Below are 72,089 nucleotides of genomic sequence, written 5' to 3' on the forward strand. Positions count from 1 at the left end.
AGAGGTGCCCCGCCAGAGACGGTTTGTTCACTTGAAGGCTTAAGCGTTCCTTCGCACCAGGGCTGCCCCGTCAGAGACGGTCTTGTGATCAGTTGAGATGCAGGGGTAAGGCGAAAACTTGAAATTTATGTACAGCTATCTACATTGCATATACAAGTATAGGCACTCGAGACGGCAAAGAGGTACACAACAACAAAAACGTGGAACTGGCTAATACTAGAGGAGGCCCCTACTCGGCGTAGCCGAAGATGCATAGCATCTCACCTTAGCCCAGAACCGCGCTTCCAGCTCCGGGGAACGGTTTTAAAGCCCTAAAGGCCCGGCCCACATTTGGTAGCTTCCAATCATGTTGCCCTCTTAACATGATTGGCTCTTCGAGGGCATGGCCAGCCCTCCGGCTTATACAAGGTAAACCACACTCTCTACCACAAAATAAAAATAAAAACAAGCACAAATACACATTCGTGCCAGCACGTGCGCGAATCCGTAACACGGCGCGGGGGGACACCCGTAGTTCCCGGCGCGTTCGCGAGCGACCGCGTTCCAAGAAAGGAGACGCTTCGCTTTCAGCGTCGCCAGTCGCGTTCCGATGACGCCGCGTACACTACCCACCCCTTACACACCAGTCACCTCGAGATCCTTATTTGTTGTTGCCATGGTATCGTCTGCGTGGACTTCAGTGAAAAGTGCCGACGCCCCAACAAAGGCAGAACTATTGCAATATTGTAGAAAACTAACCGGCATAAAGGCACAACGATTGGGACATTATGGGATATTAAATGGATGACATGCATTGAGATATTAACTAACCCACATTCTAGAGGCCTTCTTCCGCTGCTACAAACCAGCAGATTACGCTTTTAATGATGGCCATTCTATCGCCTTTGATATCGACCTCTCATTGCCATGAAACCGACAAGATGGAATCGGCAGGCTTCCTCCTTGTGAAAATGCGTTCTTCTCGTTGTCGTCAAAGAACGCCGATCCCGAAACATCGCATCCTAGCCGACGAACACATCCAAACTGTCCACGAAATCCTTTACCGTGTGTGGCAGCGAGAGCGCCAAGCCACGTCGTACCAAGTGTAACATTAAGAGGGTTTCAAATTGGGCGAATTGGTAGTTAACATGGTCACACATAATTGCGCTTTTGAAAAAGCCTTGGGACAACACAGGGACGGCACAAACTCTGGTGGGCAATTGCGCACCAGAGTTTGTGTCGGCCCTGTGTTGCCCCGAGGCTTTTTCAAAAGCGCAATTATGTGTGAACAAGTGTAAGAAATTCTTGGCGACAGTGTCGCGTGGAGGCTTCGTTGTCATGCAACAAGGTACTTACAAAGAAAAAGCACTTCAAGCTGCTGAAAAGAACTTTGTCCGCGTGAGGAAAGGTGGCGTCCGCGTTAAAACTAAATTTATGAACGTTTGTAAGGATTTAAACTTTACGAAATTAGCAAGTGATATCTCTATCTGCCGAGGAAATTGCCTGGAAGTGTTTTTCACTGCCAAACACGCACTAACCCAACATTCCTTTCAGAACGATTGTCAGTGAGAACGGCTCGTGGCAGCAATGTGTCAGCCGGTTTCTGTTGAACAAGCTTAGGTTGGTACCGCTCTTTTGTGTCTTGTCCTCCCCTGTGGTTGTCGTTTTTTGCCCTGTCTTCCCACCAAGTATGAATTACCAACTAGCCCAGCACCATGTTTTATTGAACTCCAATGAGTTCGATGCAGCGTATATCTCAGTGGTCCGCGCCGCCGTTGTCTAAAAGTATCGGTGGAAGCATTCCTATGCAAATTTCCTCACACAAGGCCCTGTCGACGCTCCCCCAAAAGGTGATGATGACGACGCCTTCCTCGGTCCATCAAGGGGAAGTGATTTCGCTCCTGTGCAGCGCTCCGACCCTTAGCTATAATGCATCGTCGAGTACCTGGGGTGCAAAACGACCTCGCTTCCAGGATTGTTGAAGCACCAACTGTTGTCATTCGACTTGCAGAACAAGGTCACAATGAAGAACACAGCAACGAACAAAAATTACAATGTGTCGTGAGTACAACCTTCGGAGAGGAAATTTTGGAGGCTTGATGCGACAAGCCAACAGCAGGAGATTTGCACAAAACCGAAAGCTGCATTCCTGGCCGTCATTAACCACCTACGCTTCATGAAACCCTGCCCTCAGTGTCAGCGATTGAATTCACCACCCATCAGGCCAGCTGGAATATTCAGCTGCATACCACCACCCAGAAAGCCCTTTCTATATATAGGTCGGATTTGTCTCCTCGGCCTGTTTCTGAGGTCAGCATTGGACAACGAGGCGATCACCGTAGAGCCTCTGCGTGACCTGCTAGGCTGAAGCAAATTCCCAGTCTAATGGTACTGATGCTTAAGGTGAATGAATTTTTCGTCGAGCGGATCATTTTCACGGCTTCGCCCCAGACATTTCAAGACAGATTCCTAGGACAACGGAATTGACGGCACACCTTCCCTGACCCTCAGCAACACTCTCCACCAAAGAGTAACTGCGCACAATCCACAGATTAACGGACTTATGGAACATCTGAGGGAAACTTTCTCGGGCATATTTTTGAAGTACGTTGGCTCCGAACACCAAACATAACATAACCTTGCCCCTTGCACGGTCTTCGCTCATTTCCGCGCCTAGAAGACGATCAGGTCAACTCCATTGTAGCTTGTGTAGAGTAGGATGTCCGCTACCAAGCTCGACACAGTGCTGCCGGACGTTACCGACGGCACTGTCTACCTTCAGCGCACAGAAGCCCGGCGTCTTGCACGGCTACAGATGAAGGACCAGAAGTGAAGGAAGCCTTACTCTAGCCCCTATGAAGATGCAAGGCAGAATACATGCCAGGTCACGAAGTACAGGTTTGGACTCCCGTTCGCCGCCGCGGACTGAAAGAAAAGTTTCGTTTCTATTTCGGCCTTTAAAGTAAACTTCGTCGACTATGTGAACGGGAGAATAAAGTCGTTCCTGATTGATCACCCGAGCGCCAATTGTTCGGCTAATCAGCGTCCGAGGGCAAGTAACTGGCATGCTTACCTACATGCCTTTTCCTTTAGCTGTACAGGTAAGCGTGAAAGTGTGCTTAGGAGCCAGTATTCGGAGCGCTTGGTATTACTGAAATCTTTAAGCACAGGTTAAATACAATTATATCCGAAGGGCAAGCGAAATAAACAATTGCAATGGCCTGAGCCAAATTTATGCCCGTCATCCTGTCGGTCATGCTCAATTTTGGTTAGACATCAATTTTGTTCCAAATCTCTCAGTCAATCTCTCATATGTTGGTGTGTTTCTCAACGTTAAACCGAGGTCAATTCAGGCATGTAATTCACGCAGAGACTTTTTATTTGAGTAGGGCAACTGCTTTAAAACTTCTAAGGGAGTGCGCTTCACGTTCTAGCGCGAGATCATTGAGCCTGGGGTTCACTATAGAGCCTGGGAGCCCCGGCTCAATCCGTTAGAGAAAACGCAGATTGGTTGAAAACACATTTGCATTACACATGAGCGGCGGATTTCAGAAGTGAATAAATAGCATATCGATAACATATACTAGACCACTATATGGGTAGCCGGTCATTATGCCACGTAAAAGTTTAACTACAGAATTTCACTGAAATGATAACTTACTTAAGATGAGAATCAAACCGCTGTCCTTTAGATTCCGTGTCAAGCACACTAATCCTAGGCAAGTGACGCACGCTCGTTCGACCTGGCTAATGAGATGCCTTGCAGTTTTTTTCCCTACGGAGTCCCTGTCTGCGCAGTGTCCTACATTGTCCTTGTCTTCACTCCAGGCCTGCGAAGGGAGCCTTTAAAGCTCTCGCGTCATACCCTTAACGCGAAGAAAAATGTTTTACGATGTTTCATTTAGTCCATAAATTTCTGTCCATCATTTTTTTCGTGATACCGCAACGGCCCGATGCTTCCTTAGGATCGGAGCAATGGCGCTAACCTTTTCAATGTCTTTCCAAGCTTAAAGCAGCCACACACAGGTTGGTCAATTGGTTAGGAGAGACGTGACCAGCTTTATCTCGTATGATTGCAGCCGCACGCAACTATTTATACCTTTTCTGAGATTACTCTGGCGATACTCCGCACCATGTATCGGAAGTTTTTCACCAGCTTAAAATTCAGTTCGGCTCAGAGAGGAAGGCGTTTCGTTCGACCACCGCAGAGCTCTCGTTGCTATCGCCGGCACCATGTTTTCAGCTCTTTGCGAATGAAATTAAGCAGAGTATATTGTCGTTTTGGAAGCCCTTAGTTTCCTTATTTGCTCCTTTGTAGTGCCGTTCCCGCTACCTGAAAATTTGAGCATGATACGGTGTGTAAATCACCGGTTGTTTTCTACCCATGCTGGATAGTCATAAGATTGTCAGTTCTGTCACTGACTCGAGGTCAAACTGACGGTGTGGCGGATTGCATACGTGTGGTTCAGCCTTCAGGGTCACCATTGTTACCAGATTATTCACCACTCGTTCATCTCTCCAACTGGGGCTCAGCAATACCGTTAGGCGGTTTGAACCTTCCACACACTGAGGAAGAAAGCCCCAGGTGGACGACAACACTAACAGTAAGAAAAAAATACTCGTGGTCTAGCGACCTGATAAGGTGACAATGAGCGCGGGATCCGCTCCGATCTTCGAATGTCCGAGAGTCGCAGGCCTAGCTTATCGGTCCCTTCCTCGAGGTTTAATTGGTATGCCTTTTTCCTGATTTCCCTCCTGTTGGCAGCAACCTTTATCTCCTCCAGCGGGTTTAAGCGCAGGTGACAGAGGCGTAACACCCCTCACCTTTAGACGGGTTTTATGTGGGTGAGTACACGTGCTGCACTGAAAGAAGAGCTCCCATACACTGAAGCTGCACGATAGCAGGCAACAGCAGGCACATCAGAGGGACACCAGCAAGATGTGCGCTTCAAGTGGCAGGGCACGCTTCGTTGTGATGGCTGCTCCCAACCGCTTGCCTGTGTTGCCTGTCGCGAGCGTGCTGCATCGCATCCTGCCTGCGCCGCCAAGGAATACCATTGGTGTTCGGGACTACATTTGCTTCCCTGCTGGCTTTATTTTATTCTCGGCTTTTGTTTTTCGAACAGGGAAGTTCGGCCAGAGATAGCGGGGGGCGAGACTACAGGACTAAAGACACTTAAGTTTAGATGTTTGTTTTGTTTTGAAATGTTCGTTCGAGTTTAGGATACGTGGTTTACGGCGTGGTATTCTGCTAAGACTGCCAAAAAATTTGTGTTTGAATTTCTGCTCTGAAGCTGTTTAGGTCACTGTTTTTACGACCTAACCGTATCTGTAACGTGCAAGTGACATTGAGGTCATGAGAGGCAGAAAAAACTAATATAAATGCTAATAAGCAATATTTCACTTTGGGACGTAAATGCGGGTGATTCCAGAGCTGGAATAACAACAAAGGACACTTCAAGAGTTATATCGCCATTTTCTTCATGCCTCACGTGACCTAATTGTAAATTACGTGCCACAACCATCGTTTAGTAGATGAAATCGAAACAACATAGTACTAGTAGTAGTAGTAGTATGTTTATTTGGCCATATTATATACAATATGCCCTCGAGGTGAGGCTAAAGGAGGTAGACCAAGCATGCCTCCTGACAAGGCCTACACCCCGATCACACATCATGGAAACGGGGGCCGAATGGACAAAAGATAAAAAACAATGAGCCTACATGATCACAATAGAAAATAGTGAATGATAGACAATAATAAATATCAATTAACAATAAACAAAACATTTCATAATATGCACATTAAAAAAAAGCAGACCACAAACACACACTTAAAAAAAAGCTAAGTATACAGAATTAGCTGAAATTTAACCGGGGGGGAAAAGAATCGTCAGTTTTTTCTTGAATACAGACACACTATAACTTTCTAAAGCAATCTGAATAAGAGACTGGTAGGCATTACACAATGTTATAATTTGATAATCGGTTGTTTGTTTGCCGTGTTTACATGACAGAAGAAATTGAATTACAATTTATCTAGCGTTCTTAAGCGAATACCACACGGTAATTTACGTATTTAAATGTCCAACACAGCTATGAAATGGGAAAAAAGGCAGAGCAAAAACCTTGTCTTTATACTGCTTAAAGGGCAATGTTGCAGACACTTTAGAAACATCACAGACCATACAAAATAACGAAAGTAATGTTGTTGATATTGCCGTAAAACTGTTTTTTCTTTCAGTACATTCAAATGATCACCATACCACATTGCTATTGCTATCTTTATTTGCGCTTGTTGGTGGTCCTCGTTATTTTGAGTCCTGCAGCACAGGGTTGAATTAACCGCGGAAATGACTTCAGGATATTAAATGCCAGTGATTATTCTGGCGTAATTCGGTTGTGCTGAATGTTTCCTGTGGGAAACTTTGTGCTGCTCTATTCGCAGGCTCAGACCCAATGCTCGCTGCTCCACTGCTGTGCACCGTGAGCAGCAGGTTCACTGCCCACAGCGCGGTTCCAGAGGACGGACTGTGCGACTTCCTCTTCTTCGAGTCTCTCTACGACGAAGAAAGAAATGGCGTGACTGAACCCTACAGAGCCGGATTCCAGCACTTCCTGAACCAGGGAACGGAGATGAGGAAAACATCCCTCGGTGTTTCTTTTTCTCCTTTGTAAGTGAAATGGAGTATTTCCATAAGTACTCGAAAAAATGAGTTAAGGCCGATGAACTACCCATTTCAATGGCATTTATGGAGTGCTTTAGCATAGAAATGAATTTCCGCTTGAAGTAATCGCACTTTTTATTTATTTATTTAGTTGCACCTCATCGGCCCCGAAGATCATTGGGTGCGGGAGGCAAATTGAAAAAAAGAAATACGCAGAAGGAAAAAAAACCATAGTATAGGTACAAGGACGCGGTACAAGGCAAATACATGAAAGGAACACAAAATTTACACAAAACGGGGTTAAAATAACATCAGACACGAAAATAAAAGGAGATAAAAAAGGGAAACACGAAGATATCAAAAAAAGAGCAACCAAGGACAACAGAAGAAGTGGTAAATGAGAAAAGAACGTTAAGAACAAATGAAACTGTCGTACATTTCGGACATCAATAGGGCAATAAATGTATACATAGAACTTTTTAAAACTCACTAGGCTCAATGAAAGAGATTATGTTGTCAGGAAGATCATTCCAGATTTTTATTGCTCTAGGTAAGGCATAAGAATTAAATGCCAGCGTCTTTCCATACATCCGGTTTAAGCTGAGTTGATTATGTAAGCGTTATGAAGAGCGGAAAGCTGATTCGAGAGGAACCAATTTCGGTGGTACACACCAACATCTGAACGTGGGAACCGTTGTGGCTCACGTTGATGCCATTGCCCATGTCAGCAGCACACCCAGTATTTCCACAATGTCGTTGTCGCAACAGCAGAACCCAGTCACTGGTTTCACGTACGACGTCAATCCAGCACTCTCCCCGACGCAGCAACAACAAGTTAAAGATCTTCTGCGCTACGGCGACACCTTCTCGGTGTCATCGCGTGTTGGGCGAACTCACCTAGCGAAGCATCGCATTATTACGGACGATACCGTGCACCCTCTCAGACAGTCCCCGTACCGAGTGTCTCCCGCTGAACGCGACGCTATTGGCCGCCAAGTCAAGGAAATGCTCCGCGACGACGTAATTCGTCCTTCCCGGAGTCCCTGGGCAGCGCCAGTCGTCCTTGTGAAGAAGAAAGACGGAACATTGCGGTTCTGTGTAGGCTACCGTCGCTTAAAGAAAATCACCAAAAAGGATGTCTATCGTCTCCCCCGGATCGACGACGCTCTGGATCGCCTCTGTAGCGCGAAATACTGTTCTTCGATGGACCTCAATTCAGGTTACTGGTAAATTGAGGTTGATGAGCGGGACCGTTAAAAACAGCTTTTATTACTCCAGATGGCCTGTATGAATTTACGGCCATGCCCTTTGGACTGTGCTCTGCACCGGCAACTTTCCAACGCCTCATGGATAACATCCTTGCCGATTTAAAATGGCAGACGTGTCTCGTCTATCTTGACGATGTTGTCGTCTTCGCTCCAACTTTCCAGGAGCATCTTCATCGCCTCGAATTGATCCTACAAGCAATAAGGTCTTCTGGACTCACGCTCAAGAATGAGAAATGCCACTTTGCGTATACAGAGTTGAAGTTCTTAGGGCACGTTGTGAATACAGCCGCTGTTCAGCCTGAACCAGAAAAAGCAACAGCTATTGCCCATTTTCCGCCGCCGCAAGACCTGAAAGCTGTCCGCCGTTTTTTTGGATTGTGAGCGTATTACCGTCGCTTCGTTAAAGATTTTGCTCGCATTGCCGAGCCGCTGACGCGCCTAACAAGGTCGGACACACCTTTCAGATGGGAAGCAGCGCAAGAAAATGCATTCCGCAGCCTTCAAAGCCTTCTGCAGGCGCCTCCCGTTCTGGCTCACTTCGACGTAAACGGCGACACGGAGCTCCATACTGATGCCAGCAACATCGACTTAGGTGCTGTCCTGGTCCAGATCCAAGCAGGTCAAGAACGGGTCATCGCTTACGCAAGTCGGTGTTTGTCAACAGCCGAATCGAACTATTCCGCTACCGAGAAATAATGCCTTGCCATTGTATGGGCCACTTCGAAATGGCGACCGTACCTTTACGGCAAAATTTTAAGGTGCTGACCGATCATCATGCTTTATGCTGGCTCGCAAGCCTCAAAGACCCCTGCGCTCGCCTCGTCCGATGGAGTCTGCGGCTCCAGGAATACGACATGACTGTCGTGTACAAATCCGGGCGCAAGCAATCTGACGCCGATTGTCTGTCCTGCCCTTACAAAAATGGATATAAACTTTCTTTAGAATTTGTATTAACATTCTATTCATTCTAGTAACCTTGTAGTAACTTTTACATTCTATCAACAATTGTTCATACAACGTTGGTAGAAGTTACTTCTTTGTATGTACTCCTGTCAATAGAAAGTTACTAGAAAATAATTTTTACGTTCTATGTACCTTTGTCAATACAAAGTTGGTAGACTGTTACTTCTTTGTATTTACTCCTGTCAATAGAAAGTTACTAGAAAATCTGGGTGCAGTTTGACACGTTGAGAGAAGTAAATGAACAAACTGCATGGTGTTCGAGGTGATTAACACTATCTTGTTCGCATAATCGTGACGACCTCTTACCTGATTGCATGGTGGAATCTGTTGCAGCTAGTCAACAATTTCACTATATCGAAAAGCGACCTACATTATTCGCCGCCAATGCGTTTGGAATGTAATCAGGATATGGGAAAACGTTTTAAAACAGAAAATATATTCCATTTTAATACTTTATGTTCTTTACGGACTGCTGTGAGCAGAAATACTCTAGAAAGTGACAAAACACTTTTGGTCATGCGAATAGATGCCTCAAATCATGTACTGTAGGCGAACACTTCAAAGCTATTAAAACAACCTTGAACACGAAACAAACATTACTCACATTCCCTTAGCCGAGCATATTGTATTAACATTCGTTGATAGGAAGTTCATACAATTTCCTTACTGCTTTCTATGTACTGCTGTCAGTAGAAACATACTAGACACCGACAGAACGTTTTCTATTGAGAATAAATGCCTAAATTAATTAAATACTCTAGCCTAACATGTCAATGCAACTAAAGCAACCTTGAACACGAAACAAACATTCGCAGTCACATTTTCTTAGGGCATATTTTATCAACATTTGTTGATAGAAAGTTCATAAAATTTTCTTACTGCTTATATACTGCTGTCAATAGAAGTACACTACGAACCGAGAAAGCATTTTGGTGATGCGAATAAACAAATAAAAGCCTAAAATAATCAAGTACTGTAGCCGACAACTTCAAAGCGGCAACTTAACTAACCTTGAAGACGAAACAAAAATTTGCAATCACATTCCCATAGCCGAGCACGCTGTGGATTTCTAGAAATTTCAGTTCAGTTTTCTCAATGCTAGCTTTACTGCTTTTGCATTTTCGAGTACGGGGAAAAGGGCAAAGTTCATAACAGAACATTTATCCCGAAATTCAGAAACGTGCCTTGAATTGAAGACATTTAGTGACAATTTTTGATTGTTTAAAGTCTACGAAAAAAGTTACCAGCAAACGAAATAATTTTGGTACAAAGTGAATGAATTCATAGAATACTCAAGTATTATTGCCTCGCACTTCAAGGAAATTAAAAGAACTTTAAGAAAAAATAGGAGCTAGTGACATATTGTGTTACATAAGCGCAATGATGACTTCGCTACAGCGAATCAGTTTCGCTGATGGTTCATTCTACACGAAAACAATGCTTTCTGCTGCGTATTCGTCCTTAAATTCTGTACTCAGGCAGTCATTTAACAGATTTAACATTTCAGAACTAACAAAGAATTTCAGAAGAGCTGTACAACAACTCTGCCAATTCGAAACACGTTGGTGTTGCTAGTGTTTTAATTCTTGATAGGTCATATTTTAACGCGCAGTTGAACAGTGATGTACCGTACGACGGTGCTAAAACACACTAGCATTAAGAGCGTTTCGCTCTGAGGTTTCAGAGGGATTATTGTTACGAGCTACAAAAAAATTCAAGTTTAGCATTGCACCGATGTGTTTCCACACTCATTGAATGACACGTTCTCGCTAGCCCAAATGGCGCCCAAATTATATCACCAGCTTACTGAACCTGCACCGCAAGCACACTTTCCCTGCACACTGCCCGCCATGCAAAAGTGCCCGGTACACTATGCCACTCCACGTGGGAGCGCCCAATTTAAACCCTCGCACTACCCTCCTCCTCGAGCGACCAGCAATGGCTGATCGCACGGGACTGAAAAACCCCGCGCGAAAAGGGCCGCACCGCTTCGCGCTCTGAGTAAATTCTGTGTAACGTGTGCAGGCTTACAGCTTCGAGAACTCAAGTTGCTCCGTTCCTCAGCGACTGTATATGCGAAATTTCAGGCAAGGCAATATTAATTTTTATTCATGTTCGGCGGCCGATACTATAAAGAGAAGTATAGAGAAACAAAACAGGTAACAGCGGCCCGCTGTACTCAACTACGGTAACAAGGGCTTTGCATGAGGAAGGTGCACGGCAATTGCAGCACTATAAGCCCTCATTCTTGACTTGTTATATTTTTCGGTAGTACTGAGCCACAGAGGAGCTTCCAGTATGGAAAAAGCTAGGGTGAGAGCAGCCCCCACTTTGAGCACCGCTAAAGCACAGGCGCAGTGCCTCTTCCGCATCTTCACTTGCATCTCCTTCAACGCAAACACGGTACGAAGCTGTGGCGAGGGAAAACGTGGTGATAGCTGTATTTTCTATCTTCCCGTAATGCAATGACTAAGGAATCCTGGAATAAAGTGTTGGGTTTTAACGTAGTCATACGGAGTGGACGCACGAAAGCATGTGTTCATTCTTCGCCTTTTCTTACTGCCATCAGCGGACGTGAGGCCGAGCCGAGGACCGCGTAAGGCAGAGGCAAAAATCAATCAAGGAAGCACACAAAAAGACTACGGTAGCGCGACTCTCGGCGGGGCTCGCTCGAGCAAAGAGCGTGCAAGGTGTCCAATGACGTGATATAAACACACACAAAACAGAGGCGATGCTGCAGCGCAGCCTTGAAAGTTTCGCGCGTCACGCTAGAGCGGCATTCGAACGCTCGTGTTCCCTAGGTACACACACGTACACTAAATCGCATGAGCAAAGCTGTGTAGAGTACGCTAAGCCACACAATATGCGAAAATAAAAACCGAAACCAGTAGCGTTTGGCAACATCATCATCATTCCTTATTCTGCGACGCAGTTACGGGGAGCTGAGTTATAGCCTTAGAACTAGGCAGTCAGTGCAGCCGTGCAGCGGCTGCGGCTTTCCTGGCCCCAGATGCGTCGCCTGTAGCTGGCCGGTTTTCCAAGCTTTCGTTCGCAGCGCCGCCAGAAACAGATGGTTGTTAGTAGTCGCATTTTTTCACCTCAATCATTCCAATTTGCTGACTTTGTAATTGAAACAAAATATTTTGTCGTTTAATGCAACAAGTTTGTGGCAAAAAGGGCTTTATCAATTCTTTTTTTAACGCGTGTAAAGTTAGGCGACATTAGCGCCACCTTTCCGTTCGCTGGCGGCGGATTGCGAGTCTCATGTTGGCTGCGCGCTACACGATCTATTTTAGGACGCTGAAACGACTCTTTGTTGACGGGGTGCGACGGTTGTGGTTGTGGGTGCGTTTCTTCAGTTTGTTTGTGTTAAATGTGCGGCCTCGTTAGTGTTGTGGTAGTGTGACTGAACTCGGAAGGTGACAGATGGCTCCAGTGCTGCGGAAGACGTTCTTACGCGCACGCAGTGCTCAAAAACTGCTCTGACGTACTGCACGCAACCACGCCGAGAGCGGCCGGCGCCCGATGCCCGATAGGAGAAACGGCTTGCCGTGAACGTTGACAAATGTAAGTACAGAACAGGAAAATGACTTCTGCGATGTGTCGGGGGTATGATTGAGGGCTGCGAATGCATTTGGGTTGGACTTCACGTCTTGTTCGCAGTGAGGGGCAAAATGCGGGCACCACGCGATCGTTTGCAGAGATAAGGTGTTCTGACACGCTCGCTTGCCAACTATGCAACTTTTAACCCGCCGCCTCACGCTCTTTGCGTCAGCTCCTCGGCGCAGGAGTTATGTGATAGAATTTGGTTGCACGCCGAGAACTATGGGGTGCTGCTTGATTCGTTATTCCGACTGAACAGGAGCAGCGCGTGAAAAGGAGACCATAAGAACGAAAAGTGCTTGTAGGGGCGTGCGTCTTTTGATTCTGCTGCCTGAGTGTTTACTGGATAAGGAGCATTGCCCGTTCTACGTCGCAGTCACATCAAGTGCTGTGTTTCTTGACAGTTCTGGTCAACGAAACGACGATTAAAAATAGCAGAACCATTCCATTGCAGTGCAGCTGAGGTAATCGCACAATGGAAGGTTTGTTGTCATTTTATTTTTTTACGTTCACTACATTTATGTCATTCCCCCATTTTCAGTCTGAAGCGATAAAAATATAACGTGATTCGCGAATAATAGCTTTAAGAAAAGTATGACAAGCTTTGTAAACCATTTTTTTGCTAACTATTGGAGACATAGGTAATTAATCATTAGCCTCCACTCATGAACACATTGGACTGAACAGCTAGAGGTTGTAATGGGATGTGGCTTCTGTGATGTTTATGAAAGCATGGCTCTAATGCAGCCTTTCTTCAAATGCACCCGCAGTCAAGTCCTGTACAGCTGCTCCACCGGTATCATCACGCTACTTTTGCACCAGCTTTCATCTGTCATCGAGCCAATGCTACCTCAACCAGAGGCAAATGACACCAAGACCTGCTGGTTCAGCCTATCAGCCATTGACACTGGATATCAAGCATGTGCCACTTGTAAAAGGATAGGTAGACAAGTGGGTATATTTTCCTTGTCTTTTTTAGCCTGCCAAAAATCTTCTGGTCCAGGCTCCCTCTCTCTTTCGTTTTTTTTTTCTTTTAAAAGAGGACCAAGAGAAAGGGAAAAGATATTGCGGGCATCATGAAAGCACTCCCCTAGTCAAGTGCATTGTGTTATAGTGTGAAATGCTTTTTATAGTTTTTTCCTTCATGCCTCTCGTGCTTGGAAATCTTGACCACAGTATAGACCAAATTAAAACAATTATCTGCTTCATGACCTTTATACAGCAGTCTAAAAGCAGCAAATAAATTTTATAGGTTTACTTCAGCAGTACCTACCTCTTACAAGGTATGGCATGTTTCAAGTGAACCAGTGATGTGATAGGCATGGCCTGACGGCAATGCATAATTGAATATTGGCGTTCAAGTGGAGCACTCTGCTTTAGAAGCTTATTTGTTGCTAGCATCAATAATTGATACCTTACCAGGTTATCCTTGCATTACATGAAACCCTGTAAAGCTTATATTTTAGCTGTACAGAAGAAGGGTGCTTATTCGATGTCATGAGCATTGCTGAGGTTTTCTTTCACGCTCCCTTTGTCACAACTGACTGCACTGTACAGTTGAAATGCATTTGGAATTGAGTATTGGTGCATTGTTATTTTTATTCATGCCGACGTTCAGTTACTGATTGCATTACACTAGCTGAGCCTAAGTCAACAAATATTGCTGTGACCTTAACAAGACCCCTGGCTTTACTTGAACCAATGCATTTGATGTTGCCTTTCTCCCGTGCCATCAAGGTTTGTAATAAGCTGTGTAAATAACTTAATTTACTTTCTCGAGGTATTTATTGCTGCAAATTAGTGACAGGTAATTTCCTAAAGAACAACCTAAGTGCACATTTTTATCTTCTTTGGAACACTTGTTTGCTTGTTTCCCTTGTATTCTTAACTTAAACAGATATGAGCAGGCCTCAGCACTGGAGGGATGTGCTGCGGGACAAATAAAAAATTACCGACGATTACGTTACTTCCTAATGCGAAATTTGAGCGCAGCAAATAAGCTGTTTCACCTTTTCGATAGATTGAGGCAAAGAAATCGAGCAACACATGTATGCGCTATCACAGAATTTTTTTTTTATTTTTCACACGTATTCCTTTAACAAAGACTCCACTAACAGTTCTTGACAGTCATGAAGGAAGCTTTGTGGTCGGAGAAATAGACTGATATATGTTCGACTTGGTACACCAATGCTTGATTCTCAAAGACGAGATCTATACAAGTGCCTCGCGAGGTTGTCACAGCCGTGGGACGCGTTACGAGCGAGAGGAACGGGATGTCCTCCCGCATAAGTGTTAGGAAATTGCTGTTTGTCTTTATGTCAACATTAAAGTCCCCCACTACTAACATCGGTGTGGATCGATGGACAGTTAATGCGAGTTGCAGGAAGTGCACGACGTCTTTCGTGAGTGCGGTAGGGGCGAAGTAGGCAGCTACTACCAGCAAGCCGTTGGGCAACTTTGCGGCGCACAGTTCGCCAACTTCATGTGACGTGCCAAACATTTCGACTGGTATTGCAGAGAGACCTGTGCGCAAGTAGATAGCGACTCCCGCCGCTCTGTTGTGGTCTCTGCGAGCACCACAGCAGTATAGGAAATCTATGATTTCGAGAGGCTCTTTGGGATCCATGCAGGTTTCAGCAAAGCAAAGTACAGAGGAATGGCGCAGAATGTGATCGTGGTGTACGTCCTTGGCATGTGCGGCAAGGGAGCGTACGTTAAGAATGTGGTTGTGAATGATGAATCAAGTGCTGCCAGCGAATGACGCGTCCATTGGCTGTCTGCGTGTGTTACTGATGTGTGGTTAACATGTTAAGCTTCGCCTGTAAGAGTGGAACGCGACAGCGTCTTGCAACGCTGTCAGGGAGTCCACAGAACGCCATCGCCAATTCGGCTGTACGCCTTGCTGGACGGTAAATTTATTTTTTGAGGAAAGGAAATGTATCTCTCTCGCATATCTGGGTGGACACCTGCACCTCGCCGTAAGGGAAAGGGGGAAGATGGGAGTGAACGAAGACGCCGTATTAGCTAGACGCGCCTTTGTTCATTCCAAACCATTCAGCTGGCATTACGGAGTGGCTAGCGTGCTCGTATCGCACTCCGGAGACCCTGGTTCGATTCCCCAACTCGACCAATTTCGTTCTCGGTTTTATTGATTTATGCGGTCTAACTAGAAAGGTTAATTAGGCTATTTCATATTTATATTATTGTATTTCTATCCATCGTGTTCTGTCATTAACCTGTCAATTGTTGGAACTGTCTAGGATGTTCGACACAACGTATATGAAACGAGCAACGTCTTACTGAGTGGGGAAGTGCGTGGTGGTGGAGGGAACGCGGCTTCGTACTTATCTGTTTTTTTCAGCAGCGTCTCCTTCCGCGGACGCTGTTGTCGTTGCGGCGCGCGTCTTTCTTTTCTTTTCTTCTGACCTCTTCATTCTCCTCTATATTAATTAGGCTAATTGATTAATTAAGCAATTAACGAAACTCAGTCCAACTTAGTTGCAGCATCACTATACGATCGCTTTGATTGGTTGCATGGTTACTAGCCTAAGTACAATTGGCCCCATTTGAAATTCGCGCGCTGTGACGTCACGAGCATTTTGACCAATTGAAAAGCGTGACATTGGGGGCGGAGCTGGTTACGAGGCCGACGCCGACGACGACGCGAATCCCAGGAACGGACGCCAAAGAGCTGCGCTCTAAAAACTACCAGTCCAGCTGCTCCCTTAGGGGCACGTTTCTGAGGCTTTTATCGCTTGTAGTTCTATGCAGCTTTACTTACAAGTATTGTATCTGACGTAGTGTGTGCCTTAATATTTTGATTCATTTGCTTTAGAGTGTGCCACTCTTGCCCTGACGAACTTGCTCACCTTTGTACTCTTTGTTCATACATTTTCGCCTAACACCTGGTATAGCTGCAAATGATACATTATCTACAGCAACATGTGCATTATATTGCAATGTCTTTGTGCCATCACTTTTGAAAACAAAAGCTGCGTGAATTTTTGTGCAGACAAATCAGAAACACAAAGTAATTTTTATATTTGATGGCCTGCATGTTTTCTTCATATGACTGGAATGGCTAAATATCTCTTCGTGGTAGCCTAATTTGGTGTAACACGTTAATGTCAGTTCCTGTGAATATCATTCAGTCTTCGAATGTGGGGGCAGAATTGAGCACAACAGCATGTTGTAGCTTTTTCTTGTTCAAGGACGCATTACATTTAGTTCTAGTCTTGTGACTGCTGCTTATGCTATTACTCAGCAGCCTTATCAAACTCACTCAGAGTGCTGCATTTTAGTGCACATTTAACTGATTGTTGCTTCTCCGTGTTTGATTCTATTAGAAGTTACTATAACTGTATACTTTGAATGTTTTCTTGTGCAGTTCTCTTGCTGCTGCATTCTGCCATGGAGGAGGCTACCTGTTCGTGCACACGTCTCATCACTAGGACGCTACCTCTTCCGCTGGTGATGCAGACAAGTAACGACAGGGTTAATTGGAGAGGCATGGGAGAGGCCTTTGCCCTGCAGTGGGCATAGTCAGGCTGATGATGATGATGCACAACAAGCAGGCTGCCTGATATTGAGGACAAGTGTCAGGATAGTGCACCAACAAAGTCGCTTAAGCATTTCTGTGCTGATGCATTTTTATTAAAATCAGCTCATAGCTTAATATCTACATCCATGGGGACATTTAGCATATGTTTGGCATCTGTTTGACTTTTAATTCGCTAGTGTTTGCAGCCTTTAATGTTGGTCTTAAGACAGTGTAAGCATTGTTTCACTGTGTGGGATTTTTTAGCTGTTTTGGAGAGATGTGTGTGTATGCATGCAGTTTTTTCCACGGGTTTGTTATGTGGCTCATGGAACTTTCATGTTACAGAAGAAATTATTTCGTTTCTGTGTTGTACAGGAAAGTGAGCAGTATTTATATGCACCAGGTGTTTCAGGGAAGAATAAGTAGTTTTCAAAAATATGGCTTTTGCTGCATATTACCAGTGTTAGCAGACACCAGAAAGCCGGTGAGGTGTATTTAGTAAGCTGGTTAACTAATTTCTGATAATTAACTTTTTAACTAACACAGGTTTGCAACTGGTTGCAGTTAGAGACTTTTAGCCAGTTGTTCGTAGTAGCCATATCAGTTTCTGGAATGTACAAAACATGATTACTTTCGCCGCTGTGGCTCGACAAAATTTGGCTGCATCGTGCGAAAATACATGCGCTTTTGAAAGCACAGAGGGAAAGAAACCCCTCCAGTGCATGTAACTACTACAAATCTCTAATGGCAACTAGACGCCTAACTCTGATAGTGAAGGAATCATATTCTTAGCAGTAAGAAACACACATAACACCAAGACACACACACACAGGACACCCGCTAGACTTCAACTATCTTTACTGGACACTTGTACGACATAAATATGTATCACTGAGCACACGCAGGTGCCTCGTCATCCACAACAGGTCTAACTACGCCCTCCCCTCTCCTCCAAGGCATACGGTTGCGCTGATAAACAATCTCTTTTTCTGCCAACGCCAGGGAGGGAGTGCTTACACATGTCACCCGCCTCTTGAATACGAAAGACTTCGATAATTTCTCTTTCTTTTTTCTCGGCTCCCAGGCCTTTTTTATTCAAGAGGCGGGTGACATGTGTGTAAGCACTCCCTCCCTGGCATTGGCAGAAAAAGGGATTGTTTATCGGCGCAACCGTATGCCTTGGAGGAGAGGGGAGGGCGTAGTTAGACCTGATGCCGATGACGAGGCACCTGCGTGTGCTCAGTGATACATATTTATGTCGTACAAGTGTCCAGTAAACATAGTTGAAGTCTAGCGGGTGTCCTGTGTGTGCGTGTCTCGGTGTTGTGTGTGTTCTTACCGCTAAGAGTATGATTCCTTCAAGCCGTTATCAACTAGCCCAACTTAATGTTTTGACAAAGTTTCTGATAGTGAAAAGGTTCATTAATAAAAATTAGCTAACCAGCTTACTACGTAAGACTCTTCACAAGTTTTCTGGTGCCTGCCAACACTGGTAATACTATGCTGAAAAAGCCGTACATTCATCTCAAAATATCTGTTTTTTGAAAATTACTTAGTCTTCCCTGAAACACCTCGTATATATGTAACAAAAACCTAACGGGATTTAATTGACGACGTTTTGGTTGGAGGACCAGCCGATTTCAAGTGTACTACATCATTTGAAGCACAGAGCTTTTGTTTCGAATGCTATACTATACTCGAAAAAGGCTGGTCCTCCAGCCGAAACATCGTGAATTAAAACCTGTTATGTTTTTCAATTGCTGTGTGAGTCATTGTTACTCAGAGGGAGCTGAGGGGAAGTGTGCCGAAGGCAATATTCTGTTCCTCTATTGTTCTCCATAAAATATTTTGATGCATCATGCATGTGTTGTAGCGCGTATGTACACTTGTGCACAATAAATGTAATAATTTGCATTTTGCTTCTATTATTCTTTAAGCACTCCAGGATAGTGTTCACAAAATGATTTTGAAGTGAGAAAACTATGTTGGTAAAAGTGTTGTACTGTGTAGTTAACATACACTTTTCCAAAAGTTGATGTAGGAATTATACTTTCTTCGTACTTGAGTCTTTTGAATAACGGTGGCCAATTGTCGGAAGACCGTTGATAGGGTGTTGGTAGACATTGTCGGTATGTGGTTGATAAGAAGTGTAAAGACTTTCTATGTACTTGAGTCTTTTGGATAACGGTGGCCAATTGTCGGAAGACCGTCAATAGGGTGTTGGTAGACATTGTCGGTATGTGGTTGATCAGAAGTGTAAAGACTTTCTATGTACTTGAGTCTTTTGGATAACGGTGGCCAATTGTCGGAAGACCGTTAATAGGGTGTTGGTAGACATTGTCGGTAAGTGGTCAGTAGGAAGTGTATACAAACTCGATAAGGGGATGATAGGAAGTATAAAGACTTTCTATGTACTTGAGTCTTTTGGATATCGGTGGCCAATTGTCGGAAGACGGTTGATAGGTTGTTACTACAATGTACAAAGACGTTTAAAAGACTTTCTATTTAATGTTGATAGGTTCTATTAACAATTGTCGAAAGACTTTCTAAAGAATGTTACTAAAAATTTTTGTAAGGGTGGGCCCAATAGATCCTTCTACCGACGCCTGTAATGATGACGACATCTTACTGAGTGCTCTCAGCGCCTCCTGCCTCGCTGACCAACAATGCGCCGACCTCGAACTTCGAGATGTAACGGAATTTCTCAACGGCAGCAACACGACCGCCCCGTGCGCTTTCAGGCGCGTGTTGCCATCTTTATACATCCGCAATGGTCTTCTGGTCAAGAAAAATTTCGCTCCAAACAATACGCAATACCTAATCGTCGTGCCTAGCCTGCGCAATGAAATCCTCCAAGCCTCCCATGACGAACCCACTTCTGGACATTTGCGCATAGCCCGTACGCTAGCCCGAATCCAAGAGAATTACTACTGGCCTCGTCTCCGTGCTCATGTCACTCACTACGTCAGAACGTGCCGAGCCTGTCAGCGTCGCAAGGTACCGTTAACCAAACAAGCTGGGTTCTTGATGCCCATTAGACCACCCACAAGGCCCTTCGAGCAAATAGGAATGGACATGCTGTATCCGTTCCCACGCTCGAACTCTGGCAACAAATGGAGCATTGTCGCCACGGACTACCTTACCCGCTATGCAGAAACGTCAGCTCTCACGGCGGCACTGCTTTAGAAGTCGCCAAGTTCTTCGTGCATCAGATCGTATTCCGTCATGGGGCACCTGAAGTGCTGATCACCTACAGAGGCCCCGCGTTCATGGCTGAGCTGCTGCAGGAGATCTTGGTTTACAGTCATACCGACCACCGCCGAACAACGTCGTACCACCCTCAAACGAACGGGTTGGCTGAAAGACTGAACCGAACCCTTACAGACATGACTTCCATGTACGTCGATATTGAACACAAAACGAAGTGCTTCCTTATGTCACCTTCGCCTACAATACGGCCGTGCAAGAAACATCGCAGATGTCCCCATTCCACTTCGTTTACGGCCGTGCAGTGACGACGATGCTCGACGTAATGTTACCACATCTGGACGACTCTAGCCTTCACACTGATACCTACACGTTCCTGGAAAGCTCTTAAGCTGCTCGCCAACCGGCCAAAGTTCGAATTCAGGACCAACAACTTCGAGATGCAGATCGCTACAATCGGCGCCGTCATGACGTCCATTATGCGCCTGGCGACCGTGTGTGGGTGTGGTTCCCCATCCGGCGACGAGGACTGAGCGAAAAACTCCTCCATCGCTACTTCGGACCATACCGCATGGTCAGGTCATTGGGCGACCTCAACTCCGAGGTCATTCCCGATGGATTTCAGAAATCCCGACGGTCTCCGTGCCCTGAAGTGGTTCACGTGGTCCGCCTGAAGCCTTATCACGAGCGGTAGCCTCGCCCACTAATCCCGTTCACTCCTTCCGACCTCTCCACTCACTCCCAGCATCGAGACGATGCTTCTTTTTGCCGGGGAGTAATGACACCGCCATTCGTCAACATCGCTGTCATGAAAACACGACCGCGCGGAATGCGCGCGAGCTCGCCTTGAGAAAATGAAGAAGCCGAAGTGTGGAGCAAGCGAACGCTCAGCTTTAGGGCTGGTACCGACGTCCACTGCAGTCGCCTACTTCGACGTACCCAACCGTACTGAACCACGCGTGACATTATGTTCTTCTCTGTTGTGCTTGTTATTCGCTCAGTCACTCTTCACAGGTCAACTGCATATAGGCTGGAAAAATGGGAGGGTCGTTCCAGTCTACAAATCAGGTAACAGAACTCGCCGCTTAATTACCGCCGCATCTCTCTAACTAGTATTACCTGCAAACTCCTGGAACACGTCATCTATACCCACATCATGACATTCCATGATTCGAATATTTTTTCCCATTTTGCCAGCGCGGGTTTCGCCGGGGTTACTCCTGCGAGGCCCAACTTGCCATATTTATTCATGATCTGCATGCTAACCTTGATTCTAATCTACAGACTGACATCATTTTCCTAATTTTGCCATAGCCTTTGATAAAGTACCCCATAAACGCCTGCTGATAAAACTTTCTCGATTAAATTTGCACCCCTATATTTTGAAGTGGATTGAAGAATTTTTGTCTAATCGTTCGCAGTTTGTCTCCGTTAACAATAAGAGCTCTAACTCACTCTTAGTAACGTCGGGTGTCCCACAGGGATCTGTGCTTGGCCCACTACTGTTTCTCATATACATTAATGATCTGCCTTCAAACATAACATCCAACACACGCATGTTCGCTGATGACTGTGTGCTTTATTGGGATGTTCTCACCACCGCTGACCAGTCTTCTCTTCAAAATGATCTTAATCCATTTCAGGAGTGGTGCAATAAATGGCTAATGGAATTTAACCCGCGTAAGTGTAATCATTTGTCCATTAGCCGTCGGCGTAATCCTCTAACGTACTCTTACATAATATCTGAATTTCCCGTCCAATTAGTTCAGTCATACAATATCTAGGCATAACTACTTCTAGCGATCTTTTTTGGAGCCTGCATGTTACTAATATAATATCGTCAGGTAACAAGACGTTAGGTTTCCTAAAGCGCCATCTTCATCATGTTCCCCATCATGTCAAGTTATTTGCTTCCAAATTATTCGTCAGGTTCAAAGTAGAATTTGCCGTCGCCCATCTGGAATCCTCATTAAGCATATCTCATCAATGCCCTCGAAACTCTTCAGAATCGCGCTGCTCGTTTCATTCATTCATCCTACTCTTATGACATCAGTGTTTCGTCCTTAAAAACAGCATCCGGATTATCACCCTTATCGCTCCCACGTCATATTGCCAGCATGTCTTTATTTCACAAATTCTTTCACAGCCCTATGCACAACGCACCTTATATTCTTTCCCCAGCACGCATATCTCACAGCAACAGCCATCACCTACAAGTTGCCCGTCCACGCTCGCGCACTGTCACTTCCTCTAATTCCTTCTTTCCTCGTGCAGCCGCAGGCTGGAACGGCCTTGCAAACAACGTTGTCATCATCACTTCCCCAAGTCTTTTCACTGATAATGTAGAACCTTTCCTGTTATTGTGAATATGTGCTTTTATACTTGCCACCCCTTATGTAACACCCCTTTCAAGGGGCCTTTAAGGTAATAAAATGAAATGAAATGACACGGGTTGTTAGAGAACCAGTTATAAATGTCCTGTAAGTCTTCCCTTATATTGCATTGCAGAAACTGAATTGCCTTTGAGTATCAGGGCGGTGTCGTCAGCATACACTGGAATCTGGGAAAACGAAACTGCACATAGAAGATGATTTATTTAAATAGGAAGCAGTGTAGGACCCAAGACAGATCCATGGGGTACTCTGATTTTTATACGTTTATAAGTAGAGTGAAATGTATTAATTACCACCTTGGGTGTCGGCACGATAAGTAACTCGTAAAGAATTGCAGTGCGGCATAGAAAATGCCATGGCGGCTAATTTGTTCAGTAATATTGAATGCGATACAGTGTCGAAAACCATTGTCAGATTTAAGAAAATGCCAAGTGCGATTTTGTTATTATGAAATGATGAATTTATCAACCGCGAGAGCGTGAGAATGGCAGTGGATGTGTTGCTGAGGAGCGATTATATTATTCCCGCTGATAAATCCTTTTAGTTGTGTGGCAATTCGTTTCTCAAAAACAGTATTAATAATACTCAGAACCGATATCAGGTAATAATTGGGTCATTTTTATCTCCAGATTTGTAAATAGGAATAACTTTATCTAGATTTAGGATTTCTGGATAGGAGTTTGTCTCTATTGCATGGTTTAATATTTAGCATAGTGGGATACACACAGAATGTCAATTTTATATTTTAATATTGCAGTAGAAATAGCATCATAACCAACTGATTTAATAAATGGTAGTGTGCTTACTACACATATAATTTCCTCCAGTGTGATTACATTTAGGTTAAAGTTGATGCGGAGAGCCATGCGTAAGTTAGGAGATGTGGGACCAGATGAGATGTGATTTGCAAGGAATTCACTGATATTGGCAAAGTAGTCAATAAACTCATTAACGACAAGTTCGGAAAGGTGATCGGGTGTGATGTGTTCTTTGTGCCCGAGTCCTATAACATCCTTAACAATATCCCAAACCTGTTTGGAATCAATGCCTGGTTTAGTGTCTGGATTGTTATAATACTTTTTCTGGCTGTCCTCATCATCGCCGCAGACTTGTTTCTATAAAGCTTGAATTGACCATGATAATAGTTGTTTCCTTTATTTTGCTTGCATTTGTGGTAAGAGTAATCTTTTGTTTAAGTACACTACGTATACTATGCGTAATCCATGGGCACACAGCTTCTTCACAATTTCGACGTGAGCATTCACGTGTAGATTCCATAACAGCATTTGATACTGAAGGGATGAAATTCCAACATTCTATAGCAACCTCACTCTCATAAAATTTTACAAAATCAGTGGTTCTCAAAGGGTTCTGAGCATTGGCATAACTCACCCTAATTTTTATGCCTCTGGTTTTGCGGAACGAATGTATGTAACTGCGAGGTAAAAATGTGAAAGTCGGACAGTGATCGGCAATAGTTATGTCACAAACTCCAGCGCGCACATTCATTTCATTATTACAATACATGCGATCAATAAGTGTTGAAGATTTAGGCGCCATTCAAGTAGGTGAAGAAGTTACATTTTAGAGGTGAAATGAATGTATAAACAAGTAGTCGCACTCAGAACATCCATCATTGAGAAGTTTGATAATGAAATCACCGTAAAATAACAAGTGGAGTATTTAAACTCAATAGCGGGTTGATGATATTTCCCATATCAGAGACAGTCATTTACGCTCGAGTTAGGAGGTCGGTATACGACACCAATTAGAAGACCAAAGCTAAGGTGGGCGAAGAGAGATTCAACAGACTGCTTACTACATGAACTACACATAATGCACTGGTAATCAATATCTTTCTTTATGTAAAGGGATGCACCCCCCCCCCACGCGATGTGTGGCACATTGATAAAGCCATTACATTATATCCTAGTATCTCAGCGGTTTCACTTTCTCTTAACCAAGTTTTTGTAATTGTAATAACGTCATAAAAAAAGGAGTGTTGTGATAAATAAACAAGGATGGTCTCAGTTTTTTCGTATGCTCCGGATACTACAATGTAAAACGGGTACCTTTTTCCGTACTCTCCAGGTTCGTTAGATTTGCTTAATACCAACGGCCATTGTGCTAGAAAACTTGGTGTAAGTCTCCTGCACTTAAGTGATGAACAAGTGAGGTTTCAACCTTTCGCATCAGGATTTTTTCGTCTGACACCCATGTGAACTTAAATTTTTCTCTTTCTTTGCTTTCAATGCCATTCCGAGGAGTACTTCGCTTGCTGGACACGATGCTCATTCACAAAAATTGGCGTGTCGCCCTGAAATCCCAAGTCCCTCATAGCCTGAGTTGCTTTGGGATGTTAAACCCCAATAAACCAATAAACCAATAAAAATAAAGTATGGTTCCATTTGTTCCCAAACCTGGGACCTATGAAAACCGCTCTATAGTAGCTAAACCCTAAGCTTGACGAACTCGAGTTTTTTTCGGCTAAGGTGCTTCCAGAGAGGGAGGTCAGGAAGAGATTTCGCGTGAGCACGATGGTTATTTAATCTAATTCGGAATGAATTTTCGGTTTGACGAATGTATTGCGTTTCACACCTGCCACTTTCGACCATGTATACAACGCTGCTGCTGCCACAATTCAAATTTCCACGCATGGGCTGTTTGAAGTTGGAATGTGTGCTTTGAGCTAGAGTTGCTGTCTGCATGTGCTTGCAAACTTGACACCGATTCTTTCAACAAGGTAGGCAGCCTGCGTACTTTCGTCTACTGATAGCAGAGTGGACTACCCAGTTCTGTAAAAATTTCGTTCGCCAGTACGTAACCCGCAGAACTTTTGTGGCGTGGGTGACAGCTACTGAAATGAAGGTACTGCTGCCAGTCAGTTGGTTTTCTTTACACACTGGTGATTACGGTATCCTGCACTATTCAAAAAAAGTGGTCGAGAATGTTAATCTGCTTTGCGGAGTACGAGTGTCTGAAGCTAGTGTTTGGCGGGCAGTTCATGAAGGGGGTAATAATATGGGTGAGTTTGCCCTCGATTTCTATCCATATCATGAAAACATAATCTAGAAAGCGTTTCAAGAAAGCCTGTTTTGTGCGATATGAATTAAGAAAATTGGATTCAATGCTATGCGTGACTAAGTTGGCATAATTTTGTGCCCTTTTGTTGCCCATATCTGTATTACCCGTTTTAAGGTAATAAGAAATGTTGAATACGAATGAGTTGAATTTGAGGAAGAGGTCCGCAGCCACTTCTCGAAGTGTCGAGGTCGGGGCTTAGTCTTTGTCCGCCGCCCGTCAACGGCTCGCCGACCGGTTTCTTCAGGTCTGCAAGGGAGGTGGTCTGTACCGGACACAACAGCCAGCAAATACACTTCCATCTCCCAAGAGATCTGCCAAGCTTCTATCTTACCAACAATTTCGCTGACAGGCGATAGGTTCAATCGCGAGTGCACCGTCGCATTACAGACCATTTTATTCGCGAGTAGAAAAAAAAAAGATTATTACAAAACCGCAAAAAAAAAAAACAGCAGCCCGTCCAAATCCCTTCTTTTCCCTTCCCTTTTTAGAAGCATCGGCTTAAGCCATCTGCGTTGGCATTTGCCTTTCCTTTCTTGTAGTGAACCTCGAAGCTGAATTGCTGCACAGCAAGGCTCCAGCGCAGGAGGCGACCATTTTTGCCCGACATGCGTTCTAGCCAGGTTAGAGGACAGTGGTCCGTTTGTACGATGAACGTACCAGACACGTGGCAGCCAAGTTTTTGTATCGCCCACACCAGGCATGCGGATTCCTTTTCAATAGCGCTGTATGCTTCTTCCCTGGCAGTGAGCTTCCTGCTTACATAAAGAGATTGGGCGTTCGTTCCCTTGATCATAAGTCTGGCAAAGCACAGCACCCATTCCCCTGTTGCTCGCGTCACACTGGATTATGAACTGTTTTGTAACGAGGGTTCTCAGTTGTCGGGATGCGGGTCCGCTGTCGCCGACCGGCCGAAGCAATAATGAGAGGGAAATTGATCTGAAGCAGCATGAAAAAGGTAAATGTATTCACATATTTACAAACATCTGCGAGAAGCCCGCTACATGTCACGATGTATCACAATAGGAAAGACAAGAACAAAGGTGACGGGAGCCTTTAAATAGAGTCGGCAGAGACTCCCGCCCGTTTTCGTCCAATCAGGAGCGTCCTGGTGGCTGATTGGCCTGGTGGGCTTGAACGCCATCTCTGGTAGCGTCCCGGTAGCTGTCCGCCGCGAACGGACTAGGCGCTCCACGACGACGACGCGCTGGCTCGGAGAGACGCAGGCCTCGACGCTATCCTTGGGAGCGTCCCGGTGTTGGAAATGCGTTCACAACAGTGCGGGTATTTCGCCTTCATCGGTGAGTTGTTTTAACGTGTTTGGTATGATTTGTTGGTGTTCGATGGGGGGATCAGATGTGATTAGCCTATAAAAATTTAATTCGTTGATCTGCCGATATCCCTCCTGAAAGTAATTTTCTCGGTCTAAGATTACTGTGCCACCTCCCCTGTCGGCGGGTTTGATGACAATGCCTTTTCGTTTGCTGACCCTACGACATTGCGTTATTTTCTTCAAAGATTGGGCGGTCCAGGTTTCTGGCTCTCGAAGGCGTCAAGGATATCTCGTTGTATTGCTTCTATATACACTCTTAGAACTAAAGGAGTGCAGAGGAGTGCCCAGAACACACTTTGAAGGAGTATTCGCTTGTCCCATATTCCACTCCTTTTTCCAGAATAAAATTACTCCCTCTGGACAAAGAGTGATCCAACACCTACTCAAGGAGTACTGTACTACTCCTGCAATAGAGTACAGGCACTCCTCCGAGGGAGTAAAGCTACCACATTGAAACAGCATCCTACTACTCTTTCAGGTAGAGTTCCAGGACTCCGTTTGTTAGAGTGACTATACTCCTTCAAGGAGTATCAGCCCAGATCTTATATTACTCCTTCCAAAGGAGTTTCACGTGTTTTCAATGTATCGTACTAATTTTCTTATTTCACATATTCTTCAGAGCAAGTTGGTCATATGTTTTGCAGGATCCACCTGCGCTACATCTACAAAAGAGTAATGAGCAAAAGGGATTATAATCTTTGAGTAGAATAATTTTTGCTCATACAACTACTTTATGGCTACACTACAGTTTGCAAATTAGTATGGTGCTCTGTCTGCGTTGGGAATAACAATGGTTCAAGAAATAATGACACAAATGTACAACACTGATAACTTTTATTTCTCAAGTCATTGCTGTGGCTGCCCAAAACACGCTCGGGAGGCGCTCGCTAGGATCAAGCCCCATTAGTGTCTCAAGCAGCAGACAAGCCCGCTTTGTTTTTGGGGTGTACTTGACATTAAATGCCAAGAACACTGCCAAAAGCAAAGTAAACCCATCTACCAAATCCACCGCAGTGAGCTGTAAGCGCTCAAAAGAAACTAAGATGCTGGATGATGCCGTAGCTTGCTCGGCTGAGTGAAGGAGCTTTGGCTATGAGTGCATTTCACCGGGTGCCTGCAAATATGAATGAAAATAATGCAAGTAAGAGTCAATTCCAATGCCCTTTTCATACTATCCTGCATATAAACCCATGAAAAAAAAGAAAGAATACAACTAGAATGTACTGATCGTGTGTGTCATGTCGCCACTAGTGTGTACCTATATTGTGACCAAGTGCAGACACCTTTCATTGCAAACCTTCATTCAGAGCTACAATTTTATGAAGCCCAATACAATTATCACTATGCTAGTCCTTTCAAAAGCTGTGTGCATGTAAAACAAGCACATATTTACCAAATGAAAATTTTAACATGAGCAAGCTCTTCTGCAAGTATCATGATCAGCCTGACTACGCCCACTGCAAGGCAAAGGCCTCTCCCATGTTCTCCAATTAACCCTGTCCTTCGCCAGCTATGTCCACCGTGTTCCTGCAAACCTTCGCCCATGGAACATTTTGCTGCTTCCTGCTACGCCTGCCTTCTCTTGGAATCCACTCCGTTACCCTTAAGGACCAGCGATTATCTTGCCTTCGTCTTACATGCCCTGCCCAAGCACCCTTCTTTCTCCTGATTTCGACTAGGATGTCTTCAACCCGCGTTTGTTCCCTCACCCACTCCGCCCGCTTCCGATCTCTTAACGTTACGCCTATCATTTCTATTTCCATAGCTCGTTGCGTTGTCCTTAACTTAAGCTGAACCCTCTTCGTTAGCCTCCACGTTTCTGCCCCATAGGTGAATACCGGTAGGATACAGCTGTTGTATACTTTTCTCTTGAGGGGTATTGAAAAACTGCCATTCATGATCTGAGAGAACCTGCCATATGCACTCCACCCCATTCATATTCCTCTAGTTATTACTCTTCATGATCCGGATCAGCGGTCACTACCTGCTCTAAGTAAATGTATTCCCTTATCACTTCCAGTCATTTCTAAAACCACACCTATTGTGCTTGACGGTTCTTGTCACATAATACATTGTGCAGTTTAAAATATAGGGTAACCTTGAATCGGGAAAACACTTAAACCAATGACAGTTTTCTTGCTGAAGAGAAATGGCTGTTGCAATTCCTGTTTCTCAGATACCATTAACTGAATTTCATGCTCTAAAATAGTGAAGGAAAAATTCAAAATTTTTCATCTCAAAGACTCAGACAACAAATTTCAGTTTGGTTTGGGTTGGTTTATGGGGTTTAACGTCCCAAAGCGACCCAGGGTATGAGAGACGCCGTAGTGAAGGGCTCCGGAAATTTCGACCACCTGGGGTTCTTTAACGTGCACTGACATCGCACAGTACACGGGCCTCTAGAATTTCTCCTCCAAAGAAATTCCAGCCGCCGCGGCCGGGATCGAACCCGCGTCTTTTGGGTCAGCAGCCGAGCAAATTTCAGTTGCACATTTTTTTTTGTTTTTAATGATGCATAAGGCATTACTATGCACGGATAACCACACAGTATTCGCCTATGACTGCTAAATAATTTGTAATTAAATATCTTCTCTCTCCTGCTTCACTTTTAAAAACTGAGCAATGGCAATGGCATCAAAGGTCAGTATAAGCCAGGGGAGGCATGAGGAAAACTGCAATATAATTGCGGCTTCGTCATTCATTGTGATTCCGACTCTTAAAGGTGCACTGAAGAGGAATCTGAACTTGTCTTTTTGCCGCGGGAACTCGATCTACACGTTCCTAGCATTCTTAGAAACTGCGACTTATTGCCCTGTGTGGCCAATTTCCCTAATTAAATCGAATTAACGTCCGGCTCCCGCCCTTTTTTTTTTTAATTCTGCCTCGTACGGTGGGCGGAGTCGACCAACGCGTGGAGTGCCTTTCACCCAGTCCCGTGGCGGCTTGCCGCTCTGCCATCGGCGGAGTAATACGTAGCAGTCCGTAATAGCAAATAGTCCGCGCATATTTTTATTTCTGCGGGCTTATTTTGCGGCTATATTATCTGCGAATGAAACTATTTATTCATGGAAAACTAAAAAAACAAAATAAAGCGAAAGCAAAGCCTCCACGGAGCTGGCTGAAAGGAACTTCACGCGTTGGTCGACTCCGCCCATCGTACGAGGCAGAATTAAAAAAAAAGGGCGGGAGCCGGACGTTAATTCGATTTAATTAGGGAAATCGGCCATACAGGGCAATAAGTTGCAGTTTCTAAGAATGCTAGGAACGTGTAGATCGAGTTCCCACGGCAAAAAGACAAGTTCAGAATCCTCTTCAGTGCACCTTTAAGGCAGGCTGGCTTTAGCATTGTAACTAATTAAAACGACGAAGTAGCGATATAGTAGCTTTTTTGTGCCTTCCATAACCTATACTGAACATTGATGTCATAGCAATTGCTATGCTATTGAAACAGGGAAGAAAAGAAATCTGGTTGTAATTCTTGATGGAACAGCGCAAAACATCGGGACAAGAGACAAGCGCTGACTTACAACTGGTTTTTATTTCGAAGAAACATTGCTTCTTATACCTTCTTCACCCTCTCAAAAAACACATGCGTCGCAACCATATCGTTCAAGCGTCCACAAAAAAGCATAAGACAAATAATCACAGATATTTATAATCACATTTTTAACATGTCAAATTCTTTCTTAGTCAAAGCAACAGACGGCGTGCTGACACAATCGTCGCGCAGACTCGCTATCGAAGCTGCCTCGATTATTTCCCGGACTAACTGGTCTTTGTGATTAGCCAAAGCTTTGCATTTTTGGAAAACCGGTGCACAACTAGTTGAAGGGCAATCTCTGCAATGGATTCCCAGGTTCCTGCAAGCTTGCTCAAAATTATTTTTGTGTTCTAGCAGCCTTTCATTCATGCACCTGCCAGTCTGCCCAATGTACTGTTTACCGCAAGTCACTGGCAACGAATAAACAAGGCCTTCGGTGCACTCCACAAAGGGGGTTCGATGCTTTATCGTGCATCCCTGCTTCTTTTTGGTCGGATCGGAGTTGACTCGTCTGCACAGACTTTTGAGTTTATTAGGAGCAGTCATCACTAAATTCACGCCAGCTTTTCGACCTATGCCTTTCAGGCGATGGGAAATATTGTGAAGATACGGAATTGCTACTACCGGCCTCCTTTCTTTCTGTTTCTGTGCATCATCTTGCTGCTCGGGCCTAGCCTGCATCAGGTGCTTTTTCATCTGCTTGGCAACAGATACCAACAGGTGCGAGGGGTAACCCGAGTTGCCAAGCCGTTCCGCCTGGCGAAGAAAGCTCACATTCATTTTGTGAACACAGGATTTCCTCAAGGCATTCGTGAAGCACAAGTTCACAATAGCCCTCTTGGTCAGCTTAGAGTGAGCTGATTGGAAGGGCATTGGCGCTTTCTCCGCTCTGGGCTCATAGGCCCAGCAGGCGTGCCCTCTAGTGAACTCAAGTCTCAGGTCTAAAAACCTGAGTGACCCTTGAGCAGGAAGCTCGTGCGTGATAATAAGTGGCTGCAAAGCCTGCGCAAAGCGACCCACCTCCTCCATTACTGCTTCTAGCGTATTCGCCCTTTGGCCATCACAAAGAACTAGGTAGTCATCAACGTACCTAAATACCTTTTTAACACTAGTACCTGCAAGGGTTACGTTCAGGAACCTGTCTTTTCGCGCCAAGTACAAATCACTGAGTAGAGGCGCGATACATGAACCAATGCAAACACCGCGTTTCTGGAGATACACTTTTTCCTCCCAACAGACGTAAGTTGACCTGAGGTACACTGCTAATAGCTCCAGGAACCCTCTAATAAACATTCCGCAGGCGTTTTGAAATGCAACAGCACCATGCGTATCTATGCATTCTTCTACAGACACCATCAGCTCGTCATGCGGTATGGAATAATACAAATCTTTTACATCAACTGAGCATGCGGCAAAGGCACTGCTAGAATTGTCAGTTAAAAATCTAGCTATATCGTCCGAAGATTTCACCTGAAATGGGTCGTCAATTGTTAGTAGTTTTAATTTTGCTTGCAAGAAGACACCAAGAATCTTTTGCCACGTCCCTCCCTCAGAAATTATTACCCTCAAGGGCCAGTCTGGTTTGTGAGTTTTTACAGTGAAAAACGCGTCCAAGTTAGACTTCTTGCAAGTTTTTATGCCTCGAAGGAGGTAGTCAAGTTTAAGTTCTTTGCATAGCTTCATAGCAGTTACCTTTGCTTTCCTAACAGCTGATGTCTTGTGCTCGTCAAAAACAAAGCTGATGGTTTCTAACGCCTTAGTTTTGTACAAGTCCTTGGAAATCACAGCAAAGCCCCCCTCTTTGTCAGAGGTCAGCAACGCAAGGGAATTGTCTTTCAAGTACCTTACAGTACGTCCCACTGGGAGATTCCTCTCGCAGAGCTGGTAGCGGCCAACGACGTCGGCTCCGTCTGAAATACACCTTGCACTTTCCGACTCAGGGCTTGCCTTGGCAACGCGCCGCACCATGGCAAGAAGCTCCGGTGTTGTCTTCTTCGGTTGGATGGCAAACTTAGGCCCAAGGCTAAGCACCTCGCGGACCGGTTGTGGCAGAACATCCACACCAAGCGTGTGGATCTTGTTTTCTTGGCTTTGTTCGGTCATGCCTCTTCTCCTTTCATTGTAGTCAGCGCGCAGCAAGGTGCAAGGAAAGTGCAAGGTGTATTTCAGACGGAGCCGACGTCGTTGGCCGCTACCAGCTCTGCAAGAGGAATCTGCCAGTGGGACGTACTGTAAGGTACTTGAAAGACAATTCCCTTGCGTTGCTGACCTCTGACAAAGAGGGGGGCTTTGCTGTGATTTCCAAGGACTTGTACAAAACTAAGGCGTTAGAAACCATCAGCTCTGTTTTTGACGAGCACAAGACATCAGCTGTTAGGAAAGCAAAGGTAACTGCTATGAAGCTATGCAAAGAACTTAAACTTGACTACCTCCTTCGAGGCATAAAAACTTGCAAGAAGTCTAACTTGGACGCGTTTTTCACTGTAAAAACTCACAAACCAGACTGGCCCTTGAGGGTAATAATTTCTGAGGGAGGGACGTGGCAAAAGATTCTTGGTGTCTTCTTGCAAGCAAAATTAAAACTACTAACAATTGACGACCCATTTCAGGTGAAATCTTCGGACGATATAGCTAGATTTTTAACTGACAATTCTAGCAGTGCATTTGCCGCATGCTCAGTTGATGTAAAAGATTTGTATTATTCCATACCGCATGACGAGCTGATGGTGTCTGTAGAAGAATGCATAGATACGCATGGTGCTGTTGCATTTCAAAACGCCCGCGGAATGTCTATTAGAGGGTTCCTGGAGCTATTAGCAGTGTACCTCAGGTCAACTTACGTCTGTTGGGAGGAAAAAGTGTATCTCCAGAAACGCGGTGTTTGCATTGGTTCATGTATCGCGCCTCTACTCAGTGATTTGTACTTGGCGCGAAAAGACAGGTTCCTGAACGTAACGCTTGCAGGTACTAGTGTTAAAAAGGTATTTAGGTACGTTGATGACTACCTAGTTCTTTGTGATGGCCAAAGGGCGAATACGCTAGAAGCAGTAATGGAGGAGGTGGGTCGCTTTGCGCAGGCTTTGCAGCCACTTATTATCACGCACGAGCTTCCTGCTCAAGGGTCACTCAGGTTTTTAGACCTGAGACTTGAGTTCACTAGAGGGCACGCCTGCTGGGCCTATGAGCCCAGAGCGGAGAAAGCGCCAATGCCCTTCCAATCAGCTCACTCTAAGCTGACCAAGAGGGCTATTGTGAACTTGTGCTTCACGAATGCCTTGAGGAAATCCTGTGTTCACAAAATGAATGTGAGCTTTCTTCGCCAGGCGGAACGGCTTGGCAACTCGGGTTACCCCTCGCACCTGTTGGTATCTGTTGCCAAGCAGATGAAAAAGCACCTGATGCAGGCTAGGCCCGAGCAGCAAGATGATGCACAGAAACAGAAAGAAAGGAGGCCGGTAGTAGCAATTCCGTATCTTCACAATATTTCCCATCGCCTGAAAGGCATAGGTCGAAAAGCTGGCGTGAATGTAGTGATGACTGCTCCTAATAAACTCAAAAGTCTGTGCAGACGAGTCAACTCCGATCCGACCAAAAAGAAGCAGGGATGCACGATAAAGCATCGAACCCCCTTTGTGGAGTGCACCGAAGGCCTTGTTTATTCGTTGGCAGTGACTTGCGGTAAACAGTACATTGGGCAGACTGGCAGGTGCATGAATGAAAGGCTGCTAGAACACAAAAATAATTTCGAGCAAGCTTGCAGGAACCTGGGAATCCATTGCAGAGATTGCCCTTCAACTAGTTGTGCACCGGTTTTCCAAAAATGCAAAGCTTTGGCTAATCACAAAGACCAGTTAGTCCGGGAAATAATCGAGGCAGCTTCGATAGCGAGTCTGCGCGACGATTGTGTCAGCACGCCGTCTGTTGCTTTGACTAAGAAAGAATTTGACATGTTAAAAATGTGATTATAAATATCTGTGATTATTTGTCTTATGCTTTTTTGTGGACGCTTGAACGATATGGTTGCGACGCATGTGTTTTTTGAGAGGGTGAAGAAGGTATAAGAAGCAATGTATTTTCGAAATAAAAACCAGTTGTAAGTCAGCGCTTGTATCTTGTCCCGATGTTTTGCGCTGTTCCATCTAGAATGAATAACCAACATGCCCAAGCTGCTGTCCTGGTTGTAATTATTTAGCGATTGGAGACGAATACTATGCAACAATTCTATGTATACGAATGGCCAGCACGTCACTACAAAGAACACACATAACCAAAAATTTGGTGTTTATACTCATTTCAGGTAATACTACTTCCCACGCAAGAACACGACAGCCATGTGTAAACTTTTTGCTTTCATAGTAATAAAATCTATCCAACGACAAGTTAGGCGCAGCATGCCTGCTCTTTATAAATATGCAATACTGACAATGTTTGACACTAGCATTTGGCATGAACGAGATAACTGTGATTACTTCGCACATTACGTGCCAGTCCTTACTATTATGCACAATTTAGATTTGCAAATGTAATGTGTAATTCTCTCTGACTGCCACGTTAGTGCACTGCAAACCAATGAAGTTGCCTTGCATTTGCAATGTTCTCACTACTTTTATGCAACACTGATCACTTCAGTATATCTGCATCGTTCTGTTAGACGGCCACGGGATAGCTAGAATTAAGGCTATTTTATGTGATGGAAACCATTGACTAGACAACAAAGAAGAAAAGCCTCAACTACTGTCCTGGTGCTGGGACGTCTAATAAGAGCTCAGAAAGACTCGGTTTCAATACGCCAAACCCTCCGCATAATATTACCCTGTGCGAAAATACCCCACCCCACCCTAGCTTAATTTCTGTCCACATGCACCAAGGCTCACTGCACCTGTTATAAATATTGCCCTAAATATTGCAATCAAGCTGCCCGTGTATGCATAGGCTATCTGTGCATCGAGAAAGAAAGAAGTTGTTAGGAATGTTTCACACCAAAACAGAAAAAAAGGCAGCCTGTTTCTCAGAAACAGCTAAGAGCATGAAATGGTGTGTCCAAAAAGATTAGGCTGCTTTGTACTTATTTATGACAACGAGAACTGTCAGAGCTGCGCTTTCAAAAATTCAGGAGCTTTGTGCACAAACGTAGCTTCCGTATGCACGTCTTGCAGCACCAACGCTTCCGAATTGAAACGACCGATGAATATGCACAGGAAAAAGCAAATAGAGAGCGCTTGAATTTAAAAGAAAAGCTACCTTGCACAATCAGAAATTTCACGACAGAACCTTCCAAACAGTGACGTGTACTGGTTGCGGTATACCGAATATATACCTAGCAAATAAGTGTGCGCTTTGTTAACGAGCGGGATTCTGTGGCGGCAATGCTACAGCTCCAATTCCGAAAACCTAATGCTGCAGAAATTGAGTTTTCAAAATACGTGCGAATGCACGAGACACTTTTGCACGCATTTAGAACTTTCAGTTGTGAAACACAGACAACGAATCTTGTGTATGCGTCTTCCTTGGCTGGTAAAAAAATTCTATAAGTCTCCAGTTTGCCTGTGTACTCCACAAATTCTAGGATCCCTGTCCGCTACATGTCAAATTTCACTGAAGCGAAAGTAATACAACCGACAGCTGATGATCTGCTAGGGCAACAGGATTTCAAAAGTTTGAGAAGGGCAGTGGGAGTCCAATCCAGGTGGAGTAATGAAATTTGACTAGTAACAGACAGGGATCCTCCAATCTGTGGAGGACACCGGCAAATTGGAGACTTACGGAGGAATTTTTTTACCCGCCAAGGAACACGCATACACAAGAGAGAACCACAGAGGACTACGGCTTTTACCAGCCCTTGTCCTGTGCGGTTCTGTCTTGTGTATGCGTCTTTTTTGGCTGGTAAAAAAATTCTTCCATAAGTCTCCAATTTGCCTGTGTACTCAACAAACCGCAGGATCCCTGTCCACTACTAGTCAAATATTTCAACTCCACCTGGCTTGGACTCCCACCGCCCTTCTCTGTGGAGAAAGGGTGACAGCAGCTGGCAAAGGACAAGGTTAACTGCAGATCAACTGGGGAAGCATTATCCTGCACTGATTTTGACGGCAGGTTCACAAGACAAACAAAATCAACTCGAGGAGCGGGGTGCACATCATGCGACTGAATGTCAATGGCCAGTGAAAATGGCACCAGCACTGTGGAATGCACATGCAGAAAACGAGACGCATTTTTTTGTCAACTTTGAGTAGCAGTCTACTGCAATTTTAAAGAGCAAAGCTCTCAAGTATGGCAACACTGGCACTTTTTGTTTTACTGGGGTGAGGGTCGTCGTGAGGGTTGAAGTCCATATTTCTTTTCCATCCACTGTGTTAATTGCGAGCTATGTTTACCTAATAGGGGCTGGGCATCTAACATCACCGTTATTTCTTTGCAGCAGTTAAAACAATACAGCATACATTTTATAACATGCTTAACGAATTTTTGGGAGCAGCATGCTTTTACCCTTCTACTATTTGTTGCTACTGAATCAGTTTGGCGTTGACAAAAGATCTGTAATAAGGAGTAATTACTCATTGACATCCACTCGAGTACAGCCAAATGGCTACAAAGGAAAGCTATACAGCTTTCACAGAAACTTCGTAGTTAAAGAAAGATTCGTCCTGGTCCGGTGTTCGAACTCAGAACCACCACTTCACAGGAGCAGTCGCTCTATCAATTTGTCCAACCTGGACGGCAAGCTTATGGTAGGGCGAGAGCGAAGTGATCAATAACTCGAGTGGGAACTGTGTTGGTCCAATGTTTTAGGACCCCTAAAACATTGGACAAACTCAGTTCCCGCTTCATGTTACCTCTAAAACATTGGACAAACTGAGTTCCCGCTTCATGTTACAATACTGAGTGACATTTTGGTCTATACACCAGAAATACCGGTAAAGCATCATGATAGAACACAATGTTTTTTAAAGGGATAAAGGAATATGTTCGTCCTTTCAGAGGGCACATATGCATAAGAGGCAACATGTGTGAAATAGTCTCTGCACCTGAAGCAGTGTAAATTCCATTATGTTAACAGCAGCAGTCAAAAGCTTCATGAGCGACTATTTCATACAGATCATGTAATTACATTCATGTAATTCAGGATCAGATTCATGTGATTATACAGGGAGGTACTGCTGCTAAGTGCACGTAGAGCTCTGCATGCATTTCTAAACCCGGCTGTGAGCCTATGTCTACGAAATTTTTCTAAATAGGCAGGTAAGGTATGCATCACTGGAAAACAATACCTACCACAAACAGCTGAGGAGAGATAGCACAGCCAAAAGCTGGAAGCACGAATGGCCCAGTAGATACTGGCAGCTGGCAACTGCAAATAAATATGTCAGAGCAACTGTTTTTAGTGGCCGTAACAATGTCATGAATGACAAGAGAAGAAATTGTCTACTGCTTCATAAATTAGAATAAGGTAGTAACATAGGAACACAAAAAGCAATGAGAGGGCCCATGACAAAAGAAATGAACAGATTGTATGTGATGCACCGATATACATTTTTTCAGTAGATTTACATGACTGTCACACCCGCATAGAAAGATGAGCAGGCTGGAATACCACTATTTTTATGCATGATGAAAAGAGCGTAACTATTCGAATATAGCATGCACAGGATTTTATTACTACTAGGGTGCTTTGCAGCAGCACCGAAGGTATTTTTAAATTGAACGTAGCGACCAGTAGACCCGTCTGCTTTGCACAAATGATGAAAGGATGGAAAAGGCATGCATTCATTAGCAAGAAGCACGATATCTCACATCACAGCATGAAACGAAAATTGGTATTGCATTTAACAAATCTGCACAGAAATAAAAACTGCCTAGTGGCAATGCAAGTAAGAGCAAGGGAAAAAAATACCGAAGAAAACTGGTGAGTGTGGTGCAGGGAGGTCTGTGGGTAGGGTCTCGTGCCTGGGAATAGTTCCGAGCGCGGAGAATCGCCGGCAGCACAGCTGGTGGCAGTCAACCAAGAATAAATAAGAGAAAGTGAAAATCAATAACAAACCATCACCGATATAGCGAACGACTTGAAAGCGGGCCGCACAAACGAGGGATATAGCAAAAAGCTTGAAATCCTAAATAAGTGCGCAGTTGCATCCCAAACAGTTCTCAAAATCTGAAGGCGAGGAAGCATCGACACCTACACCTCAGGGCAGACGCAAGAACGATCTAACTTTGACATAATACTGTGTCAAATTCTGTTCCATGGGGAAGCACAGATAAAAATTTACAAATGACTAGGCAAGGGATATGCCCCAGCCTTTTACACGCGATCATTGTCCCCGAAAAAATTGTATGACAAATATTAAGGCGTAAGCACTAATCCCACGAGTACACACACTGAGCACTGTCTGTTGGCAGCTGGCCTAGCGCGAGTGCTCTGTCGCGCGGCACTGCCGCTCATCGTCATCTTCTAAGTAGCACAAATCAATCCGACGGGCACCAGCCGCGAGGCAACTCGACCGTTGTCAGTTCCCTTGTCTGTCCGCAGCTGGCCTAGCAAGAGCGCTCTCTAACGTGGCACTGCACGCTCATCATCCTCTCCTACGTAGCACAAATCTATGCTATTGGAATGTAGTAAACTTTGTCTGTTGTTTTTCGCAGCGCTAGCAAGCGACCGCATAACTCTGTTGTGATAACTGGTGGCATTTTTATTTACCGCGGCACCCGAGTACTAAACGCAGATAGAGACTATGGAGCAACAGTTGCCATGCGGCCTATACGCCCGTTCTTTTCTGGTAAAGGCCGATTCACACGATTTTCCGTTCGCCAGCTGCCGCGGCCGACAGCGCGCCTCTCAATGAGGTGACGCATGAATACGTAGTGCGCGGGCCGCGGGCGAACGGACCGTCGTGTGAATCGGCGTTAACGCATTATAGCTGAGGCAACCGCACGCAGACTGCCTGCACTGCCATCCCTATATAGGCGCACACTAATAACGCGTGCGAATAGAGATCAGAAGTAAAGAAACGTACACGGGACTCACCGTTCAGACGGCTCATCAAGGCTTAGCAAAACCGCACATTCTTCTTCGTTGCCTCTCCAGATGACAAGAAGTCGTAGCGCTACCTTTCTTCAGGGCTTTACCCGTTCAAAATCACCAGTGTTGATAGGGCGTAATTCTCGTCGTTGGTTTCCAAAACACACTTGTGTTCTTCATACACGTCCACCGCACGAGCACTCAAACAATGCTACGAAAACCCAAATAACACAAAACGTGACGACGGCTGCAGTTTTGCTTCGTTGAAAAAACCTACAAATGCGCTTTTTTTATTACTAATATTTGAATTGTGTTCGCAACAAAAACAAATTATATTTTTTCATTTTATTTCTTTATTAAATGCGGATACCAAAGCGCTTTTAGATACTTTTGCTGACATGTCGTTTGTAGAAGCTGCGATCCTGTGATCCCATCCCCGGGTGTCCTAGCAGACGACGGCGCAGACGACGCTGTTGACGGAATGCAATTTCGATTGACGGCAGCGAAAATCCCTTAAATGCGACAAAAAAGGCAAAGAAACGCACCGTATCGCAAACTGGTCCATATCAAGGATATGTTCGACGCGAGCGGTAGGACAAAGAGCAGCTGCGATGCATTACTCTACGCGACACTGGCATGGTCGACGGAGATCTACATGAAACAGAGCTTAAATGTGACCCGTACAAGCGGATTACTGTGATATCAACTGCGTTACGGAACTACGACGATACTTGCTTCACACTTTAGCTTGTATGCAACAGCGGCCCGCACTCGCCGCATCCTGTTCGAGTGTACTTTCACTAGCAAGAGCCCACATGCATGGAAGCCGACAGAAGCAACTGTCTTTTCGAGTTCAGATTGTTCCGAATAATACGAGCAGCTTACTTTAGCACGTACTCGAATTCAAGTTCTCAGCCTGTGTGTCACGTATGGTGACGATGGCGTCGAGGACGAGCTTAAGAATCGCCTTAACGTGGCCGCAACGCAGCCGGTATCCCAAGCATTCGTGCGCTAATTGTTGTTCACCTGTACTGCGAACGTGCGCTCAGTCGCAGGCCAGCCGCTAGCTGCTCGATTTGCCAGCCTTGCGAGTACAATTCGCAAGTTTCTGAGCCAATCTTTGAGCGAGCCGAGCTTTCAGCTATGACGCTGCTCGCGAGCGCGCCGCGCGACGAGCTTCGGCCTGCTCCCTGGCTGCCGTATTCGTAGCTAAGCCTAGGAGGTTTCACTTCGATGCCAGAGCTGAGAGCGCTTTGAAACTGGCTAGCGCTGAGGTGCTACTCTTTGCATTGTAAGTACGTTTTATTGTGAACTATGTCTCGTAGTGAAATAAAGATATGTTCGGGTCCACCCGAACGGTGATGATGGCGTCGAGGACGAGCTTAAGAATCGCCGCAACGCCGCCGATATTCCATGCATACACGTGCTAAATTTGTTCACCTGTGCTGCAAACGTGGGCATAAAGGCTCGCTCAATCGCAGGCCAGTCGCTGCTCGATTTTCCAGCCTTGCGTGCGCGATTCGCAAGCTACGGAGCGAATCATTGAGCGAGCCGAGCTTTCGGCAACGACGGCGCCCGCGATCGCGCCGGGCGACGAACTGTGCGCTGCTCGCTGGCTGCCCTTGTCGTCGCTAAACCTAGCCGATTTCACATAGATGCTGTAGCTGAATGCGCTTCGAAACTGGTCAGCACTTAGGTGCTACCCTCGGCACCGTTTTACTCTGAACCCCGCGTCATAGGGAAATAAATATATGCTCGGTTTCCGCGACCCCTTCAGGAGCGGAGCTATAGCAGAGGCCAGGCGAACTCCAGAGCAGCAGCAAAGCGGCTATGGGAGGAAATTTGTATGGCTGTTATCGCTTCTACCAACAACTCGACATTGGCTAATGATACTCTATCCCAGAGCTTTGGTCGTGAACAAACAATACCAGTGCATTTTTCTGACGCCGGCATCCAGGCTGGCAGGCCGGCCCCGAGAAGCTAGCGCGCCCTTACGATTGTATGGCCGTAAGGGCGGAGGAGTAAAACAAGCACTGAACTCCCTTGGGGTATGCAGGAGTGGAAATGCCATTTTACTCTTTTGTCAAGAGGAGTGAACAGGACCTTTCACTCTTTCTCGTTTGTAGAGAGAGTAGATTGAGACCTGCAGGAGTAGCGAGGCTCTTTTACTCTTAATGCAGGAGTAGCAGTTCTTAGAGTGTACATGTCGAGATGCTTATCTCAGCCAGACTTCGGTGTCCACTGTACCTGAGACGCGGGGCAAAGGTTATAAGTTAGATTTGCTTTGTTCGCAAAGTATTCCCTGAGTCTGAGGGCTCGAGAAAAATTGTCGAGATCACTGAATAATTGGCATTCGTCATATCGGCCCATATTCGGGATCAATGACGGCCCCAGCATAGGAAGGAGGTACTGGTCCACTGTTTTGTAAGTTCGGAAGGTGGTCGAGCCACGGCGTTATGTTGTGCTGCTGAATTATGAAAAGAAGGTTGGGGATGTTCCACGCCAAAAGGGGAGACCCCCCCTCCCCCCATAATTCGGATGGACACCATCCGCGGGAAGGCCAGTAGAGGGATGGAAGCATTCTAGCGAGTGGTGCAGATAGAACACAGCACTGTCGCTTTCACAGAGCTGAGCTAGCTTTGTGTTGAACAGCCGAGCTAGTCGGTTTAATTTCTGGACTTGTCGATAGATGCCAGAACGTCGTCGGCGGTTTCGTGCTCGCGGAAATATCAATGTGGCGTATATAGCTCCATTTCGGGTCGTTGGGAACGGATGGACTTCTTCGCATTCACATACCATTCGGTTGGGGAGCGGACGTCAGTGGCGTTCAGGTCATTAGTTCAAACATGGAGAATCACACATGCCACGCTGTGGGGCACGAGGTCGATAACTTTAGTCACGTCACTAATGCAAGCACCAGGTTGAGCGATGAATACAGGGCAATGCGGGCTGGAAGGGTCGAAGTGGCTCGAGAGTTGTCTGGTTTGGGAGTCCCCTGTCACTGCACATGTTGGAAAATAGCGACGAAACTTCCATACGACGTTTCTAGGAGCGATAGCTCTCGAAGGAGCCATTGAAGGTAAACTCTACTGAGAAGAAAAACTTTCTCGATTACTGTTCATTAGTTAAGCAAAAGGAGGAACATAGCTTCATATCGAAACATTTATTAGGTCGATGTTTCGGTCAGAAGCTGGCCTTCATCTGGAATGAGTCTGAAGGTATTGCACACGGGTTTAAAAATGGAGGAAAAGGGGAAAGAAAGCCGGGGAAGCGAAAAAAAAGAAAATAAATGGGGTATGGCGCTTCAAAGCAGGGGAGAAAATTATACATGAAAAAAGCGGCGGTGGCCGGGTTTGGACAGCAATGCTCTCTTGTGGCCGGACCAGGTGGAGAAAAAAGGAACCCGGTGGCGAGGCTTGGGTACTAACTAGCAAGGCGCTCTCCTAGGTACTATGGACGTGGTTCGCTCTACACTAACACCCCTCATGATGACGGAATCCGAGCTCGGGTCACGTCCTATAAACAACACCAAGCTCGAGATTCACCTAGCCAAACCACCATAGCGGCATTTACAGATCTCGTTTTCAAGTTCAACGCAGTCGAATTGAACTACTCTTATTATTTACAAACATGTGGTACAGCTATGGGCAGAAAATGGCAACAAATTATGCCAACATAATCTGCACAGCATTCAATCACATTTTCTTCATTCAAATCGACAAAACCGGCTTTCTCCAAACGCTTGCAGGGGGATATATTCATGATATGGACAGAATCCCAGGGCAAACTCACACAATTTATTACATCCTTCAACAGCGTACATGAAAACAATAACTTTGCCCACACGTTCTCCGCCAATCAGATTAGCTTTCTCGACGTCTGATTTCGAATAGTGGCGGGTACCGTAATCACCATATTGTAGAGAAAACCAACTGACTGGCAGCAGTACCTTCATTTCAATAGCTGTCACTCACGCCACTGCAAACCTTCAATTCTATACTGCCAGGCCATCAGGCTCAAGCGAATCTGCTCACGTTCAGAGGACTTTGTGGAAAATTCTAATGGTATGCGGGCGGTTTTGAAACATCAACGCTATCCGGCCTCTATTATTGATGACGCCATTTAAAAGGCTGACACAATAAATTGGAATGAACAATTTAATGAGCCTGGGTCAGCAACCGCAAACGACCAGCCCTCGAATCTCACCTTAACTTGCGCAAGTAACCTTTTGAACATAAACAAAATCTTAACAAAACACTTCAACATCACCGAGCAAAGTGGTCGGCTCTCCAAAATTTTCCCAAAAGTTTCGCGGGTTACGTACAGGTGAACAAAATATTTACAGAACTGGGTAGTCCACTCTGCTATCAGTAGACAAAATATGCAGGCTGTCTACATTGTGGAAAGAATCGGTGTCAAGTTTGCAAGCACATGCAAACAACAACGCTAGCTCAAAGTACACATTCCAACTTCAAACAGACCATTCATAAAAATTTGAATGCTGACAGCAGCAACGTTTATACACGGTCGAGAGTGACAGGTGTCAAACGCAATACGTTCGTCAAACCGAGAATTCATTCCGAATTAGATTAAATAACCGTCGTGCTCACGCGAAATCCCTTCCTGACCTCCCTCTGTCAAAGCACCTTAGCCGAAACAATCTCCAGTTCGTCAAGTTGAGGGTTTAGCTACTACAGAGCGGTTTTCACAGTTCCCATGTTCGGTAACAAATGGAACCGTACTTTATTGTTATTGGTTTATTGGGGTTTAAAGTCCCAAAGCAACTCAGGCTATGAGGGACTTGACATTTCAGGGCGACACGCCAATTATCGTGAATGAGCATCTGTGTCCAGCAAACGAAGTACACCTATCAGTGGCACTGAAAGCAAAGAAAGAGAAAAATTAAAGTTCACATGGGTGTCAGACGAAAAAATCCTTATGCGAAAGGTTGAAACCTCACTTGTTCTTCACATAAGTGTAGAGTAAGTAAGTGAAAAAAACATTTATTGCTCCAAAATTCAGGTTTTAGCGGTGGGCCGATGTCTTTATGTCTTCGGCCTCTTCACAAGGTCGGCGCCTCTATTCCAGGGCACCGCTGAGTCTTGCTGCTTCGCAGGCGTGCTGCACCAGTGCCCTTTGGGCCGTGAGCTCGCTGCTGGTCAGCAGGCCCTCCCATTGTTCCGCACTCGGGTCATTTAGCTTGTGAAATGCTCTGTTATGTTCGCATTCCCATGTGATGTGATATAGCGTGGGGGTTGCTCCGCACCACGGACATGTGTCCCTGTATTGTGTAGGGAACATCTTGTGTGGTATTTATGAATTTTGGAATGTCCCTGCTTGCAGTCTCCGCCAGCAGACCGCCTTGTGCTGTGTTAATGATGTGTGGGGTGGTGGGTATTTGAATCTACGCCCTCTGTGGTAGTATAATATTTCTGCATACGTTGATTCCACCGTCATCGGGTCCTCTAGGGTTTCTGACTGCCCTGCTCGGCGCGTGATCTCACGAACTAGGCTGTCTACCCTCGAGTTACCCTCTATCCCGGTGTGTGCCGGTATCCAGAAAATCCTGTGTATTAAGGCCTCATTTCGAAGCTTTGCTTCGAGGAGGATTCTCAGCGCTTCCTTGCTTATTTTGCTCTGTATGTAGTTCCTGCATGCTGCTTTGGAGTTTGTTAGGATTATCAAAGACTTAATCCTACGGTAACCTTCGGCCGCCGCTTGAGCTACGGCAGCTTCCTCCCCCTCCGTTACCGTAGAGTTTCTTAATGTCGCGCTACTAATTGGTTCCCCCATGTGGTCTACCACTGCTGCCGCGACTCGGAACTTTCTGGTCCTGCGGTCCCATGGATAGAGGGCCGCGTCTGTGTATACTGTGTTTTCCATTGTGGCTAGGTTCTGCTGCACATAGTCTGTCCTGGCCTGCCTTCTAGAGGCATGGAGGTTGGGATCCATGTTAATCGGCAGAGGGCTGATGTCCAGTGTCTAGCGGACCTCCTCTGGATGCTGGCTGTTCTGTCTACTATCCCTTGTACGTCGTGCCCTAATCTCTTTAGGAGCTTGCGGCCGGTGGCTGTCTGCTAGAGCCTGGCTATTTGCTCACTTAGCTGGGCTTCCGTTAGTTCTTCGAATGTGTTGTTTAGGCCCAATTGTAGCAGCTTTTCATTTGATGTGTTTCTTGGCAGGTGGAGTGCCGTCTTGTACGCCATTCTTAGTAGCGCCTCCGTCTGTTCTTTGTCTTTCTTGGTCATGCGGTGGTATGGCAACGAGTACGTGACTCTGCTGACTATCAGGCTTCTGACCAGCTTGATCGTGTCGCTTTCTTTCATCCCGCTTCTGTTCTGTGATACCCTCTTTATCATGCGGCTTATTTGTTCTGTTGACTTCTTGAGTAGGCTAATTGTGTAGGTACAGTACATCTCCTACTTCCTTGAATCCACATGCCCAGAATGCGTATCATGTCCCTTTCTGGTATATTTTGGCCTTCTAACTTTACTGTCAGTTCCGCCTGGGTAGGGTTGGACCCTACCCTAAGAAGTTCCGACTTTTCCGTGGAGCAGGCTATGCCCCTTTCCCTCACGTACTCTTCTACACACGTTGCTGCTTCTTGCAGTCTCTCTTGCTTTTGTCCTAGCGAGCCTCGATTCACCCAGACCGTAATGTCGTCGGCGTACATCGCGTGCTGGATGCCATCGATCTTGCTGAGTCTTCTGGCCAGTCCGATCATTGCAATGTTGAAAAGCACTGGTGGGATTACAGATCTTTGCGGCGTGCCCTTACGTGGGGTGGTAAAGGTGTCGCATCGCATGTCTCCCAATCCCACTGTCGCTGTGCGTTCTGACAGCAACGCTCTTACGTAGTCGTTGGTTCTTCTTCCGCAGTTGGCGTTGTTTAGGCCTTCCATAATAGCCTCGTGGCTAACATTGTCGAAGGCCCCTTTGATGTCCAGGGCCATGATAATGTTTTCGCCAGTTCTAGGTGCCGTGTCTATGATCTCTTCCTTGATCAGCAGCAGGACGTCTTGCGTCCACTGGTTCGCTCGGAAGCCGAACATGCTGTACGGGTGCTGTTCTTCGTCCTCCAGGTATTGTTGGATTCGCCTGGTGACGATTCTCTCGTACAATTTGCCAAGGCACGACGTGAGGGAAATGGGTCTCAGGTTCTCAATCTGAAGCTTCTTGCCGGGTTTGGGTATCATAACCACGACAGCGTGCTTCCACTCCTTCTTGTTGTCGCGCTTATCGCCGCCTGGACTTCCTCTCTTGTGACCGGCCTGTCTATTGCGGGATTGTCTGCTCCTTTGTACTCCCCGTTGTAGCCCTGGGGGTTTTCCTTGCCGTAGTATTTGTTGCGGACTGCTTCTAGCAGTTCTTCGTCCGAACTTCAGTACTGGTAGACCAATTTCTGAATTGACTTGCCACTTTCTGCTTTTGTCTTGGTTGGGTCCATGAGGGCCTTGAGCATGCGCCACGTCTTGGCCATGCTGAGCGTGCCGTTCAGTGAGCTGCTGAACTGCTGCCATCCCTGCCTGGCCAGTTGCGTCGCGTACTCCTCTGCCTTCATCGTGATTTCCGCAATCTTCTTTTTGAGTTTTCTGTTTAGCTTCTGTTTTTTCCAGCGTATGGCGAGCCCGCGTCTTGCCTCCCATAGCCCGAGTAGCTGCCTGTCCACCTCCGGTGCTTGTTGTGTTCTATTTCCTTTGTATAGAGTTCTTGTATTTGTTTCAGCTGTTGGCTCTGTGTGCCCTCAATCTCCGTGTGTGCTTGGTGACCAGCTTGTAGCTGATGAGGGTGGTGGTGCGTCCGCTTCCCTGACATATATAGCCCCTCAGGGTCTGTGTTCTGTTAGTCTCCTGTAACATGATGATGTCTGGTGGTGTGTGTCTAGTGTTAGTGAACTACTGGAGTAGTCCCTGCTTGCGCCGGCATCCCCTGCAGTTCCACTGCCATATGTCTAGTTTGTTCTGTCCTGCCATGTTGCGTCACTACTTTTTTCACTTTGGTTTCTGCTCCGAGTCTTCTTTCATTAAAAAGCCTGTCTCTGGCGTCATTTGTGGCTTTTTGTGTGTTTTGCGTTTTGACGTATGTTCGGAAGTGCTGATCTTGCAGTGCCACTTTCTGCTTCATCTGTGTCATTTGGTTTTGCATCTGCGTTTCCATTTGCGTCATTTGATTTTGCATCATACTCATAAAGCTCTCTAATTTGCTTTCTAAGCTGTGTGGTTGTTGTGTATGATGCTCCAAGGGCGGGCTCGGCGTTCGCGGAGGCTGAATCATTATCCGAGGATGCGAACCCTGCCTCTGGAGCTGCATCTCCCTTATGAGATCATCTATTCTTTTTTTTAAGTTGCCGCGTTTCCTCGCGACAGAGTTCGAGCTCTCTTTTTAGTGCCCTGTTCTCCTCAGCTAGTTTCTTGTCATTATTTGTCTGATTTTGCTGGCCCATGTGCGGAAAGAGTGATTTGGGAGGACCTGCTCCCCAGCTCACCTTCACTCCACTCTTCTTCTGTTGTTGTTTTTGTTGTCCCGGGCCTCCGCTTTGCTTTACCAGGGGTGGGTAGGACTCGTCTCTGGTCCAGCTCTGCCCCCGGCTCTGGCTCCGCGACTGGCTGCTGGACTGGCTCGCCTCGTCCCGGGCCTGGCTCCCGGTCCGCTCCGAGCTGAACCACCCTGGTCCAAGTCCGCCCTTTCGGTTCCGGCTCCGGCTTTGTCGCTGTGAGAGCCCTCCTCGTGTGGAAGACAAAGAACAAGTTTTTTAGCACAATGGCTTTTGGTATTAAGCAAATCGAGCAAACTTGGAGAGAAAGGGAAAACATATGTGTTTTACGTTGTAGTATCCGGAGCATGCGAAAAAACTGAGACCATCTCTTTGTTTATTTATCACAACACTCTTTTCGTTATAACGTTATTACAATTAGAGAAACTTGGTTAAGAGAAAATGAGACCTCTGAGATACCAGGATAAAATATAATAGATTTACCAAGGTTCCGCGCATCGCGCGGTGGGTGTGTATCTCTTTACATAAAGAAAGATATTGATTACCAGTGCATTATGGGTAGTTGATGTAGCAAGCAGTCTGTTGAATCTCGCTTCGCTCACCCTAGATGCTGTCTTCTAATTGGTGTCGTATACTGGCCTCCCAACACGAGCGTAAATGACTGTGCCACTGATATGGAAAATATCTTCAAACCGCTAATGAATTTAAATACTCCACTTGTTACTTGCGGTGATTTCAATATCAACCTTCTCAATGATGGATGTTCTGAGTGCGACTACTTGCTTCTGATGCATTCATTTGACCTCAAATATGTAACTTATTTATCTACTTGTATAGCACATAAATCTTCAACGCTTATTGATCGCATGTTTTGTAATAATGTAATGAATGTGCGCGCTGGAGTTAGTGACATAACTATTGCCGATCACAGACCGACTTTCACGTTTTTACCTCGTTGTTAGATACATTGGTTCCTCAAAACATGCATCAGAGGCATAACAATTAGGGTGAATTATGCAGTTGCTCGAAACCTCTTGAGAACCACTGATTTTGGAAAATTGTATGACAGTGACGTGGATACAGAATGTTGGAATTTCATCCGTTCAGTATCAAATGCTGTTATGGAATCTGCACGTGAATGCTCACGTTGAAATTACGAAGAAGCTGTGTACCCATGGATTATTTATTCACAATATCTTACAGGGCCCAGAAGGGCATTGAGTAAGGGGGGCAAAGAACGACGAATATGCAAAAGAAACTAATTAATACAACATGAGATACCAGAGGTTAAGCAAAAAGAAACTAATGTGCAAAGCAAAATTTAAAGGCGAAATTATACATAGGATACAAGCTACCTATTAGTAGCATCAATGCCGGACATACGGCCAAAACAAAACGTAATGGCAACGAAGGAACAAAAGTACACTCTGACAAAGAAAATCAAAGCTAGGAGAAAAAGCGATGTCATGTGAGATATCTACGTAGCTGATCCTGGAATGGTTGATGGTTGCCGATGGATGCGATATTGTCAGGAAGATCATTCCAAAGAGCGATGGCACGTGGAAGTGCAGATGAATTAAAAGCGAGGGTTCTACCGTGAATGCGTTTTATGCTCTTCTGGTTATGTAGGCGGCGTGAAATGCGTGTAGGCGTTTCAAGAGGTAATGGAGATGGCCTTGTGCTGAAACGATATTTATGAAATAAGCACAAAAGAGCAATGGAACGGCGAATGTCTGAAGGCTCGAGACCGATATCAAGTTTTATTGCTGTTATGCTGCAGTGAGGGCTGTTTTGCGTGTAATGAAGCGAGCGGCTCTGTTCTGGATGGATTCTAACATGCTGATTAAGTATTTTTGATATGGAGACCATGTAGGTGATGCACATTCTAGTTGCGGCCGTACGATTGTGAGATATGCCAGTTTTCTTACGCTGTTAGGGGAGGTTAGCTAATTCCGACACAGGTACCCTAGTGACCTGCTGGCTTTGGCACAGATGGCTTGAATGTGTGTGGCCCACGAAAGATTATGTGTCAGATGAATGCCTAAATACTTATACGATAGCATTTAACCATTCAATGCGCATAGTATACTTAATGTACTTAAGAAAAAAGCAAAATAAAGCAAAACAACTATTATCATGGTCAATTCAAGCTTTATAGAAACAAATCTGTGGCGATGATGAGGACAGCCAAAAAAGCATTATACCAATTAGTCACTAAACCAGCCATTGATTCCAAACAGGTTTGGGATATTGTTAAGGATGTTATAGGACTCGGGCACAAAAGCGCATCACACCCGACCACCTTTCCAAACTGGTCGTTAATGAATTTAATAACTACTTTACCAATACCGGTGAATACCTTGCAAGTCACACCTCATTAGTTCCACATCTCCTAACTTGCATATGGCTGCCTGCAACAAATTTAACCTAAATGCAATCACAGTGGAGGAAATTATATGTGTAGTAAGCGCACTACCATTTAATAAATCAGTTGGTCATGATGGTATTCCGACTGCAATATTAAAATATAACGTTGACATTCTGTGTATAACCCACTATGCTAAATATTTAACCATTCAATAGAGACAAACTCCTAACCGAAAATCATAAAAATAGCTAAAGTTATTCCTATTTACAAATTTTGATATCAAAATGAACCAATTAGTTATTTCCTGATATCGGTAACTAGTATTATTAGTATTGTTTTTGGGAAACTAACTGCCATACAAATAAAAGCATTTCTCAGCGGGAATATTATAATCTCTCATCAGCAACACATCCACAGCCATTCTCACGCTCTCGCAGTTGATAAATTCATCCATTCATAATAACTAAATCACACTTGGCATTTTTTTAGATCTAAAAATTGCTTCCGACACTGTATTGCATTCAATATTACTGAACAAGTTAGCAGCCTATGGCATTGTCAATGGCACACTGCAATTCTTTACAAGTTACTTATTGTGCCGATAACAAAACGTGGTAAAAATAACTTTGACTCTACTTATAAAAGCATAAAATTCCGAGTACCCCACGGATCTGTCTTCGGTCCTATACTGTTTCCTATTTAAATAAATGGCCTTCCATATGCAGTTTCATTTTCGCAGATTCTAATGTATGCTGACGACACTGCCCTGATATTCCCAGGTAATTCAGTTTCTGCAATGCAACGTAATATAAGGAAAGATTTACAGGCCGTTTCTTACTGGTTCTCTAACAATCAGTTAACGTTAAACGCTGTGAAAACTAAATATGTTGTCTTTCATTCTAGAAAAAAAGTGTAGATGTTAATCAAATTTCAGTCTCTTTAAAGAACAACGTAATTGAATCTGTGGCTTCATTTAAATATCTTGGAGTTATTGTCGACAACAACTTAAGCTGGAAAGATCAAGTTACAATTGTTTGCAGCAATGCTGCGTTTGACTGCTACGCCCTTATTAAAGCCAGACAGTACTTCCCTCCAAATGTAAAACGCTTTTTGTATTTTTCATTTATTGATTGTCACTTGAGCTATTGTAGCTAACGATGGGGGTATACGTATTCGACTTACCTCATGCCACTACAACGTTTACAAAAGCGAGCACTAAGGACAAGAATTTTTCTGCACTAAACCATTCGGGTAACATCCTGTATGAAGAACATCGCGTCCTAAAATTTTCAGCTCTGCGTGACTATAAAATCTCCGTTCTAGTAAACAGTATAATAACAACTAATTCTCCATTTCCATTGAGCTTGTCCACTTTTCCAGTACGCAACACAAGACATGCAGCAACTAACAGTAACTTTAACCTTCCAATCCACAACAATACATACAGTCAGAGATTGTTCGAATCTGTTGGGATGAGGGTATGAATACATTGTCAATATAATTAAAGCTTACCAGAAATCTTAAACATTCTTCGAAGTTGTTTGTTTTGCACAATGAAGTAATGATGTGATTTCACTACTTTAATTGTATGTTTGTATTTTGTTGAATGCATTGTGTGTATTTTTTGAAATATCAGTTTGCATTGTCCTCATGCTTTTGTCCAAATGCATTCTTTTTCTCTAAAATAAGACAACACAAGGTCCTCATTTTTGTTCACTGTTTTGCATTTAAAAATGGTTCACATATTTTGTACGAGGTTGCCGAAATATGCTGTTTTATAATTATATTGGACCGGACACTAGCCATGTAGGCTATTGGTCCAATTATTTTGTACTAAGTTTCCTTGGACGAGCAAATAAAGATTCTTTTATTGATTGATTGATTCGTTGTGCCCCCTTCAGAGGCAAGAGACCTGATGAAATTCCACGAACAGACTGCGGCGCCAGCACTTCTCCCCATCAGACAACATTCACCTGACTTCCTCGAAGCAACAGCCTCCATACGCATAAGAAAGCCATCCGCCTCCATCGCCTCAGGTCAGGCCAAATTATGTGCCAGCACGAATCGGCTTTCGCGCCTTCTGTTTCCTTTTTTTCGACCTTTTCACTTGACCGGGCGACGACGGAATGTTGCTGCCCAAGCCTCGCCAGCACGTTCTTTTTCTTCCTTTTTTTTTCTTCCCACCTGTTCCGTCCACAAGGGTACGCTGCTGTTGAAACCTGGCCACTGCGACTTCTTTCATGTATACGAGTATTTGTATTTTTCTTCCCTGCTTTCAAACCCCTCCCCCTTTTTTTCTTTTACACTTCATTCTAGCCCTCCCCCTTTAAACCCATGTGCAATACCAGGGCAGCTCCAGGCCGAAACATCGAGACTAATAAATGTTTAGATATAAAGCGATGTTCCTCCTTTGACTGAACACACACACACACACACACACACACACACGCACGCACGCACGCACGCGCGCACACGCACACACACGCACGCACGCACACGCGCACGCACGCACACACACACACACACACACACACATATAGCCGCCGTGGTGGCTCAGTGGTTATGGTGCTCGGATGCTGACCGGAAAGACACGGGTTCGATCCCGGCCGCGGCGGTTGAATTTCTTTGGAGGAGAAATTTAGAGGCCCGTGTACTGTGCGATGTCAGTGCACGTTAGAACCCCAGGTGGTCGAAATTTCCGGAGCCCTTCACTACGGCGTCTTTCATAGCCATAGTCGCTTTGGGACGTTAAACCTCATAAAACCAAACCAATATATATATATATGATAGAAGCCAACAGCCACAGAAAGCAAGGGACACAGGGGATTTTTAATATTTTTTTATTTTTTGGTGCTGATCTAATTAGAGTATTACTGAATATGTTATCGCTTAAAGGTAAGTTAATAGAAAAGCATGAGAAAAAACAACCACATGCCGCCGGCGGATCCGAACCCACGACCTCCGGAAGTCGTGGTTCGTGGGTTCGGATACCAGCGGTAACTCAGGACGTACTACGTCCGCCGCTTACGAATGTGAGTGGCGCAGATGAACACTCTCAAAGTTAGGTTACTTGTAAACATAAATACCCCCGAAAGCAGGTCTGACAGCCGTCGCCGTAGCACAGACGAAGAGCACAGGACGCGTAATTCGGAGGTCGTGTGTTCGGTTCCCACCGACGGCATGTGGTTGTTTCTTCTTCTTTTCTAATCAATTAGCTTTAAGCGATGACATATTCAGTAATAGTCTAAATTGATCAACACCAGAGGAAGAAATTGATCAACACTAGTTGAAGAGGCTGTACTCAAGGTTGCCCCCAGGTTACAAAGCGAAGCTCGCTCACGGGCCATCAGAGCGCTTTCCAAGCTTTCAAAAGGCAAGAAGGGCTCCATCACACCCTCTGAGCAAAAAGCACTAACCAGATTGAAAAACAAAAGCGACATTGTGATACTTCCCGCCGAGAAAGGTAACGCCATTGTCGTGTTGGACCGGGTTCACTGCGGGCAAAAATGGTCGCACTGTTGAGTGACAAAACGAGATATGCCTAGCTGGCCCAAGACCATACTAAGAAAATTTAAACCGAATTGCAGAAGCTTCTGACAGCGGTTATCAAGTTCGTTCTTCCGGACAAGGGTTACTTGTACAATCGCCTGCTGTGCCACAATGGCTCCGCGCCAGCCATATACGGGATACCCAAGGTCCACAAGAAAGATGTCTCACTTCGCCAGATTGTGGACTTCATCTGGTCTCCATTGTACAAATTATCGGGCAACATACACCGGGTACTTGCTCCTTTGGCCGGAAGAACAATCACGCACGTGAAAGACTCAGCACAGATTGTGAAAAAACTAAAGACAATAACGTTTGACGTCGACTACATCAAGGTGTCTTTCGACGTGAGGACCATGTTAACATGTGTGCCGGTGGACTTCGCGGTCGAATGTTGCAGAACAACAATGAACAACGACATGTCTCTACTAAAACGTACACCCGTTGAAATGATCTATGCCAGCTTCTCAAATTTTGCCTGTCCAACACGTACTTTACATTCAACAAGTCATTCTGCAGGCAGGTCTTCGGGACAGCAATGGGTTCTTCCATCTCCGTGGTTTGCGCCAACTTGGACCTACAAATGACTGAAAACCGCGCGCTCACGTCATTCGACCCTCGACCAAGGCTCTTTCTTAGGTACGTAGACGATTGTTTCTGCCTCATCCGTCGAGAGGACGCCGAAAGATTCCTGCGACACCTTAACTCGCTTCAAGAAAGCATCCAGTTCACTATGGAAGAAGAAATCAAGGGGCGCCTCCCCTTCCTTGACGTCCTTGCTGAAAGAACAAGAACAGTTTCGCAACGAGTGTATACAGGAAGTCTACCCACACTGGTAATTATCTGAATTTTCATTCAGCGCATCCAATAGGACACAAATGATCGGTTGCCTCGGCGCTTTTTAATCGGGCCTTCAGGATTTGCTCAAGCCCAAGAAAAACAGGTCGTGAACTCAGCCACATACGGAAGGGCCTTATAGAAAACAGATACCCAGCCCAAGTCCACCGTTCGCAAGAACTACGCGCTGCAGCCCTTCCAACAGGAGAAAGGAGAGAAAAGAAAAAGCGTGCTGTCATACCTTACGCCCAGAGTGTCAGCGAAACGTTATGCAGGATATGCGCTGCCTACAACGTCCAAGTGTCCCATGTAGTACCATCCAGCAAGCTCCGAAATCATCTGGTACGGGTGAAAGACCCTTTAGAGAAAGCAAGCTACCCTGGCGTCGTCTACAAAATTATTTGCAAAGATTACAGCGCTTCCTACATAGGCGAAACTGGCGATTTTAGAAGATGATTGAAGAACACTAACCTTACGAAAAGAACAAAAAAGTGACTTCTAACGCTCTAGCAGAGCACAATAAAGACACGGGCCACCTGATTGACAGGGATTCCGCATGGATACTGGAAAGGGCAAAAATCTTATCTAACCGCCTATCGAGGAATCATTACAAATACAAATGACAAGCGAAGCGATAAACAGTCGTTTTCAAAAATACACGGCCCACGGCTTCAGGCCGCAGGCGCTGCTGTCTCCGACCGGCGCTTGCTGCGAGAGTGCCCCGCGTGACGACAGCCTTCGCCCTCACTCTCGAGCTGTTACGTAACGCGCCTGATAAAGTCTATGTGCGGCATTCCCCCGTTTTGCCGCTGAGGCCGACTTAGAAACAGGGCGCCTGGATATTCGCGGGTGTCTGCGCGCGCCGTGCGGGCGCGAAAATCGAGTGTCATGACAAGGGACTCGCGTTTTGCCGCGCTCACTTGCCGCTGCTTTTCAACAAGTGTAGGCTCGCGCAGCGCTGAGATACTGCGGTTTGCGGTGGCGAGGCTTTGCTTCTCTGTTCTAATTGAACTTCGCGCGTATAGATGTTCCAAAAGCGCGGTTTAAAGTTTTTTAATTTCGTTTTAAGGTGAAAGCTTTAATGGCCCATTACGAGAAAGGCAGGTGGCGTCTGTGTAGGGAGATGGTATAAAAAAGAGAGTACCCTCGTCGGCAATGCCTACTTCATCAGGAAATTAAAGCTGCATCAGGGTGGGTTATGGGTAATGCTCTGGAACAGGGGTGGATTCTACTGGATTGCAGTGAAGTACATAGGATTCAGTAGTATTACGGGCGTACTGCGGTGAATTCTGGCGGATCGCGATTGATTAAGACTGGATTATATCAGATTAGGTTGGATTACATTGAATTGGGTAGATTGTTGTCGCGCAAAAATTCCTGAGGTGTGAGAGCCCTACTGAAACTTAATGCATGTAATCTATCACAATCCAGCGTAATCCAACTTAACCAACCCTACTGCAGATTATTGTAATGCAATACACTCTAAATCCTCTATAATCAACCTATTCCCACATAACCCACAACTACTCTACCCAATTCATCGTAATCCATCGTGATCCGCCAGAATACACCGCAGTACGCCCTTAATACAACTGAATCCGAAGTAATTCACTGCAATCCAGTAGAATGCACCCCTGTTCCAGAGCAATGCGTCATAACCCACCCTGATGCAGCTTTACTTTCCTGATGACGTAGGCATTGCCGACGAGGGCACCCTTTTTTTTATACTATCTGCCTACACAGACGCCACCTGCTTTTCTCGTAATGGGCCATTAACGCTTTCGCCTTAAAACGAAATGAAAAAATTTTCAACCGCGCTTTTGGAACAACTATACATCCGAAGTGCAATTAGAACAAAGAAGCAAAGCTTCGTCTCTGCAAACCACCGTATCTCAGAGCTGCGCGAGCCCACACTTGCTGAAAAGCAGCGGCAAGTGAGCGCTGCAGAGCGCGAGCACCTTGTCATGACACTTGATTTTCGCGCCCGCACGGCGCGCGCAGGCATCCGCGAATATCCAGGCGCCCTCTTTTGAAGCGACTCCCAGCGGCGAAACACGCGAACGCCGCACGTAGTCTTTATCAGGCGCGTTACGTAACAGCTCGAGAGTAAGGGCGAAGGCTGTCGTCACGCGGGGCACTCTCGCAGCAAGCGCCGGACGGAGACAGCAGCGCCTCGGTGCTGCCCGCTGCCGCTCCGCTGGCTGAAGCTGTGGGCCGTGTATTTGTGAAAACGACTGTACATGCACTTTGTGCGCAACACCTTAACTTCATTAGCAACCGCCCATCTCGTTTCATTTTCATTGCGAACAAGGCACCCGTAGCAGTGCCGAAACGTGAATGTGTGCATGTTTTGTATGTTTTAAGGCGGAAGCCTTTAATGCCTCATCGTTGTAAGCAGGCGCTGTCGACAGAAATGTCACGCTTTTCAATTGGTCGAAATGGTCGTGACGTCAGAGCGCGTGAATTTCAAACCGGCCAATTGTACTTTGGCTAGTTACCATGCAACCAAATAAAGGGATGGTCTAGTGTTGATCCAAATAAGTGGGACGGAGGTTAGTTAGTTGCTTAATTGACCAAGTAGCCTAATTAACCTTTCTAGTCAGACCAGATACATAAATAAAACCGAGTAGGAGATTGGTCGAGTTGGGGAATCGACCCAGGGCCTCCAGAGTGCGAGACGCGCACGCTACCACTCTGCCATGCCATCTCGATAGTTTGGGATGAACAAAGGCGCGTCTAGTAAATACGGTGCCTTCGCTCACTCCCATCTTGCGCCCTTCCCGTTACGGCGAGGTTCAGGTGTCCACCGAGATATTCGGGACAGACACATTTCCTTCCCTAAAAAAATAATTTACGGACGAGCAAGGCGTATAGCCGAACGATGGATGGCGTTCTGTGGACTCCCTGGCAGTGTTGCAAGACGCTGTCGCGTTCCTCTATTAGAGGCGAAGCTTAACATCCTAACCACACATCAGTGACACAAGCAGCATTATCGCACTTAAGGCTTCCGACTCAACGCACTTTAGGTCAACAAAGCGCCGCTCTGAATTACTTCTTTTCCGCTGTGACCTCGGCGAGTGCTGTTTTCTTTAATATGTTCTAGTAACTTTTTATGCTTTAGCTCGAAGGTTCACTATCGGCTTTAAATTAAGCACGGCCGAGAGCAGTCGGCAAGTTGTTCGACGATAGCTGAGCTCGCCAGTTGCTGCGCCACCGCTGAGTCGTGCAGCTCTGTGCGGACGCAAGTCAGGCGAAATTGAGTTTCGTTCAGTTCGTATATATATACAGGGTCTGTTCTGAAAGTAGTAGGACTGGTTTTTTCCTGGGCGAACGGGCAGACGAGAGGTGGTCTGCGCATGCAGGATCGTTGAAGGGGGATATTGGGAGTGCTGGGGAAAATCGGCAGTCGGCTCTCGGCCGTTGAAGAGAGGAGGTCACTTGTACTGTGAACCCCTGTCGAAACGTCTCGTCACGCAGATTCGTCGAGCGTTTACTGGATCAGCGATACGCGATTAAATTTTGAGTAAATCTTAGTAAAACGGGCAAAAAGACTCACAACATGATTAAGGAGGCCTACGGTGAGGCTTCCATGGGTAGATCAGGTGTTTTTTGAGTGGCACAAGCTTTTCCGAGAAGGTAAAGAAAGAGTGGAGGAAGACGACCGCTCCAGACGCCCTTCGACCAGCAAGACCAACGAAAATGTGTAGCGAGTGAAACATTTACTTAACAGTGATCGTAGAATGAGTATCAGAAGAATTGCTGATGACTTGAGCATTCCTCAAACCCAAGTTTTTGAGATCGTGACAGAAAACTTATCCATGAGGAAAGCGTGCGCAAAGTTGGTGTCGGGAGTGGTGTCAGCGGAGGAAAAGGCCAGCCGGTGGGATCATCTTCATTATGTGAATGAGGACCCCGATTTTTTGCCCAGCACAAGGCGGCAACGCTGCCTCAGCCCCCCTAATGCCTCGACTTGGCCCCGCCAGACTTTTTTCTATTCCCGAGAAAAAATTCGACGCTCCAGGGGAAACATCACGGATCGGTAGAGGCGGTTCAACAGGCCGTGACGAGGGAGCTAAACAGCATTCCGGTCAAGGCGTTCCTGTAGACGTACGAAAACTGTAAAACTCATTGGCAGCAGCGTGTAGGTGCGGAAGGGTGCTACCTTGAAAAATTGTAATCGTTTGTATTATTCTCTTGAATAAATTTTGTTTAAAAAAATGAGTCCTACTACTTTCAGGACAGACCATGTGTATATATATATATATATATATATATATATATATATATATATATGATGCGAAATTGAGTAACGCTTCTTTTAAGTAAACGTTTATTGGGAGTCGACTTTTCGGACAGAGCCTGTCCTTTTTCTAGACTGAAGTTACATGGTTCTTGCTTCTCTTCTTAAAGGGTCTTCATCTGTACAGGTGTTCGACACATGAGCCAAAACAAGCCGACGATGCAGAAGGAAGAACAGCTCAGGGAAGAGAAAAAAAGAAAAAATTAACAAAAATATACACAAACCAAACAGGGAGCGGGTAGGGTAAATGTCGTCACCCGCCACCCATGTATGCGGTCGCGGGGAGAAAAGAAAAAAAGGAGAAAAGCGGAAAAAAAAAGGAATAGCGGGAGGGGAGAATGGAAGGAGAACTGAGTCCTATCAAAGCGGACAGCTAGCAAAGTTTATGGGGACAAACAGTCGCCGACGCACAGCATAGATTTGAGATGCACTCAAATGTTGTCCACTTAAACGAGTAAACAACATACAATGGAGCAAAAGGGCGGGCAAAAACTTCCGCCATGTGCAACTTCTTTGGCAGGATGAGTCAAGGTGGGCAGAGTGGAATTTAACGAGACACACGTGGGGTGTAGATGAGCTCACCTGCACACACCCACAAAAGCAACAAAAAAAAGGAAAAGAAAAGGCCGGAAACGGAGGCGACTTTGGGGAAGAATCGTCGCGTGGGGCCACTCTGAATGGCGTGAGTGCTTAGGTTCTTTGACGGCGCCGCTCTCGTCAACATGGTCGAACGGGGGAAGGTAAGAGCGCGGTGTGCGATGAGGACATCGGTGTAAGCATATGGGAGAAAGCTTGCGAGGCCTGTCAGGCCGGCACTCCAAGGTCAGTACTGGATTTGCAGGGGGCGTATTGAAGACAAAGCGCCCAGGATCTCATTAATGCCTTGGGCAATTGTTCCAAACTTATAAATAAAGTACGACTCGTGTTGCTCCCGTTCGCGTGTGTTGTTGAACCCACCCTGTAGGACTGTTAATTTAAGTGCTTCAAATGGGTGTTTTTTGTCATTAATGTGTTTGGACACGGGGAGGTTAGGGAGAGATAGGGCATGAGCGCGGTGTTTATTAAGGCGAATTCGTAGAGGGTTAACCGTCTGCCCAATGTACTGCATACTGCACACACCACATTCTAGGAGGTAGATAACGTTGAAGGAGTCACAATTAAAGTCGCCATTGATTTTCCATTTAAAGCCTGAGGCTGTGCTTATCGCACAGCTGGTTGTTTGCATATGTTTGCAGACGTGGCATCTGCTTTTGGCGCAGGGTCGGCAACCCAACCCAAGGTGGTTATGTGTTTTTGAGTGTACGAGAATGTTTTGAATGTTTTTCGGTCGTCTGTAGACTACGTGAGGGGGAGTAGTGAAAATTTTTGCCAGGCGCTCGCTTTGTTCGAGAATGTTGAAATGTTTTTTAAGGATTTTGTTTACGTTGGGGGATTACTTGTGTAGGTGAGTACCAAGTTTGCCCGGTGATCTGTTTCTTCACTGCGTCGACGTCCATCTAGTATTTCATCTCGGTTGAGTTTAGATGCCCTTTCAATTGCATCGTCGACAATGGCGGGGGGATATCTTTGCTTGGTGAGGACATCTCGCATGCGATTGGAATTTCTCACGAAGTCTTGATCTTCTGAACAGATTCTTTTAAATCGATGTGCCTGAGAGTATGGGATGCTTGTTTTGGAGTGGCGAGGATGACAACTATGAAAGTGTAAGTATTGTTGACCGGCCGTCGGTTTTCTATGTACGCTGGTGTCAAGTGAGCTTTCCTTTACCGAAATCTCGACATCTAGGAAGTTAATTGTGGTGTGGGAGTACGCGTGAGTGAACGATATGTTGGGGTGGACAAGGTTGAATTGTTCAATAAAATGTAGGAGTTCTTGCACTGTGTCGGTCCAAATTAGAAAAATGTCATCCAAATAGCGTTTGTATAGGATGGGCTTGATGAGAGAATCTTGCAAGAATTTAGATTCAATACTATGCATGAAGATGTTGGCGTAGGCGGGGGCCATCCTTTTACCCATGGCTGTGCCATTAATTTGTAAGTAGTGTTGATCGTTGAATTCAAAGTTGTTGTATTCGAGTACGATTTTCGCAAGTATTTCTAGAACACGTGTGGCAGGAGACTCCTCTTTTCTATCTTAGGAATATTAGTTTTCGCACGATGGAGACAGTAAGACATAATCCGTGACCCACCGCCGAGCCCTACTTCCAACACCAACGCGGCCACCTTTTCCCAATGTGGATAGCAACACGATACCCGCTACCTCCTCCAGGGAAGCGACACGAAACAGACGGAGAGACCCGAGTTAACAAGAGTCCTACGCACCGGACCCCACCAGCAGCAACCTCCACCCAAGGCTAACCACCAAGATACACCAACCTCCCGAAGCACAGCACAGAAACCCACCGAAAACAGCACGAGAACTCCAGCAAGCCCCGGCGCAGCCTCAGGCAATCCAGACCAGGCACAGCGACAAACGCCTTCTACGGTGGAAGGCCACATGGGTGCCGCTACCAGCTCGAGACCGGAAATCCCAAGCACCCCTCTGTCTCGCTACGATCTCCGAAAGCGCTGTGGTTCCGCACAACGCGTTCGTCAACACTGACAATCAGGCCGCGTGAGTACGCCGACTCTCTCTTTCTCACCCTACCGACAGCCCTCTTCAAATAATTCCAAATTTTTAAAGTTGAGAAAAATCGTGGATAAACGAATAAGGCACGAACTCAATATCCATAGCCTAAAGATCTATATGCAATCCAAAATCGCACCAAAAGGTTTACAGATTTTACTAACACCATCAATGCGTAACCTGTGTGATGAGGAAAAGGATAATTGGAATCGTGTACTAGAATCTGCCTTTTTGGATTTGCTCGGAGTTACGATTGGCCATCTTGAGAGGGTCTTGGGGGCTCTGAAAAACGAAGAAAGTCGTGCTCGTCAACACAGTCCCCTAACCGCGCCTGAGGCCACCGAACTTACGCTCTTTGAGGAAAAGAGAACCTGCGAGGTACGCGAGATAAAACGCAAGAAATTCATTAGGGACGGGATTCCACACCTCGCGGGGACAAACCCAGCTGAACGCGAAGAATCTGAAACGGAGGTAGCTACTAATAATCACCCCATTGTTACGGCAAGCCCCAACAACAAATTCAACGCAACGACACAAACGACATTAATACCGACAACACAAGCAGAACGCTCTGGAACGGGAGCAGCCACTAATGATAAACCCGTTGCTACAAGCTCTGTGTCTGGTTTCCAAGATAGCATTATTAATCTATCATCCAGCGCCCTAACAATTGACGAGAAATCAGTTCTTTCTCGAGGTCTTACGTTCTGCCCCACCACAAGTAAACACAATAAATTCTCAGTTTTAAAAGACTTGGACAATTTTGCACGAATGTTGCGACTGAAAGAATACTTTTGAGATAGGCCCCAACTTAGTGCAGACAGCAGAGAATTCTGCGTTACAAACCAACACTGGACTCTTAACATGGGAAGAGACAAACACTTGGACATGTATATTAATGCGGTCCAGAACGACATAATTCGCGCTTACAAAAGCCACACTCCAGGGAGACCGAACCTGTCCAAAAAAGAACGGGATGCATTGAAGGCTCTCAGCAGACGGACAGATGTAACCATAAAGCCAGCAGATAAAGGAGGCGGTATAGTAGTAATGGATAGTGAAGAATACATTGAGGAAGGCTTGAGACAACTCTCTAACACTTGCTTCTACCAGCTTCTTGAAAAAGACCCAACTCCACAATAGCAACAATATATAGCAGAGACTCTGGATCAGCTTGCGCAAAAAGGGGACATAACCCTAAGGTTATCTAAAGCGCTCACCGCACCACACCCGTCGCCAGGTCGATTCTACTTACTACCGAAAATCCATAAAAAAGGATAATCCTGGCCGCCCTATATTATCTGGCATTGGCACGATTACAGAACCAATTTCCAGTTACATTGACACATTAATCAGGCATATTCCAACAACACACCCATCCTACATACGAGACACAAACCATTTCCTTCACGAAATAGCGGGCCTTAAACTTCCGGAAGGTGCCTTTCTGGTAACATTAGATGTAATCTCACTCTACACTAATATTCCTCATTCCAATGGCATCAGATCTCTGACCGAAGCATACAGACAAGATAAAAAAGAGTAGTCTCCTGCCACACGTGTTCTAGAAATACTTGCGAAAATCGCACTCGAATACAACAACTTTGAATTCAACGATCAACACTACTTACAAATTAATGGCACAGCCATGGGTATAGGGATGGTCCCAGCCTACGCCACCATCTTCATGCATAGTATTGAATCTAAAATCTTGCAAGATTCTCTCATCAAGCCCATCCTATACAAACGCTATTTGGATGACATTTTTCTAATTTGGACCGACCCAGAGCAAGAACTCCTACATTTTATTGAACAATTCAACCTTGTCCACCCCAACATATCGTTCACTCACGCGTACTCCCACACGACAATTAACTTCCTAGATGTCGAGATTTCGGTAAAGGAAGGCTCACTTAACAGCAGCGTACACAGACAACCGACGGACGGTCAACAATACACACAGTTTCATAGTTGTCATCCTCGCCACTCCAAAACAAGTATCCCATACTCTCACGCACATCTATTTAAAAGAATCTGTTCGCAAGATCAAGACTTCGTGAGAAATTCCAATCGCATGCGAGAAGTCCTCACCAAGCAAAGATATCCCCCCGCCATTGTCGACGATGCAATTTAAACATGAAAAACATGAAAACATGAAAAAAGATGGACGCGAAGCTGAGACCAAAGTCAGCGTCAAAGGTATAAAAACGAGAAAAAATTGGAAACGAACAACCAGCAGCCACATGAATGATAATCGATGACCTAACCAGAAACATAACAAAAAGATGGACGCGAAGCTTTGACCAAAGTCAGCGTCAAAGGTATAAAAACGAGAAAAAAATGAAAACGAACAACCAGCAGCCACATGAATGATAATCGATGACCTAACCAGAAACATGAAAAAAGATGGACGCGAAGCTGCGACCAAAGTCAGCGTCAAAGGTATAAAAACGAGAAAAAATTAGAAACGAACAACCAGCAGCCATATGAATGATAACCGAGGACCTAACCAGAAACATGAAAAAAGATGGACGCGAAGCTGAGACCAAAGTCAGCGTCAAAGGTATGAAAACGAGAAAAAATTGGAAACGAACCACCAGCCGCCACATGAATGATAATCGATGACCTAACCAGAAACATGAAAAAAGATGGACGCGAAGCTGAGACAAAAGTAAGGGTCAAAGGTATAAAAACGAGAAAAAATTGGAAACGAACAACCAGCAGCCATATGAATGATAATCGATGACCTAACAAGAAACATGAAAAAAGATGGACGCGAAGCTGAGACCAAAGTCAGCGTCAAAGGTATAAAAACGAGAAAAAATTGGAAACGACCCACCAGCAGCCACATGAATGATAATCGATGACCTAACCAGAAACATGAAAAAAGATGGACGCGAAGCTGAGACCAAAGTCAGCGTCGAAGGTATAAAAACGAGAAAAAATTGGAAACGGACAACCAGCAGCCATATGAATGATAACCGATGACCTAACCAGAAACATGAAAAAAGATGGACGCGAAGCTTAGACAAAATCAGGGTCAACGGTATAAAAACGAGAAAAAATTGGAAACGATCACCTACTCCAAGGCCACGTTTAGGTCCAAAAAATTCCACATGTGGTCTTTTACCACACGAGGTGGATATAGGTTTGTTTAACGACAGAACCCATCATTGGCCGTCAATACCACTTTTGGTATGAACGAGTTAGGTTCTCTGGAGAGGTTGCTTTGCTTGCAAGCTTCTCAAACCGCATGTATTTTGGCGCGATATAGGCGAAATTTGTTGGGCCACAGCGCCGAGGATAATCGCGTTCTCGAAATTCTAAAAACGGATATGGACATTACTTACGGTGGGCTGCATGCCCCTCAATAATTAAGGAGCCCAACGGTAATAGTTTAAAAGTTAACTATTAAATATTGGTTAACAAGCCTGCTAGTTAACGCGTCTTAGTTGAATTATGATGTACTACACCACTGACAATGCTATGGCAGAAAAAGCGCGCATCTAATTCAAATAGCTTAATTTTAAAAATTGCAGAAAGTCTTAGGTGAAACGCCCTGCATATATATATATATATATATATATATATATATATATCAACTTATTTCTTGGCAGCTGATTAATGCATATAAGATAAAGTCACTAGAAATTGAAAAAACATAACAGTTTATGTTTAAATTCGCGGCATTTCGGCTGAGCACGAGCCTCTTTCGAGTGGGGCTGGTCTTCGAAAAAGCCTGGTCCTCCAGTCAAAACGGTGTGAATTCAATCATGTTATGTTTTTCAATTTCTGGTGACTTTATCATATATATATATATATATATATATATATATATGCAAACAAGGGAAGGGGAATGAGGGGCTCGTTAGAAATATGAGAAGCCAACAGCCAAATAAAACAAGGGGCACAGGCGATTTTTAATTACTTTATTTATTTTGTGGTGTTGATCAATTTATAATATTGCTGAATATGCTATCGCTTAAAGCTGACTGATTACAGAAGCTGAAGAGAAAACAACCACATGCCGCAGGTGGGATCTGAACCCACGACCTCCGAATTACGCGTCCGGTGCTCTACCGCTGAGCTACGGCGACGGCTGTCAAATCTGCTTTCGGCGGTATTTATGTTTACAAATAACCTAACTTTGGGAGTGTTCACCAACGCCACCCACGTTCTTAAGCGGCCGACGTAGCACGTCCTGAGTTACCGCGGATGTGACGTAGAATGTCATCGAACAGCGGGGGTTGAAGCTGTGTGAGGACCCACTTATGCTTAATATGGCGTCAAGGCTGCCAGAATCGAGGCCCTCGCTAAGCAATTAAGCAAACAAGGGAAGGGGAATGAGGGGCTCGTTATAAATATGAGAGAAGCCAACAGCCACATAAACCAAGGGGCGCAGTCAGCTTTAACGCGGACGCGTAATTCAGAGGTCGTGGGTTTGGATCCCACCGGCGGCATGTGGTTGTTTTTTCTTCTGCTTCTCTAATCAGTCACCATTAAGAGATAACATATTCAGTAATATTATAAATTGATCAAAACCACAAAATAAATAAATTTAAAAAACCCCTGTGCCCCTTGGTTTATGTGGCTGTTGGCTTCTCTCAAATTTATAACGAGCCCCTCATTCTCCTTCCCTTGTTTTCTTAATTGCTTTGCGAGGGCCTCGGTTCTGGGAGCCTTGACGCCATAGGAAGCATAAGAGGGTTCTCACACAGATTCCACCCTCGCCGTTCGATGACGTTCTACGGCACTGTGATGTGCACACCGCACTGGTGAGGGATTTTTGGAACGCGGCGTGTCTGCAGTGGTGCGTTGGACAGCGGAGCGCCGTACGTGCAGCCCCGCGTTGGGCGTGGGCGCGTGCGAGTGGTGTGCGCGAGGCAGGCACGAGAAGCGTAGAGCTACGTGTCAGCAAATCGAGGTGTTGAGGAAGACACCGTAGCACAAGTCTGGTCGTTCAAGCGTGAAAGTGGCAGCGGTCGGACGTTGGATCCGAACTGCCGGTGGCTTCCCTTGAATCATCGACTCAAGACCATCGAGTCCCGGTTCAAGCGTGGAAGTGGCAGCGGGCGGACGTTGGGTTCGAGCTGCCGGTGACTTCCCTTGAATCATCGACGCAAGACCATTAAGCCTCATTCAAGCGTGGAGGTGGCAGCCGTCCGACTTCGGGTCTGTGCTGCCAAGGCTTCCTTGGATAGGCTGCACAAGCCTACGGTGTTTGCGGAACGCCGTCGATAGGACCCGACTACAGTTCTCCTGCTGCAGCTGCCCAGTTCTTCGGGGCGACTGACAAGAGTTCGTCAGCGTCTTCCGTGTCATCTCCGTTCCTCATCTCCTGGCTCTCTACCACCGCCTCCCAGGACGCAACGCCAGCGACGCATCGCAACTCGCCATCCCGCGTCTGTCCTATCTGCAAGGCATTCCCGCACCACCTGGGACGCTTTGTAGCCGGTGAACTCTCCTTTCTATCTGTTGTGTTTTACGCGTGCCTAGTGTGTGTTTTCCTTAGTGCTTTCGTTCCTTCCATTGGCTCCTTTCCTTTAAAATATAAACACGGCTTCGTTTTGTTTTGTTTAATTCGTTTCTTTTCTTTCTTCGAACCTGCACGGGAAAGCGTTCCCCTTCAGCAGTTGGGGACGCGTCCACCCGATTCGCGACAGTCACATCCGCGGTAACTCAGGACGTGCTACGTCTGCCGCTTAAGAACGTGGGTGGCGTTGGTGAACACTCCCAAGGTTAGGTTATTTGTAAACAGAAATAGCCCCGAAAGCAGAAGATTTGACAGCCGTCGCCGTAGCTCGGCGGTAGAGCACCGGACGCGTAATTCGGAGGTCGTGGATTCGGATCCCACCGGCGGAATGTGGTTGTTTTTCCTTCTGCTTTTCTAATCAGTCAGCTTTAAGCGATAACATATTCAGTAATATTATAAATTGATCGACACCACAAAAGAAATTAATGAATTAAAAATCCCCTGTGCCCCTTGATTTCTGTGGCTGTAGGCTTATCTGATATCTATAACGAGCCCCTCATTCTCCTTTCATTTTCTGCTATATATATATATATATATATATATATATATAAACGTAATTCGGTTGACACACGGTCGAAAAACAACAACTTTATTCTAACGTTTCGACCAGGGTCTGGCCTTCGTCAGAGTGATCACTCTGACGAAGGCCAGACCCTGGTCGAAACATTAGAATAAAGTTGTTGTTTTTCGACCGTGTGTCAACCGAATTACGTTTATGTTCTACCGGATCCATCCGATCTTCACCCCCTTCTTATATATATATATATATATATATATAGCAGAAAATGAAAGGAGAATGAGGGGCTCGTTATAGATATGAGAGAAACCTACAGCCACAGAAACCAAGGGGCACAGGGGATTTTTTTTTAAATATATTTGCTTAATTTGTGGTGTTGATCAATTTACAATATTACTGAATATGTAATCGCTTAAAGCTAATTGATTAGAAAAGCAGAAGAAAAACAACCACATGCCGCCGGTGGGATCCGAACCCACGACTTCCATATTACGCATCCGGTGCTCTACCGCTTAGCTACGGCGACGGCTGTCAATTATTCTGCTTTCGGGGGTATTTATGGTTACAAATAACCAGAACTTGGGAGTGTTCACCAGCGCCCCCACGTTCTTAAGCGGCGGACGTAGCACGTCCTGAGTTACAGCTGATGTGACGTTGAACGTCATCGAACCGCGAGGGTGGAAGCTGTGTGAGAACCCTCTTGTGCTTCATAAGGCATCAAGGCTGCCAGAACCGAGGCCCTCGTTAAGCAATTAAGCAGACAATGAAAGGGGAATGAGGGGCTCGTTATAGATATCAGAGAAGCCTACAGCCACAGAAACCAAATGACACGGGGTATTTTTTTTTAATCTAAGTTATTTATTTTGTGCTGTTGTTCGATTTATAATATTGCTGAATATGTTATCGCTTAAAGCTAATTGATTAGAAAAGCAGAAGAAAAAACAACCACATGACGCCGGTGGAATCCGAACCCACGACCTCGTAACTACGCGTCCAGTGCTCTACCGCTGCGCAATGGCGACGGCTGTCAGATCTTTTGCTTTCGGGGGTATTTATGTTTACAAATAACCTAACCTTTGAGAGTGTCCATCAGCGCCACCAACGTTCATAAGCGGTGGACGTAGCACATCCTGAGTTACCGCTGATGTGACGTAGAACGTCATCGAACAGCGAGGGTGGAAGCTGTGTGAGGACCCTCTTATGCTTCCTATGGCGTCAAGGCTGCCAGAACTGAGACCCTCTCTAAGCAATTAAGCAAACGAGGGAAGGGAATGAGGGGCTCTTTATAAGTATGAAAGAAGGCAACAGCCACAGAAACCAAAGGATACAGGGAAATTTTTTTAATCTAAGTTCTTTATTTTGCGCTGTTGTTCGATTTAGAATATTGCCACATTCCTGGACATTCTCGTTGCGCCGTCTCCTGGCCGAACTGCCTTAACCGCCATCCAGGCTAGCATTAGCCATTGTGGCGGGCAGGGCTTCTTCGTCGTCTCTTCTTCGGGTTCCGCTCGGGTGTTGGCTGCTGCCTGGCGCTGCTCTGTAAAACGTGACCTGGCTGTACCGACTGTATAGCCGTGACATATTTGGTGGAGTCGGCTGGGTAACGTCCCATGTACACTGACTCTAAAGACACCTTTGAAGCCAGCTCTCAGCGCGTGCACACAACCCCCGTTCACAAAGCGAGCCACCGCCTGCGAGGCCTACAGCCAGAGTTCAGCGGCCTGACAAAACCGGCAAGAGATATGACACCAACCACTGGTAGCCAGACCACTGAATGTTTTGGAGCTGACACTCCCTTCGTACTTCACGCGCCCATGTCACCGCTGACGTTCCACGGAGACAGGTTTGAAAACGTTGAAGATTGGTTGGCCAGTTTCGACCGTGTGGCAGCCTTCAACCAGTCAGACGGTGAGCGCAAGTTGAGGAACGCTTACTTCGCACTAGAGGACTTGGCAAAGATCTGGTTCGAGAACCACGAGACCTCTTTTTCCACCTGGGAGGTTTTTCGTCGCGAGCTGCTGGCGACATTCGGCACCAGTGAACGAAAAGAGAAGGCGGAAGTCGCTCTGCACTCGAGGTTGCAGCAGCCAAATCAGAGCGTCACCATGTTCGTTGAGGACTTGATGCGCCTCTTCAATCGAGCCGACCCTGCTATGGCCGAGGCAAAGAAAGTGCGGCACCTGATGCGGGGCGTTAAGGAGCAGCTGTTCACTGGACTTGTCCGCGACCCTCCAAGGACAGTGGCTGATTTTACGAAGGAGGCAGTGAGCATGGAGCGCTACTTGCGGGAACGCGGTGCGCAGTACGGCCGGCAGGCTAGTATGGCAGCCGCTCAAACCTGCACGCCTACGACGCTGCCTCCTGAAGGTCTTCGAGACCTTGTAAGGAGCATTGTTCGCGAAGAACTCGCGAAACGCCGCTTCGAAGCTCCACAGGCCAGCGTCGCCGCCCTGTCGGACGTGGTACGGGATGAAATCCGTCGAGTGGTGCAGCCAGCACCAGTTGTTCCGGAGCCGCAACCCTACATCATGACCTACAGCGAGACACTTCGACGGCCTGCGGCAGTGGCACAAGCTTTTTTCACCTGTGCCGGCTGTGCAGTACCCACGTCCAACTGTGCCCACCACCATGCCGCAGGAATTCCGGCCCGCCATGCGTAAAGCGGACATGTGGCGAACGCCGAGGTCCCGGCCACTCTGCTACCACTGCGGTGAGCCCGGCCACATTCTTCGCCACTGCCCCTACAGTCGGATGGGTTTAAGCGGTTTTGCTTAAGGCGCTCCTCGATCACGTTACGGCGAGCGACCCCAGGAGATTGAACAGCACCTGACGTCCAACTTGCAGGCTCAGAGCGGGCCGCGACGTCAGTCTCGATCCCCATCGCCAAGGAGATTCTCTTCTCCCAGCTGTCCATCGACCTCTGGCGAATTCAGACGCACGTCCGCACGGCGGGAAAACTGAAGATGGCGTCCTCGGGAGTAGGGCCGCCGCAGCTAGAAAGAGACAAGAGCCTCCACTCGACGATTTGCAGCGACGACGAGACCAACGACCACCTGACCCGACGAGCCCACCGACGAAGAGCCAGCAGTTGGCTTCTACGGAAATACCAGTAACCGCCGATAACTGTCAAGTAACCGCAGTGGTAGATACCGGCGCTGATTTCTCTGTGATAAGCAGCCGGCTAGCCACGACCCTAAAAAAAGTTATGACACCTTGGACTGAGCCCCAGATCCGCACAGCCGGCGGTCATGTTGTGACGCCGACCGGCGTTTGCGCCTTACGAATTCAGATCCGCGCCGTAACTTTCCTCGGCTCCTCTGCTGTGCTTCCTGAGTGCTCTAAGGACCTGATTCTCGGTCTGGATTTCCTACAGGAATATGGGGCTGTCATCGACTTTAAGGAGCTGATCATCTGGTTTGCCGCACACCGTACTGTTGGCGACAAACCGCAGCAACGCAGGACTAAGTTGCGAGTCTGCGATGATGACGTGGTGATTCCGTCGAGAACCACCATGTTAGTAACTGTGGAATGCGATGACAACGCTGGCGCTCATGGCATCGCTGAAGCCAACATGTCACTGCTCCTGGGTCGGCAAGTGTGTGTAGCTCGCGGGCATATAGAACTGAACAATAAGCGAGCCGAACTACTGATAACAAATTTCGGTTGTGAACCCCAACGTTTAGCGGCCAACACAACGATTGCTTATTTTGCAGAACTCGGGGAATGCGCCGGAGCGTATGCGTTGACGGGGAAAACGAAGTCAGTAGAATCAACGAATGCTCCGGTAAAACACGACGTGAACCCGAATCTCCTGCCTAGTCAAAAACACAACCTGCAGACTGTCATTGACTCTTTCCAGGACTGTTTTGCGCTCAACCTCCAGAGTTAGACAAACGCCGATAACAAAACATAAAATTATAGTTGATGAAAGCCAGACTATTACGCCAGTTGCCGTACCGGATATCTTCAAAGGAACGGGCTGCAATTCGAAGACAAGTTCCAGAAATGCTCTGGGACGGCATGATCCAGCCATCGAAGAGCCCGTGGCCGTCGCCTGTGGTCCTAGTTGCAAAAAAAGATGGGACCCTACAGTTTTGTGTTGATTACCGACGTCTGAACAAAGTATTATCCTTTGCCGCGCATTCATGACTCCCTAGACCGTCTGCGCCACACCAAATACTTTTCATCACTCGATTTACGCAGCCGCTACTGGCAAATAGAGGTGGACGAACAATACCGGGAGAAGACGGCATTTATTACCCCGGACGGTTTGTATGAATT

The 72,089-nt window shown here is 45.8% G+C and overlaps 2 long non-coding RNA genes across 3 annotated transcripts; one reads left to right on the plus strand and one right to left on the minus strand.

The window, feature by feature from the left end:
• Positions 1-12,222: 12,222 nt before the first annotated feature.
• On the plus strand, positions 12,223-17,925 carry LOC149326882 (uncharacterized). Its single transcript, XR_016286006.1, has 3 exons — positions 12,223-12,445; positions 13,252-13,432; positions 16,869-17,925. It is a non-coding gene; the product is annotated as an uncharacterized LOC149326882 (long non-coding RNA).
• A 9,945-nt stretch (positions 17,926-27,870) lies between these two features.
• LOC149326883 (uncharacterized) lies at positions 27,871-39,912 on the minus strand. Of its 2 annotated transcripts, none has more exons than XR_016286054.1 (4): positions 39,596-39,912; positions 38,468-38,561; positions 37,849-37,924; positions 27,871-28,149 (listed from the first exon to the last, which is right to left on the minus strand). It is a non-coding gene; the product is annotated as an uncharacterized LOC149326883 (long non-coding RNA). The 2 variants fall into 2 exon arrangements; XR_016286055.1 differs by lacking the exon at positions 27,871-28,149 and adding an exon at positions 37,165-37,409 and having other exon boundaries at positions 37,451-37,924.
• Positions 39,913-72,089: the final 32,177 nt, after the last annotated feature.

This window comes from Amblyomma mixtum, chromosome 10 (assembly GCF_055824585.1).
Source record: "Amblyomma mixtum isolate Tamu chromosome 10, ASM5582458v1, whole genome shotgun sequence".
NCBI lineage: Eukaryota > Metazoa > Arthropoda > Arachnida > Ixodida > Ixodidae > Amblyomma > Amblyomma mixtum.